Source organism: Lepisma saccharinum, chromosome 6 (genome assembly GCF_977018435.1).
Source record: "Lepisma saccharinum chromosome 6, izLepSacc3.1, whole genome shotgun sequence".
NCBI classification, from domain to species: domain Eukaryota; kingdom Metazoa; phylum Arthropoda; class Insecta; order Zygentoma; family Lepismatidae; genus Lepisma; species Lepisma saccharinum.
The window spans coordinates 39,765,008-39,837,096 of NC_139234.1; the positions used below are offsets into that span (position 1 = coordinate 39,765,008).

At 38.3% G+C, this 72,089-nt stretch overlaps 2 protein-coding genes across 2 annotated transcripts; both read right to left on the reverse strand.

The window, feature by feature from the left end:
- Positions 1-28,606: 28,606 nt before the first annotated feature.
- LOC145989327 (uncharacterized) lies at positions 28,607-44,726 on the reverse strand. Its single transcript, XM_083124662.1, has 2 exons — positions 44,145-44,726; positions 28,607-29,006 (listed from the first exon to the last, which is right to left on the reverse strand). Exons 1-2 carry the CDS (start codon positions 44,593-44,595, stop codon positions 28,711-28,713), a joined length of 747 nt encoding a protein of 248 aa, XP_082980788.1. The 5' UTR covers positions 44,596-44,726; the 3' UTR covers positions 28,607-28,710.
- Positions 44,727-61,428: 16,702 nt separating this feature from the next.
- On the reverse strand, positions 61,429-68,584 carry LOC145989328 (uncharacterized). Its single transcript, XM_083124664.1, has 3 exons — positions 68,140-68,584; positions 64,359-64,683; positions 61,429-62,010 (listed from the first exon to the last, which is right to left on the reverse strand). The coding sequence occupies exons 1-2, from the start codon at positions 68,564-68,566 to the stop codon at positions 64,364-64,366; spliced, it is 747 nt and encodes a 248-aa protein (XP_082980790.1). The 5' UTR covers positions 68,567-68,584; the 3' UTR covers positions 61,429-62,010; positions 64,359-64,363.
- Between the last annotated feature and the right edge of the window lie 3,505 nt (positions 68,585-72,089).

Here is a 72,089-nt window from a genome sequence, read left to right on the forward strand (position 1 = left end):
CCATTAATCTGTATTTTCGATTCAGCATTGTTATATAGCCCTTGCAGGGCTGCGAGAAAAGTCCCCCGTTTGCAACACTGCATAAATGTTTTTTATTTTCACCATATACATATTGCATGTCCCCTACCAAGTTGATTGAGTGTGGCATTAAACGTGCAAGCATACATCGTGTGAAAATGTTATAGTCGGTGCACAGGAGTGTAATGGGGCGATAATGAGTGATCTCTGTCGGCTTTGCACATTTCGGTACTAATACTATAATACCTGTCTTGGAAGTCTTGCCCATTTTATGTTGCTGACTTATTTAAAGTCGGCCCCACTAGCGTCCAAAATGTTTGAAAGAAGCATGTAGGAAGCCCATCCACACCAGGGGCGGAGAAAGGCTTTGCCGCTTTCACCGCTTTATATACTTCTTCGAATGTGAAAGCCTCATCAAGCTTAGTTCTATCATCATCGGAAAGTACTTCCGTATCTCCATCCACAACAGAATCATAATTTGAATTGGCAGGTTGGTGCTGCGAAAACATCCTAACAATATGCTCATATATTGTACGTTGTATGTTCTTAGGTGCTATGATTTTATTACCCGCTCCATCTGCGAGTTCAGTAATGAGTTTCCGTTGTGCATTTTGTCGTTCTTGTATCACGTGACTAATCGACACAGCTTCTTCAGAGTCAAACTGAAGGAGTCTACTTCGAATTTTTGCACCCATACGTTTGCGGGCGGTCATGTTTAAGAGTATTGCTTGTATACGTTTAATTTCCATATGAACCGGTCGTCCTGCCGATGCCACTTCTATGAATTCACGCAACACACGATAATGAAAGTTATATTTATTATTCCAGTCACTAGACCTCTCTTTACAGAATGATATATAGAAACGTTTAACTGCCGGTTTTAGAATTTCATCCCACCAACGAAGGATGTCAGTATGTAGAAGGCGATGCGCCTCCCAAAGTCTCCATTGCTCATGAAATGCTCGTTTAAATTCATCATCAGACAGGATGGACGTATTCAGTTTCCAATACCCATATCCCCTAGGCACTAATAAGGGAAGATCAATGTTAATTGCCATTATTACTGCCAGGTGGTCCGAAAAACATGTAGGGGTGCGAGAAATCGAAATAACTTTCTGACGCAGTGCCGGGGTAACATATTGGGTTGGTGCGAATGAAATGTCCGCTTTGACGTCTGGTGGGAAACTCACCTCAACAACACAAGACAGGGATTGACTGAGGTCACAGGTCTAACGTCATAAACTCTGTATACGTCCAGCAAACAGACTGGAGCACCCAGACAGTCAGGAGGCAGTGTGTTGCTGAACAGGGTCATCTGAAAGTGCACCATGGAGAACACACAATTGCGAGTGATTTGTCTTTACGAATTCAAACTGGGACATTCTGCTCAGCAAGCCGCCAAAAACACTAACAGTGCATTTGGGCCAGGCATGGTAAATGAACGGACCATTCGCTGCTGGTTTGTCAAATTTCGTTCCGGTGACACAGCATTGCAAAATGAACCCGGCGGTCATCGACCAACATCATGTTCGGATGAGCTCCTCAGGAACGCCGTGGTAGCAGACCCTCGGAAAAGTGTTCGTGCCATTGCAGACGACTTAGGCATACACCATACCACTGTCGTTTGGCGGCTCCGTGCGATCAGTAAAGTGAAAAAGTTGGACTCATGGGTACCACATGATTTGACACCGGTCAACAAGACTCGCCGCCTGGAGGTGTGCAGTTCCTTGAGCGTAAGGAATAACTGGGATGGTTTCCTGCATCGGATTGTCACTTCACATGAAAAATGGATCTACTATGACAATCATAAACGATGAGGACAATGGTTGGATCGTGATCAACGTCCAGGGCGGTTTCAGAAACCACGTCTCCACCCACGGAAGGTGTTGTTGCTGGTATGGTGGTCTATGGTGGGTGTGATTCATCATGTCTTTCTCAGGCGAGGTGAAAGCATCAATGCAAATTGTTACAGTGCTGAACTCCATGAAATGCAAAACAAATTTCTCCGCAAGCATCCAGCAATGGTCCACAGACATGGTGTCCTAGTGTTGCACGACAATGCTCGCCCACGTGTCGCACAAAGGACGGTGCAGGCTCTCCATGAGTTGCAATATGAAACCCTTCCTCATCCAGCATATTCTTCTGACCTCTCTTCCACTGACTACCATCACTTCCGGCATCTCGATCACTTTCTGACAGGGGAGACCTTCGCTAATGATCGGGCGGTGCAACATGCCGTTGAGGAGATCTTTGCGTCGCAGACTCCAGACTTCTTTCGCCATGGAATCCAATTGTTGGCTGAGCGATGACAAAAGTGTGTGGCTGCAGACGGCGACTATTTTGATTAACCATGTATTGTAGTTTTGAATTTTTTGGCCTTTGGCAATGACGCACCTGGGCCGGACGTTTCATTCGCACCAACCCAATAGAACCGGTCCAGGAGTATATATATAAGTATACCCCTCCTTATCAAAATATTTCTCTGTCCAAACGTCCACCAATTTAAAACCAGACACCAATTTTTGGAGGGAATTAGATGTTGCATAACCAGGACGTTGATCTTGTGGAAGCAAGACGCAATTGAAGTCGTCGCCACAAATGATATGTTCCTTTACACCTTGCAGTTTAGTCGCCACATCTGTCGCAAAAAAATGTTCCTCTGTGGTCTCTGATTTGTACCTGATGGGGCATATACATATATTGCATATCCAAACATTTGCCACTTTCGCACATATAATTCTCCCGTTAGGGTGACACACAACGTTAATGATCGGCACAGTGTTTTTTCACAAGAAGGGCAGTCCCCGTTGCCTGACAATTTGCATTATTATACGCTACTATAGATGGGGCAGCTCAAAATTTGTCACTTGAACTTCCTGGAGGAGGGCTATATCGAGAGTGACTGGATAAAAAATCACCCAGCGCCTCTTGTTTATTCCTGTTTTGTAGTTTGTTAATGTTAATCGTGCCTATTCGGAGTGTTGTAAACATATCTATTGTAATCGTCCTACATGTTATCAGGGACGCTGTATCCCCCTTATTGCCAAGGCTCTCCTTGTAACCATTATACCCGACATTTACACCAGCAATAAGAGCAATAGAAAAAAAGTACCACATCAAGGAAATGGAACAGAGTGGTACAAATCGTTGATCTTCTTTACAAAAAAGGAACTTATATAAAAAAAGACTCGATCACTCTATCATACCTATCAGTCCCCTATCAAAAGCTCTTCGTATAACCACAATCATTACACTTTTACAAAAATTACTTAACCTCCTCAACATTACTACTCTGTCCACGAAATCAGTTTGGGGAAAATTTAGTACTATTAGCACTGTTACCTTTAGGTACATTGCCTAAATTTGTTTCTAAATAACCTGTTTATAATCTAGATTAGTGTTGTCAGTATCTACTCCACTCTCTCTGGAGGAAATATTGTAGAATGTACACCTGCTGTATTTTTTTCTTTCTTCTATGACGCACACTACAAATAACTTGGGATCCTACACTAGGGGTGGTCACTCCTTCCTTTCTTCTGTTAGTGCAGATACCCATGGATGTTGACTCAGGGCTCCCCAGGTACCTGTGGATATTGAGGCAGAGATCCCCCGGGTTTTTTCTTCTTGCTTATTGGCGGGACGAATCGTGGTCTGGATCGCTTGTGTCTTGAAGAGCGTCGTTGTCCTTTATCCGTGTTAATTGCCGGAAATTCATCCTCTGTTTTCGATTCATCCCCGGATCCATCTTCTGTGTCGGTTTCTACTTTCTGGAATTCTATCTTCTTGTCTGCTTCATTTCCGAGATGTGAGGGAATTCCTGAGGTGTGTTGTACCTTGTCAGGTCTGTCTAGTGTTGTTAAGGGGTTGGAGTTGGAGCTGGAAAGTTGGCTACTCTCTTCAATTTCACCTTGTTGTTCGTTGTGTATTTTGTCTTTGTCGGTGCTCTTCTTTTAGCTTAGGGTCGTTTGGTGTTAACTGTGTTTGAAGTTCTGGTTCCGTGATGGGTGTCTCTGTTGTTTCATCCGTGAAATGGGCGTTGGATCTATGGCAATTGACCTCTTCGCTTGATGTTGTATTCGAGTTTTGGGGTCTTGTCAGTACTGGAAGTACTGTAGGTTGGTATACCATAGGGGTCGTTCCAGTGGTCAAATTAACAGGGACTCTTCCAGTTCTATTAAAGCGGGGTCGTCGCGAGGAGCATTCTGAGAAGTTGTGCCCCTCCAAATCACACCCGCTGCACGTACGTACTTGACCAGAATTAGTTACCCAGTACCTGTCTCCTTGTATGGTAATGTACGAAGGGATTGCTTTCCGCAGGGCCATTTTAAACACAATGCGCCCCGTTCGTGTTCTATAAATATGTTCTTCTGAATACTTCTCTTCCTTTACGTTCAGCACTTCACCGTATTTACTAATTACATTACGAATCGCATCGTGGCTTAATTCATCTGGCACTACATGCACACTTACAAAAACACTCTGCTGGTCAGCCCATTCCACATCTATTTTATGCCGTCCGTCTGCATCATAATAGGGCACTTCAGCTCCGTAATCATTTAATAATCGCTCACCCACAACTCTCGTTACGAATTTCACAAATACACAGTTTTCATCGTAATCAATTTCAAAGCTTTGAACTTGTTTCGATGTCACACCGTACGTGTTATGAAACCACTTATGTAAATCCAGCGAAGTAGGTCCAGATTTTACAACACGAAAAATAAATTTCAGCGTATTTTGTCTCCGTACCGGCATGTTTGTCTTCCTTCTAGTCTTTCTCAATTAGCATGTACGTACTCCAAAACAGTGCTTGCTCAATTCAACTCAAGAGTATTTTGCCTTACCTGCCACACGGAAAACGGCGAACGCGAAAACACGATCTGCACGCGGCCGCGTGTGCAGCTAGACTACACTCCACTCGGCCACAGGGTCCGGCAGTATTGCATTTATCAAGTTTCCTAACCTTTTGCCAGAATTAGACACGCATACTTAGTAGGCGAGCCAAGTAGTAAACCTATGGAAACTTAGCTTGTACTCAACATCAAAGGGAATATAGTATATACGTATATATTTTTTTTTCTATAGATATGTACGATTGTAGATATCTCTAGCCACTATGCCCTAGAATCTTATTTTGTGATTAGAAACTACTTTCTTACAGTTGATTGCTGTTTCAATACACGGTGGATGTAATTTAATACACTTCAATTTTTATTCTTTCAGAATTCTTTCTCACAACAGAAGTCGTCCTCGAAAGCCGAAATCTGGACTTACAACTCATCAGGTGCTGAAGATGTTCTTATCAAGACAACAAGAAGTGTGATGTACTTGTCAAGACAACGAGATGTCAAATAAATGCTTTTAAAATACCTAAGTGTTTATGCTTTACTTTCCAAAAATTGTCACCTTGAGCTCTTGAATACTGTAACATATGTGAAGCTCATCTCACTATGAATTGGCTTGGAAAAGTGTGGCCACCTTCACGATTAGTTGTCCAGGATTTGAAGACAAACAGCAAAGAACAATAAGAAGAGAAGCTTATTCGCTTTCTGTTTGTCGAAAAGCATAATTGATTTGGCCATTAAATAAACTCAGATATCTGAAGCTATATAGGTATAATCTAGTTGCACGTGTGTGCGTTTTCTTAATCTGTGAATTGATTATAAATCGCCCAAATATTCACTTTTATAGGTTAGCATCCATCGAAACAACGAAAGTCACTTAGTGTCTCCTAGGGGAGAATTCTGCTATGTGTGCTTTAGAGAACACATTGACCACCTTCGGTACATCCAAGACTTGGCATTCCTCCTTCTCAATAGCAAGGACAGCCAAATGAGACAGCCTGGCATCCAGCATTCTGTAGCGAGGAAGGATTTTCAAGCGTTTCTAACACGAAAAAGGTTCTTTCAGACGCTGAATTGGAAACTGGGATTGTTACAGAGAATACAACTAGTGTGAACCTCTTGAAATGCCAATTTATACTTTCCTAGGATTTCGAAGAAATCCATTAAGTGGACTACTTTCGTTTGATATTCATAAGACTGAAGAGTTTTGGACAAATTCTAGGGTACACCTTTCAGGGAAATTATATCACATGAATTAAAATCTGAAAAAGGTTAGTTTTTCTCATAATTCAAGAAATATTCTGACCCTGGTGCACCTCTCACTCTACCACTCCAAAGTATGTTTGTGCTACACAATTACATTCACCTATAGAGTTCTTGGGAAGAAGTTCTTTGATTTTGATATGCGCAAAGAACGAACCTATTGAGGAGCACCAAATCCTAAAAAGCGAGCTTTTCCCTGCGTGCGATACAAATATCTGTCCTGTTCCTTCCTCGCAATGTCTTTTGTTTCATCAGACATCAGTGCGAATACTTTAGCCTCTTCCACTCCCTGGATAATTTTGCTGAGAATAAGAGTGGACATTAGCAGATCAATTTGTTTTGAATTGAATTTTGAGTATAATTTGCATTTTAAGGTTCAAGTTCAATACATTTGCGAACAATATCGCCTCATTTTGAATTTAACTTCAAGAGGTCCACGAAATTTCCTCTGTTGCGGCTTGCCGCATATTCATCATCATCTCGAAAAGCAAGTCCCTGAATAGCAAGAGACCGCGATGCACCCACAACATCTGACTTGTAGTGCCCGTTTTCTTGAACAACCTTTGAAATGTCTTTTACTAATTAGCGTTGCCACTAATGATACACTATTAGAAAAGTTCGCCCGTGTTACAGATGATGTTTTGTGATCCTCATAATGTTCGTGATGTTTTAAAACGATCCACATTTAACGCTTTTTTCCAGTTCTTATAAGTGGCTAAAACGTAGGTTAATCGCGACGATTACGGGACATAAATGAATGAGAAATCACCTATGCCCAGGTCGGCGCTGGAATCTTGAACGAAAGTCACACACACATACATACTAAAACAAAATTATTTTTTTTTAGTCAAGTTGGTATTATAAACAGGAAAAGTGATATCATGCAGAATACACCACTCAGAAAACGTAAAAATTGGCGTACTCTTAGAAATGAACTCTCTTATTATTCGATATTTCATTAACGTCGGTAGGGGTCGAAGTGTCAGACGGGGCCACCAGAAGGGAGGAGCCCTTCTGACGTCGTCACTGCTCAGGGTTCAGTGCTGATAGCTGTGGTTTGAATGGGCGAATGTGATAAAAATTTGGGTGGGCTACGTCTCAAGAAAATTAATATTCACATTGATAATTATCATAATTGCATATTATAATATGTGATCCAATCGAAGGTTTATTGGGAGCTTAAATATTGGAGTATAAAGAAATTATAAAAATTTAACTGTTGGAATGAAAATATATTAAATTTTATGTTCGATTGCATTCACAGAATGCTAAAGTAATAATTAGAAAATGTCAACAAGGGAAAATACGGAAAAAATATTACTCTGCTCCGTGTTTCAGAGGCTAGTAGAGGACGCTCCCAGAGAACCTGTATTCGAATCTTCAAAAGTTTACACGATTTTCATAATTATGAATAAACTCTCACTTATTTTTATGTCGAGATTTGACTGTTATGATTTTGTCGGGTCGGCCAACTTGATCTTGTGCCAGGTCGCAGCACTTTCCCGCAACACATGAAAGTGACGAAATCGCCGAGAAAGGTATTATTCGGACAACTTCGCTTTCACCTTGGTTGGAAATATGGAAGACTGTGTATTTTAATAGTTGCAGGCAGGCAGGGCAGCTATAGGAAAGGAATGGGATCGGAGCATCTGGACGGGGTCGACATCCGTGACGGGGTATTTCGTAGCGTTCTAATTTTTGATCGCATTTCCGTAGAAATGGATGAAAAGCCCAAGCATCTCCATCCACGTAGCGTTCCAGCCTTTGGAACGCCTGGATCAAACCAAAGGGTGTTGCTCACCCCCACTAAATGTAGCACCTGATGGCAGAGACGGCTCTAAAAGGGCCAGGTGTGAATATCTACTGTAGCTTAATAATAATGTAAAATCATGTTTAGATGTAACACTTCTGACTGAGCAATGAGAATGACAGGTTAGGGGGAAAGAGTACTTAATCCGTTCGGTAACGGAATAAATCTATATCTCCAGTTCCTCTCGATGATTTCCAAAGTAAAGACCTCGTCATCCTCTCCTCACCTGGTTTTGTTCCATTTCCTTGACCTTCGCTTACACCTGAAAGGTCTACGTCTTAGCTGCTTCCTGTGTAACTCTTTAATCAACATAATTGTAGGAGCAAGTCCTGACAAGTTCTGCCAGGTTCTTTATTCGTTACCGGACGGGGATGTTACGATTTAGCACAACGCGTTATGACGCCAGATGTCCTAGGTTCTAGCCTGGGTATGGGTGTTGTTATTGTCCTTCATCACATCATCACTCATCCTCTTCGTCGCGATTAGCCAAAAGTGACAGAAAACCGAAGTAAAATAAACCAAATCAATCAACTAAAGAATCTGGACGGGAGAGTACCGTGTGTGTGTGTCAGAATAGACGACAGTTGCATTGTTTACTAGACCAGACACACAGAAAATGCATCAAATTTATTTAATGCACCAGAAATGCATCAATTGATGCACTAAAGTGTTTTTTTTTGTCTGCGAAGAATCAGGTTTATATTGGGTGGAGTTTTGCATGTCTTTTTTAACGCCAAAATGCATCATACGATGCAAGTGAGTATTTGTACGTCGAGCTGTATTTTAATGCATCAATCGATGCGTTTTTTATGCACTTTCCTGCTTCTTTCTCGATGGTGAACTGCAGACTTTATGCATTTTTTTTGCTTCAGGTGATGCATTTATTTTCCTGAGTGTACAGTGGGATTCACAAGTATTGCTCGGTAATTGTCCATGACCATCTTCATTAATTTTCCTCATGCATCCTGCTTGTTTTTAAGGATTGTATTTTTACGTATGCCCGTACTGAAGTGGTCAGCAGCTTGCTTGGGGTTTTGTTTTAATTGTTGAAGCTCTCGTTGCGTAAAACAATAAGAATAAACCCGTCTTGTAAGAACCAGAGGGACGTAACTCCAATTTATCAAATTTACAGGAAAGAGGAAATAATGTATCCTTAGGAACATGTCTAATTCGAGGTACGTGACTCCACCTTACTGCTAAGGATTATAAATGGAGGTATGTCGATTTCACTCCAGAGAGAGCTCTTCAGAGGAATTAAACAAAATTGAAAACCACATTTTTGGAGTTACGTTCCTCACGTTCTCATAGGACTAAACATGTCGATGAGCAATTTACTTGCTAATACTTATTGATCCCATTGTGCATGCACAAACAGACATTCCACGATATCCCTACATACACTTCAAAGGCTCTTTCGCCTTTTTTACATTTAATACACCCCTTTTTTCTACTACACTCACATTCCTTTTTCGTCATGTCCGGACTGTTCAACTCTTTACCTTTTAGTCCACAACTGTACCTTGTTACGTTTCTTACTGTGTAATATGCCTGATGCTCCTTTTGCTGTAAGAATGATGAATCTGGATGACTTGAACTGAAGCCTTCTAAGGGTAGGAAAGAAGAAAATTCGAACACAGAAGACCGTTTCAGACCGTTTATTTTCTCTAGTACTTATTACAACTCATTTCAATTTGATTTTTTTCTTTTGGTTGCCTCACCATTTCTATTTGCATCCGTCACATTGTAGGGGAAAGTGACCAAATGTCGCCTAGTAGCCTAATTTCGCCCACCAGAGTGTTTCAGCTGGTATGAGTTGTCAACAACTGCCATAGGTCTTAACGTTATAATTAGTGCGAAAGCAGTCAACTGTGAGATATTGAAGAGTGTATATTGCATTGTGTGTGTCCATTGGGCTTTTGAAGTCTTTTTCACACTGGAAGTTTTTTTTTAGACGTTCCGACGTTTTATAAAACCTGCAGGAAATGCTCGGTTCTGTACTGTTACCGGTAAGTCGTTAATTTGTGAGAAATGTGTTGTAATATACAGTTTTTTGTTGGCGGTTAAAAGTTGTGTTTTGACTTTGAGAGTCTCATCGCACGGTGTCAAGTAGACCCAAATTTCGCCCACCCGTTTCAACTGGTTTGAATGTACAAAGTTCTATGTTTAGTTTCATGAGCTTTGTGTTTCTGACACAGCAAAAGATCAACTTTTCACCTGCGAAAATTGCTTCAACATATAGGCGGGGGTCTCAAAAGAACACTTGCATAGACTATTTTCAGATTTTATGTTTTCAGCTCACAGTGAAGCCTAGTTTTTGTTTTGCCAGTATTCTCTTGCAGTTAAAACCAAATGCTTATTGTGTCATTCATTTCTAATTATTATACTATATTGCATATTATTTGGTTTCATTACTTTACATGTATCTATATAAACTACGCAGTGAGCGAAATTTGGAGCCATTTTAAAAAATGATTACTGTAGTTTTTCGTATTGTTTTCGGAAAATACATTTTTCTCATATTGTTTGGCTGACTTTCCTGTTGATATCTTGTGCATAATTAGTTTAATGTTTGTCGTGTTTAGATCAGTACTTACTTACTTGTCATGTGTAGTCCAGTAGGTTTTGTGTGAAATAAAGAAAAAGCAGGCGAAATGTGGTTACTCTAACCTACTTGGGCTAGACTCTTACCGCAACAAAAATCTCCACTTGTTTTTGAGGACTAAAATTTCCATTCCTATTTAAAAGTTGAGGCTGTAAAGGGGCGCTCACCACAAATAAGGACAAGGCACAGGACAACACAGCCTTATAGAGGACGATGCTGGCCGTAGGTAGGTCCCGACGCCAGAGCCTCGTTACCAGGGTGTGCTACGTGGAAGTGAGGTTGACTTTTGGGTGCTTTACCAGAATGTCACCTCTTGCACGCCCTTAGTTAAGACGACGTGGCTGAAGCCTCCCGAAATCCTAGATATATATATAGATATATATCTAATTTAGATAGTGTATTGTAGTAATTAATTTTGCTTCTTTACCAGGATTAAACATCTTGTGTAATAAGTTATGATAAACTAAGAAATTAATCTTTGGGGCTTCTACCCCCCCACTTTTTCGCCTTTGGATGGCGGCTGCTGATAAGGTATGAGCCCCTCCCCCACTGAAATAAAATTCTAGCAACGGGCCTGGCGTTGCAAAGCATGCACACGCAATGCTTTTGTTTTTAATAGGAAAAATACATGTTGAGTTATATGAAATCTGCTTTTCATTTTCAAAACCAGTACAGACGAGTAAGCTCCGTGCGAAAGTCTCATGTTGTTGTTTCTCTTTCTCGCAACAACCTTTAAACGTGAGGTAAATTGAGGTCTTACATTTAGTTTCAAACACAGAGAAAGAAAGAAATATTGTATTAATAATTGAAGGGTTTGCTGCAAAAAGGAGGTAGCTCCAATTTAATAAATTATTGGCCAAGTGAAAAAAAACGTTTAGAAATCTGAAATGGAGAGTTATTTGCACAAAAGTTGTTTCAATACATTCTGTAGGTCTTCCTTCAGAATGCGGACAATATCTTCATGCAAAACATATGTTCTAGATGACCTGGCACATGCTTTGTTGGTGGAGTTATCTCTTTGTTGCCACGAAACGGATGATCTGCTGATTTCTAGGGAAAAGGTTTGTGCAAACAAGTGATATCATGTGTAATGTTGTATTGGAAATAGACAAAAATACAGTTGTATAATGAAGTCAGACAGATACCTAACATCTACCCTTCATGTCAACCAACCATACCAGGCATTTGGCGCAAAACACAGGCAGATCCAAGGAGGTACCTCCTTCTTGCACCAAACGAACACGACAGTCAGCTCCATCTCGTGAGTAACGCGAGAACTACCACTTGGAGCTACACCTTTCTTGCACCAACTGAAAGCGGCGGTTTTATTGCACACGATAAGGTACAGAACACTAAATCCTCCAAAAGTGGAGCTTCCTCCTTTTTGCAGCAAACCCTTCAATTAACAGACAGATCGAGTCGACTAGGCAACATTTATTCAGAATTGGAATAATTAACAATAAGAGATGTGAATGTGACTGGAAAGTGCAAACGCGCAACATATAATACTGGAATGCCCAAAATATAATAGAGATTGAAATATATTACATAAAACTTTATATAATTTAAAGGTTCAATTTCCAATGAATTTGACAAGTTTTGTTGTCAATTCGGATGTTCTGATGCGTTATAGTTAGTTAACATTTTTAAGAAAATGTAACATGCAATTGTAAATGGGAAGGTTTTTCTTTGCGAATCCAATGTCTATGAAATGGGGGAGGGACACGGAAATTTGTAAGGGAAGGCAATTATGTATGTTTTAGTATATGCATATTATAATGAACAAAAAACGGCTTATAAGCTGTTAGGTCCAAAACAAAATAATAATAACAATTTTCGTATTGCTCAATTTACGCAGTGCGGTCTCCGAGGAATTTTCATCCAGTTTTATCATTTGTAGTGTTATTAGCAGTATTATTAAAGTTATTAACACAAAATAAAGTGACAATTCAAATAAACAATAATCAACAATAAAAAACAATAACATGCTGTGTTGTAGCGACATAATGTCCATTTGTTATATTTAATTACAGAAAGAATACAGATTAATGAGATTTCAAAATTCTCATCGTATGGGATAGTATAAATTGCCTTTTGTAGTCGTAAGGTCTGTGGTATCGCAGTGTGCATTGAATAGACATGGCCTTGGCGTGTACCTCCCACCCTCCGGTTTAAAATTTGACCCTGACGTTTGGCAAGTCTTGCGTTGACTACGTAAAAATGTCACGGTTCGCCACTGAAAGATAAATATCGAAAATCATACTCCTTGCCCCGTATCTAGGGTGACCAGACATACTCTTTTTAAGAGTATTATACTCTTTTAGAGGTTCACATACTCTATACTCTTTTCAATTTTCAAAAATCCCCAAATATACTCTTTTCCTTGCTATTTAATTTCATTCATTATTTTACGCGTAAAAATGCGTTAAAATCCACAGAACGGAAAACGCATTGCAAGCGGTTGCAACGTTGCAATCTGTGTTGAGACCTCTCTCGCTCAACAGACGAGAATCAAAGCAGTTGCTCTGTGTAATCTGTGCGTAAGACACCCAGCGGGTGAAAATCTGGAAGATCTGGCATTGCTGCTCTCTACCCCAACCTCTCCCCTCCTTTGCACTACCCCCGCGCTCGCGATGTCAACAAGAATGGCATCGACATCAGCAATCAGCTTTTCGACAAAGGGCGCCGGAATGTTAAATTTTATTTAGTCTAGTGTTTAGGAATCAGTTTGAAAGTGGCTGTTGTGAAGTAGTGACATTCAAGTCTGTGTCTGTTACTGGTGGCTCTTGTTTGTGTGTGTTAACTTTATTTAAGGTGCAGCTAATAAGACAATGTCGCGAGGAAAATGTCTATATAACCAGGCCTTTGAAGATACGTATCCCTGTACTAAAAAATCGCGAAATAATGACATTTACAAAGCTTTCTGCTCAGTGTGCCAAAAATAATTCTCCATAAAAAAAACAAAGGTAAATATGATATTGAGCAACATATAAAATCGAAGTCACACACAGAATGTTCATCGGTTTCTGAGACATGTAAGTTGGATAGTTTCTTCACAAATAAGGAATCTTTAGAAGAACTAGACTTAATTCGACTGGAGGTTGTATGGTCGTACCACAATGTAAAACATAACCACTCCTTCAGGAGTATGAATTGTACTAGTAAATTGTTAAAATCAACAGCAAATAAAAAAATTGCATGTGCGCACTAGAACCCAAGCTTTAATAACAAATGTGGTGGGGGAATGGTCAGAAAATATTTTAAATAATGGTTTAAAAAAATCACCCTTTGTTGTCATTGCTTGTGATGCTTCTAATAGAAAAGCGACCAAACTTCTCCCTGTGTTAGTGCGGTACTGTGAAGTTGACACTGATATTTAAAACATGCCTTTTGAAAATTCATAGCTTACCCAATGGAACCTCTGAAACTGTGTCAAGTGTATTGATGGATACAATGAGTCAATATGGTTTGGAAAATAAGGTTGTTGGATTTGTAGCAGATAATGCACCATTAAATTTTGGTAGCATAAAAAAGACATCAGGAAATAAAAATGTGCACAGAGAGTTGGAGTGTAGATTAGAAAAAAAGATTTTGCCTAATGGTTGTGGGGCGGGCGTGCCGTGACCTTTCGTGATAGGCAAGCGATGGGTGAATTTTTCGTTTCGGTTAATTATACCAATTTCAAATATAATATAGGCCTAGACACATCCCCATTTACAATAATGTGCTTAATGGTGACGTATCGGGCTTGAGTGTATGATGTGCATACATACCGTAAAATCAAATCTTCGCTGCACGGTTTTTAAAGAAGGAAAACAGCCTTTCGATATAACTTTTAAATTCCAACCATGAAGAAAATTATGATTTACCTGACATTTGAGGGCAACTATAAATTAAATTACGTTCTTCTTTAACCCTGAAAATAAGAAACATCCTATTAGCATAAAGTTTTGATATTAAATAAACGGACGGGTTTCGGTTTCTTACTTGGCTAGAATTATGAATCATGACTTGTCTTCAGTTACTGAATGCAAGCGCAGATGTGATTCTGCGAACGTTCATGTCTTTGCATTGCATTATAAAAATTGCTCAAGTCACTCACCGTAGCCTGTACAGTTCCATCAGTGGCGTGCTCAGGATTTTCAAAAGGGAGGGGTTATGTATACTTTTTCTTGGTAGTCAGCCCTCATTTTGTCATATTTTCCTACTTTTGACGTTCTTTTTTAGGAATACTTGGCGAAAACCCACATCAACCCCCCCCCCCCCCTCCCTTGGGCACGCCACTGAGTTCCATGCTCCTACATTTGTACTGAATAAAATACATGGCTAACAAAATAATTTATTAAGATCATTGCTGCCACATAACCCGATAATATTGTTGTACTGAGATGTTTTAAACTGCCTAATGAAAACTTTCCCATCTTTCTTAGTTGGTTTGGTTATGAACAATTCAGGACATGGTCGCTCATGGTTCACAAGCTCCAACCTTTCACCTTATGTTCTCGAAGTGAATGGTTTTGAAAGAAGGCCCCTAATAATAAAGTCCTTACCTGCAACACTGCAAATCGATGGCTCGTCTGGTATGTCAACCATGGCGGAAAATTTCAATGTAGAATCATACTTTTACATCAGGTACAAAAACACTACACGAAGAACAGAAAAACACAGCACAATATCACAGTAAAAAACAACACGCATCCCAGCACCCACGCTTCTTCCGTTTCACCCTACCTGCAGTTGCAGTGTTACATACTCTCCATATTTCCGAGTAACTGACTACATGACGGATATGTTCAAGTACCGGCTGTGATTTTATTTCTTCTAAATAGCACACGACTGGTGATCACTGGCTAGCTTCATAATGTAATTTGTTAATTACTATAGAGTTTCAAACATGAAAATCGTACCGCGTGAGGTGGTGCTACAGATGCGCAGAAAATTCTGGAAGTTAGCAACACTTGTGGCCCGTGTGGACGAATTCTTTCCAACACCCTTGCCAAAGACAGATGCGTCTTGGTGTTGCTTGCCCTCGGCCTTTTTTCTTCGTGAACGGGAATGGGCAGTGACCATGCAAGAACTGCATAAGTCACTCGAAAAGCGGGGAGAAAGGGGAGCAGTCCTCTTCTTCTAACGCGGTCAATCGTGCCGCATCGCCCAGCGTCGTCAAGAGTGTAGCTGGTTTATGTTTCAAGCCAAAAGAACAGAACATAGGGGAAATGAAAATTCTCTTATGTAAATATCTTATAGTAAATAAATTCCATTCTAAGGTATATAAAGGCATTGAAAAACACGGACTTAAGATATCAAAAGTGTTTTAAAAAACAACGCAAGCGGCGCTTGCCCCGCCTTTCCTTACCGCACGCTTCTGGGGCTCATATTCTACATAATGCAATTTCTGTACCTTGTGCGAAAATAATACCCATAGATGTTGAGAACTTGGTTTTCAAAATATACAATCATTTTAGTATTTTTACTGTGAGAACAGAAAATTTGAAAAGTTTCTGTGAATTTATTGGGTGTCGTTGTGAGGGTCTTTTATATCACTCAAAGACAAGATTCCTCTCTTTACTTCCTTGTGTAGAAAAAAATATACGTCAGTATGAAGCGATAAAAGCCTATAGTAAATTTTTTTCAAGATGATGCAAGTGAACTGTGGCTATATTTCGTGCATGCACAGCTACTCCTGTTTAATGGTACAATTTTAAAAATTGAAAGGGGTGATATAACAGCAATTGAAGTTTCTGTTCAATATTTTCAACTCCTACAGAAATACAGGGACAGAATAGAACAGAACTTTTTCCCATTCTCAGCAAAAAGTTTACTTATGAAACTTGTAAAAGAAGGGAGTGTGAAGGAGGAATACAGTATGTATACTCAGTTTCATATAGGTTTTATGGTGAAGTGGTAAAATACTTAGAAACATGGTCACTTCGTTTTTTTGAAGATGTCAACAAACTGAGATATTTACTCCTTGACTCAAGAATTTCCTAGGAACAATTTTAAGAGTCATTTTCATATTTCTATCAACATAGCAAAACATATTTCAAATTCATTGGAATTTAATGATAATGATATTTTTGACACTTACTGTGCAATTTCAAAAGCCGTTGAAAACATCTTGAAGATTGAGGGGAAAACAAAGAAACAATGATGGGTAAGTGGAGGTCAGTGTACAAAGATTTAGTACAGGCTGGCTCAAATTTAAAAGTGATTGGGCCTCTTATAAAATTCTTGTTTACTCTGCTTGTACAAATGTTCATTGTGAAAGACTCTACAGTGTTATTAAAACTTATTAGCGGGAGGAAAAAAGTACACTCCTGGTGTCAACACTAGAACAAGTAATGAAAGTGAAATTCAATGTGGGCATGACCTGTGAAGAGTTTGGACTGGCAATAAAGGACGATTTAAACATACTCAAGAAAGCAAAATCATCCCAGAAGTAAGTAAGTATTTGTAATTAGCTAATTACATTAGACCCATAAGTAATTTGAATCTGTAGAGTGTAGGCCTATTTTATAGGAGCTATAATAGAAGCAATAACAAATAGCCACCCTTATTTTCGTTTTCTTTTCAAGTTTTGTGCATGCGCACCTTCAACCTATAGACTATACTCTTTTTGGTCAACAAATATCTGGTCACCCTACCCGTATCAAACAATATTGATGTAATGATAGATTGATTTGGCATGTTAACTTTACTTCGCATTTCCGCATTTCTGCCAACAATATCAAGTCACCTAATAAAGCATTGTTAGTTTCGGATGCTAAAGTTGGTTATTTCCATTTTGTTTAGACAATGGGTGATGTCATCACGCAGTGTAGTCTGGGAACAAATCAAGCAAACAGATTCGCATGTGTAAGCGAGAAAATTTGTATTTTACCGTTTTACACACTTTTAACGGTTTCTGTACGACTTTGGAAATGGTCAAAAGTACACATTCCTCCCATGACAAGGACGTATGTAGGGGTCCAGGGGATCCGGACCCCCCCGAAAGACTTATCAAGTACTAAAATTAAGTAATAAAAAATATATTCGTTTAACCTTTGTTGTATAATTTTCCTCTGAACTTATTGGAAGACAAGGATTATATTGGGATCATATGGCTTTTAAGGACAGGAAAGACATATTTAGAGGGTCGAGGGGTCAGGACCCCCCCCCCCCCGGAAGACTGACCAAGTACTAAAATTAAGTAATGAAAATATTAACATTTGTTACATAATCTATGGTTATTAATTTCCTCTGAACTTTTTAGAAGGCAAGGATTATATTGGGATCATACGGCTTTGAATAGCATTACAAAGAAGATGTATGTACACTACTACTCAAAATAATATGCATAAAATATTAATCAGAAACTCACTTTTTTTTCCAAACTACATGTAACATCATTTTTGTTTTTCGATAAATATTCAATTATTCGTCTATTTGACATTAATTTCATTGCCCGGCCTTACTTTTATGTAAATTATTCCGATCTTAACTACAGGTAAGCTACGTAATGAATATACGCTGTTATATCTCTATTTTTATACAGTATTTTTACCTAATCATGTAATAATAATATTAATTTATGTATTATAATTAGTATTAATTTGATTTTATTTAATTATTTTAAATTAAACATTATTATTATTATTATTAGAGAAAAATAACCAAACCCGGAACCCACTCCCTAAGTCGGACCCCCTTCCTGTTTCCGTAAGTAGGTGCTGCCGCGTGGTCGCAATGGACGAAACACGTCAAGAATAACGAAAAGATTGTGTCAGTAACGTGCAAGTATCAGGTGCTGTAGTCCGCCATGACTTGTTATTGTGTGAATGAAAGTTTGTACATCAGTGCACAACAGTGGGAATTTTGCTAATTAAGAGAGAGAGGTAAGTAGTAATCTTGTTACAATTTAGACACTAGTAAGTATTGTACTTTGAAATTATGGTAATGGTTTGTTTGAAGATACGTGTGGTTTTATTGTATAAACAATAAGACTCCACGAGTAAAATGCCCTAAGTAGGACCCCTCAATGAATGCCTAACATTACAATTGTAATTGAAGCAAAGGGTCGTTACTCGTTAGTAAATTCCTTTTACATGTTGTTTCCGATGTTCAAGGGAAAAGGCAATGCAGGTGGGAGATGGTGGGATGTTCAACAAATGGAAAGGGCGATTGACGCAGTTAGGATATTGGTAGTCTATATTATATTACTTTTGTACATCTATATTGTTTATGCACGCTCAATAAATGTAATTCATTTACTACATATTATATATTTACATTTCTTTGCGTCCTTTCCAATTTTTGGAACTTGTTAAAGGAGGGGTCCGACTTTGCCCACTTTTTCTCCGTTGTTACTTTTCGTCCCTTTTTACAGAAATGCTTACTGGCAAAGCATCATGCGCTTTAAGGTGGATTAAGGTACTAAAAACGTTAGCAAACATATCAAAGAACCCATTTTATTAAATTTCTAATAGAAATAATATGCCATAATGACACCAGGGATGAAAAACAAGACGGGGGTCCTACTTTGGTCACTTTCCTCTATTATTTCTATTCCTGAGACACTTGGTTCGGACCCCCCTCGAAACATATTTATAGATACGTGCCTGTCCCATGATCACGATAATGAGACCCTTGAATAACTTCGGCCAAGAGACCATACGAACATTGCTTACCCAGCATGTTTTCAACGCAGGATGTGGTCCGTTTGCCGAAATATGGCTTAATGAGGTGAGGGGTCCAGGGGGTAAAATCTGATATGCAGGGAACGGATTTATATGTAATACAAATGTGCTAAATATGTGAATATATATTTATTTATTTTCACCATAATATGGAGTTAAATGTGTACTTAAAATTGTAAATATTTACCTTTCTAATAATATAAGGCACTACATGGGCTACATAAAATACAGTTTCGGATTTGAAGAGACTGACTTGAAGAGAAACCAGAAGGATGGGTTTAGGTACGGGCTGCTACACTTGGGACTCTCTTCCAACGTTGCCAAGATGACGTTTATAACAACCAGGAGCCGATGCTTGAGCCCTAATTCTCTATTGTTTACAACCATTATAATAATAAACGAACTTGTAATTAACGTAACGTAACGTAACTATCACTTGTTTAACGCCGCTTCGGACTTGGTCAGTTATTCGCAAGAAATACCCTTAACTCTTTCGGTCTCACCGGGACATGTAGTTATTGCGTGAATTTGGAGTAGGCTATATGTTGAGAAATGTCCTGCGATATGGAGATAATATGTAAAAAAAAAACTAAAATATTTGAGTTTTTGCCAAAACCTAATATATGTACAAATATGGAAAATAACAATTGAAGTTTTTTGGGTCTACGCGCAAAAATAACACAAAATATAACTGATTTCAGCTTCATACATAAATACTCCCTCTGTCCCATAATTAAAGTCCGGTATGCCAAAATGGTAGTACAGGAATGACAGACGAAGAGGCAGATGGAAAGCACAATTTGTACTGATCCTTCAGTAATAAAGTTGTATGACTCATTCCCGTGTTTCATGTTCTTCTTCTGTATACACCAATGTCACAGTTTTGATATCGGACAATTATTATGCCACAACAAACAAAAATGTACCGGACAATAATTATGGGACAGAGGGAGTATGTATTTTCATAATCCGTTCCCTGCTGATAAGTCACATTTTTCCTGTTGTTACAATAGAACGAATTCAGACTTTCAAGACTCAATACTTTTTTATTGTATACCATTTTTTACAGGACTTAGCTATTTGTGGTTATACCTTACAAAATTACAATTTAGTACTATCGACAACAGCGAATCCATTAAATTTGCCTTATTAGTTTTCCTCCTGTACTCTTCACTTGGAACTAGAGTTGACGAGCTGTATCTTTGCGGGTGAACCCTGCCCAAGCCCGGCTGCGCAGTAGCAAGGGGGAGGAGCTACCGGCTGCGTGTCATTACCTTGCGTTCTGTCCTTGCTGTCGACCACCCAAAGGGCGAGTAGGTGGCAGCTACATAAACGTATCTCTCTCACACTCTGCGCGGAGTAGCCAAGGTCACCCGCAAAGATACAGCTCGTCAACCCTAGCAACTAGAACCATGAAAATCATGTATTAACACTTATACATGTACGCCTTTGCGGTTTAAATTTTCTTCATACGACTGCTGATTCAAATAAAATGTAAAGAAAGAGACTAACTACGGGAGAAAACCACTAATTATAGCAAAACAAGAATCCTACGACACGGAAATTGACTAGCGTGAAATGTGGGTTGCGGTGTGGTCCTACTTACCTTTAAGAAAACAAGGCGAAGACAGCATAGCATGACGTTTGCTCTGTACAAAGTGAAGAACAAAGCACGTGATGAATTTAGGTTTTCACAGTTGGCAAATTCACGTGATAAATGCTGAAGAATAAGGCGTTCCCGCATGTTGTGTACACGCGTGTGTACTTCACACTTCTGATAAACGATCTGCTAGACTTTTTCAAAGTCGAAAAATCTCTCTGGTACTCCTAACCCAGAAGATTCATTGCCGCAGCAACATATCACTCGGGCTCATTTTTAATATTGTTATTCCATCTTTTGTCTTGGCCTTCCAACATATATCTTACCATCAGGTTTACCAACAACCCTCGGCTCCGGTACCCCTTTCTACACCCTCAATTTCAGGCACATTTCAAATATTTTCGTGAAAATATTTAGTTCCTCATTACAAACAGTGTTTGCAATTAGCGCGGAAGTTAATTTTTTAGATCTACATGCTACGAAACTTACGTTTTTTATAAAATTAAAATTCCTTGCGTAACGTCAAAAAGGTTTTTCAGAACGTCTATTATGGCGGATGATGGATTCATGTCACAGGCGCAAGTCTGAAGATTTCGGGTCATGGATTCATGTCACAGGCGCACGTCTGATTGTTTTCTTTTTCTTCTTATGATTGACTTGTGCAATGGAAACATTTGCGATTGCGATATGTTATTTGTGTGATATATTGGTGGATTGGACATTTCGGACATTGGATTTCATTTATGCGGCTTCAGAAATTGGAATTAATTATTTCTTTTTGGCAACTGCAGGCCGTAAAGGGAGAGTTGCTTTTTCTAAATGACTTGTGGGGTGGGATAATTTGCGACTACTTATTTTTATGATGGGAAGGGAGTGGAGGGTGGTATTCTGTGGAAAAGGACAACAAGGACTTTCAACGTAGGATTTAGACTACTTCGACCCGCAATTCAGTGCCTGGCCTTGGTAAAAAGAGGTAAGTTACCTTCTTAGGTTTAAGTTAATGAAGCTCCCTGGTTGTTGTTGGTGTCGCTTGTTGCTTTTTCCTTTAATAATGTTCTTGTAATTCGAATAGTGAAATTGTAGCGATATTTTATTACAAAGAGTATTGTTTTCTGCGATTTATAGTGTTTTTCATGTAACTATACCAAGTTTTGACTGCTTACAGCGCCATTTTTTACCCTGGTGGCGAGAATTGGAACTATTTTTCTTTTTGTATAATTCGCGAGCGCATTGCTTCATTAGCATATCTACGAAGTTTCAGACTGCTACTCTCATTACAGCCCGTGCTGTACCACTCTGAACACCGTCACTTTAATTATAACCACCTGGTACATTGATCTATGCACATATGGTGCATGAAAGATATGTTAATGTAAATAATTATATTTGAAATGCATTTATCAAGCATGTTCTGTCTTTCAAAAATAGTTTATGTGCTTGTTTTCCGTTATGAATGTCAAATTGAACGTGTTAAAAAAATAATTCAAATAGTTTGTTCGAACACAAATGCTTTAGCACCAACTTCTACCCCCTTTTTGAGTAATTTACGAGAATAATAACGTCTTTGATACTATCACTACTAATAGTAATAATAATGTTGTTCCTGGGTTCGAATTCCGGCCTGGGCATCGATGTTTGCGAGTATCCATTCATCATTTTTATCATGCCATCCATCACTCATCCTCATCTTCATTAGCCAAAAGTGGCACAAGAAGCGAAGTAAAATAAAGCAAATCAATAATAATAATAATAATAATGTTATAACATTACTAGTATTAACATTATTTTTATTAACATTATTATTATTATTATTATTATTATTATTATTGGTAGGTTTATCTTGGTACTGCCCCCCCCCCCCCCACGGCAAAAATCGTGGTTGCTACTCTGAGTGAAAGGACCAAGGCCGACGTCGGGCACTTATATCCGCCTGACGCATTAGCCCGTCTAGTTGGCTGCACTTTTTGACACTCAGTACAGTGCAGGTGTATCCATTTCAGAGTGGTGCAAGGAAATTACGTTCAACCAACTAGACAGAAAGCGGTTTTCAAGTTCAGAAGATTCAACAAATGCCTGTCTGCTGCTTTAAACGGTCATTTGATTAGTTAGCACGCACCACGTGACCATACACCAAACATACACCTGTCCGAAAGGTAGTGCAGACACCGAATACACTACTTGACTCGAAATCAACGAACTAGACAACTCGGTGTTGCACCGTGTAACCAAGTGGAGTGCGAGTCAAATCTCCGGCATATGGCCTTGAACTGCTGAACAGCAGGGGGTGCTCGTTGCTATGTGAAGTACGTATACATTACGTCATCTGGGAGGATCGGGTTTGACGGTGCTCGTTGCTGTGTGCAGTAAGTTTGGTGCGGGGTACATTTAGCTACTAACACGTCGCAAAAATCGGAACAAGCAGGTTATTGATTTTGTAGCGTTCGATTTATTTTTATTGTATTTTTGTACTTGTAGACTGCAATCATGTCTAATTGTACTGTAGCAAGCTATGAAAACTAAAGGAACTGACATAAAATATCACAGATTTCCAGTCGATAATTACGTAAGTAAACAGTGGATTCATTGTAGACGAAATGTAAAAATTGCAAGCTGTGTTGCAAGTGTGCAGTGCCAATTATTGTGAAGAAGACTATGTGCGAGATCTAAAAGCAGAATTTTCCACCAAAGAACGTGCTGAAGCCAACTGCAGTGCCATCGCTAAAATTACACCCTATTTAAGAAATTTACCTACTTTAGTACCAAAAAATCGAGGAAGACGTGCCCTAAACAAGCTAAAGATTATGCTGCCAGAAAAGAGAAAAATATATAGACGAGGGTATATATACACAAACTGCAAGCAATGTTTCGTAGTTGGAAAACATATTCGATCGTTTACAAAGGAGAAACACACGTCTGCATTCAGAAGCAAATAAATTAAAGATTACAAACAACCTCTATCAACCTAATTTAACTAAATAAAGAAGTTCAAAATCTAAAACGTAACCTAACCGACAGTACCACATGAAAAGTCATCAATATCTTGAAAATGTGTTCAACTAGTGCGAAGTACGTAGTGAGCCTAACTGATTTGTTATGTACATTTTATGTAAGTCGGATTTATAATTACTAACAAATTAATTTATTTAACACAAACCGATGTTGATTGTTATTTGTATGTTCATTTTATCGTGAAAAACGTTGTCGAAAATGTGCATTTCGAAGATCGCGTACTAACTTCCACCCTATTGGAAATTAAATTCACTTAGTACATCTTCAATTCGAGTTACATAGAGTTGTATGCACGATGGTAAATATTGCATGAGTGAATACTACACCCATCATTGAAATTTTTGCAACTTTGTTCAATTTTGGTATTTCACAAATACATTGTAAATAATTTTGTACCCTTGTACTCAATATAAACCAATGGATGTTACATTATTTCTTTGTAGTACATTTCTGTCAAAAAGAGCAAGATCTAAGGTTAGTGTAATGCAAGTTACTTCGTTAATGTACAAATGTGTGTCGCATATCAGCCTTGGAGTATATTTTCCGGTTATACAACTCAGACACACATGGAAATGGAAATGAAAAATCTGCGGACAAAGTCCTTTAACGAATAATAATTCGTACACTTGCACAGTCAATCATTGTGAGTTCATGTAACTTTTCTCCTTTATTGTTTAATTAAACTAAGATATTTTCATCGATTTTCTCAAAGCGTTTCATTTACCGTGTGATCATAAATCTATTTCTATAGGCTTGAATTTAATAGGTTAAGACATTTAAGTTTGATGTTCCTAGCACTCATCAAGTATTTAGAGTAGGTTAAGTTAGTTAAATTAGTACTTGTACACTTTGCCTCGTCTTCTGCACGCGTTTGTATGTAAAGTTCTTAATACGAAACAATACTTTTCAGAACTATGACAACGATAATTTGCAGCCAAATTTGAACCAGAGAAATTTAAAATATCTGCAAATTACAAACTGGAATTGCGTTTTCAAAGTCTGAAACTACTATCTTACAAACTATTTCGTCATTCTTCCTCCACATAAAAAATTTGCATGTGGAGCTTTGATCCGTAAATTATTGTACAGTAAATAAATATATGAAGAAGGTTGGGGATTCTTTCGAATTCAGAGTAAGTTTCAAATGCAGAGTAAAATTTTATCTAGATTGTATATTGCATCTTTCACTTGATAATTTGAAAAATAAAGTTACATTATGGAGAACGGTAAAGAATGGATTTTAAGTATATCAGTATAATGTTAATACTTTCTGATGTTATGTAAAATTTGAAATGTTCTTGGAAATGATTGCAACGTTCTGAATGAATAAGAAGGAACGATTCAGTCAGAAAACTAAATATTAGGCTTTTGTATTGTGTTGTGTTAAATGTTGTAAATTGATTATACCGGACTACTATCGGATTAAAAATGAGGGATATTCAAGTTTTGGACTCAATTAAAAGTTAACCAGTAGAACCACATAAAAACGAGTTACATCAAAATTCAGCTAATTCAATTCTGTGTCAATCTATGGTTACCAATTTTTTTGATTATGCCTTCTATTTTTATCGTCGTGAGAACAAAATAGGATATTTTTTTAGTTTGGCAAACTATCGCTCTCTTTGGAATTCTATAAATAAAGAACGGTTTCTTTTTATTTATAGATTATATAATTTATTTATTTATTATCCAAACTCTAATATCCATAATTTATAATCCGATAGTAGCCTACTCTTGTGACGTTCTGTGAGGCCCGTAGTACCTCGGAGGCCTCTGACGATCTCCGTGGGGGAGTTGTTAGAACAGCGTACTACGACGCCAGGGGTCCCGGGTTCGAATCCAATCGGGTAAGACATTGATTTGTCCTTAATGAGAAAATTGAGAATTTATTAAATGTGATAGTATATGTGGAAACAAAGATTGATTGATTGATTTGCCTTACTTTATTTCCCTTCTTGTGCCACTTCTGGCTAATTTGCGAAGATAGGGTTGAGTGATGAAATTATGCAATTGATGAATGAACACTCACAAACATCCATGCCCAGGCCAGGATTCGAACCCGGACCCCTGCCGTTGAAGCGCGTTTTGCTAACCACTACGCCAAGGAGGCCGGCTTGTGGAAACAAAGAAAGAGAACGACGGGGGGGGGGGGGCTACCTCTTATGGGTTTTCCTTTCATATTTAAAAAAAGACAGAAAAGCAAAAATAAACCAAATATGTCAATCAATTCTTTCTTTGTAACTCTTTCACTATGCAATTCTTCTTTAGCATGCAACGTTTTTTATTAAAATCATAATACGATTTATGAAATGATGAAATCTGTAATGCTAATGAGAACACGGACAACCTTCTTTGTAATATATCGATCAGGTTTCAGAAACATGAATTTTTACAATACTTTTGCATGCGTAATTTTCCCTCTTTTAAAAGTAGCATGTTTTAATTATGTTACTAATCATTAAAGGAATACCTCAATACCATCCCGAAGTATTTAAGTAATTAAAAACTTTTCCTCTCTGAAACTCGCATAGAAATGATAGCGGCCGTTTGCTTCGGCCAAGCCCCGAACGAACATAACCGAAGGGGCACCGAGCATAACCGATCCTCCCACATGACGTCACGCGCTCGTGCATGATCGGCAATTTTCGGATTGCGCTACCTTATATATTAAATTACCTTGGCTGAACAGCACTAGTGAATCACAGACGTGCGGCGTTGCCTAGTTCAGAACCTGTTTCACCTCGCTACTCAATCGTGTACCTGGCGCTCGGAGATTTCGACATGGCACCGCTGCAGTGCTCTGCTATTGTCTATCGCCATATGCAGGAGATTTGACGCTCACTCTAGACGCTTCGGTGCAAAGCGAGTCAAAAAGTGCAGCGAACTAGACGGGGCTATTATTGAATACAATGACCTTGACAATAGAAGAAATGAGCGGACTTGACCAACCTCAACATGTTACCCCTTTGTTTCAACATCAAGTCAGGAAATGATATCAGCAGATGGAATTCCAGGATATTAAGCAGGTCATGGGAATACGTCACTCAAGCAGACTAAAACGTACCAGTCCACGCCTTAAAGCTGCACAAAAATAAACGCACCTGTGTTTTTAAGCCAGCAGTCCAGTTATGGCCAGCAAGATGATCCAGTCAAGTGTTTATTGAATTTCGATTCATGGCTCACCCCTTCCCCGTTATTAAGTCATGGGCATCGAAGGAATTGTTTACGTTATGTGATGCAAGTGTTTAGTGTTAGCACTCCTGAGTGTGCTAATACGTGTACGTACATCAATAGTCTGTGCAGTGCAACAGTTCTTCATTACTATCCTGTCTGCGTATAGCAGCAACACGCAGAGTTTACAATTACCAGTTTTAGAATACTCTCAAATCAGGTTTTCTGGGTTCGAATTCTCGTTACTACATATATTTGTTCTCTTTGTCAATATTGTAACTTACTCACTGATTCTCGTAATGAAAACACCTATTGAAGAATTAACGTGCTAGCCTTAGTGGTTCCGGGTTCGATTCCTGCTCTGATCATTAGTATTAGTTTATGAGTGACCTTTCATGAAGTTCATCTAATTATCGTTCATCCTCGTTGTCGTGACTAGCCCAGGTGGCAGCAGAGCGACCTAAAAAAACAAAAAAACAATATATTCTCCACGTTTAGACACATTTTTCAAGATAAATCTTGGGATTAATGAGTGAAGATTTTTTATTACCATTGTCTTAACGCTTAGAACCTCTTCCTTTCCATTATTATAGCCCTATTCCTATGTAACATAGCACTTGACAACCTAATGCTTATCATCTGTTGCAGCAGCTCATTCTTAGTTTAAACTATACTAAGTTCCTTAGGAATTACGATTTCCTTCAATTACTTCATTATTTATCTTCTCTATTGTCAAATCTCAACAACTTTGACTAAAGCGGTAATTTTTTAGTTTGAATAACCAAACACTGAACTTTTCTTAGCTACTATATATTTAGATAGATTCAGTATCTGATGTTGACTCGAAGAAAACACCACTGTTGCAAGAACTTTATGTGCAACGATTGTTCCATCAATATCCCTTACATGTGTATATGACAATCTATAGCGCGTCTTCCTTATTGTATTGGCTCTCACCGCCTAGTTTTGCAATTTCTAGCCAAAGTTGCTGAGTTCAGGTACCATTATGTATGTCCCGACACGTTAATCAATATCTTTCACTTTCTTCAGGACATTATCGTCCTACTTATTGAATACAGTTGTCCGTTCTGGTCCTATGGTATTCGAGATCTTGTGACTTGATTTGACATCAACTAACTGAAACTTAAATAACCTTCACACTATTCGCAATACCAATATTACAAATCACTAAAACATAACAATTAAACGCATAAGAATTTAATGAACAATATACAAGTCTCACAAGAAATTGCCTTCATGATTTTCATATTCTTAGGTTAACAATACTTGCACAAACTTTATGATTTTGTAAAAAATTCAGTTTTTTATGTTATTGGCAAGATTCTTCACAAGAAATTTGATAAGTAACATTCGTTCGTAATTTTACCATGTGCACACTTATAAAAGGTTCCAATTCGAAAATTGTAATACGAGTACTTCGCGTTATGTACACTAATAAATCTCACGAATTTTATTAAAAGGATATTGTCGACCTTCTCGTAGGTTTCTTATAGGTAATGAGAAATTTTCGATTTTCTAAAGTCAATACCTCATAGAAGATTAATATTTTGTAAATGGGAGGATCATTTTTCGTTCCCCAAACTGACGTTATCTACATATTGAATGTTGCATTGCATACAATTACGTTCTTGCCAGCAGTAATGTTATTGCAATAAGTTATTAAATAAATAAGTCCTTTAAATTTAATGTCTTAATGCTCATCTGTTTTGTCCACTTCCTTCATACTGTGGTTCACTGAAATCAAATTCGTTGCCACCATTGGCCCTACCATACACTACATTGTTGTAAGACTGGCCCCCGTAGTACGGGTACTGGTTGTATGGCGTCTTCGGTCCAAAGAGCTTCTTCAGTCCATTGACCACGGCGAGGATCAAGGATATGTTTCTCACAGGGGACGACAGCATCTTCATCGCAGCCATTGCCACTCCCACCATTATCATCTTCACCACACCCCCTAGCATCATCATTATGGGGCTCTGAGCTCTGGCCGTTCCTGAAAGAATAAATTTAGAAAGATGTGATTACCATGATCTTCTATAATATCGGACACTGCTGGGAAATTTCCCACCTGAAAACACCCAACACCCGGTATATTACTATACCCCGCGACAGGTTAAGTTTGCAGCAGGTTTTATGTATTAAGCCGCGGGAGAACGGCGCTCAGCATCTCCCGTGCGAGTCTTGCCTCGACCGCCCAGCTGTTCATATCACAGACAGTGAGAAAATCGGCAGTATTGCAGCGGAACTATATTCCGCGAGCAAGTTTGGGTCTACATGGGTGAAAAGTTGCTGCAAACTTAACTTGTCGCGGGGCTTAGAAAGCGAAACTAAACAAGAATATAATGATAAATCCAGTTCAACTTTTCTGTAAATTATTTGCTATTTTATCCAGTTAGTAAAGGAATTAGTTTGCTACTTTATAAATAAGGTAAACGAATCTAATGTATTTTAATATTTAGTAATTTACGTTTATATGTAAAATGTGTGTGTGTGCCATACTGAATCAATTAAAGAAATATTTTTTATTTACATTGAGCATGTGTAAGATTCTGAAGATTCTAACGCGTATATCATGTCTGTAATGTTTAGAAAAGAAAACTGCTGTAAAATTGCATTTTTGACTTAAGTGGTTTTTTTTCGAATAACCTTGATATATTTGTATGTATATATGTGTGTGTGTGTGTGTGTGTGTGTGTGTGTGTGTGATGGTGTGTGTGTGTGTGTAAATATAATTTAGTGTTTGATTTGAAACTAAAAATGACACGTTTTATACACTTGCGTCTAATAATAATACGAGTACTTATGCACGTTATTTGAATATACACCTTTTTTCGGCGTTTAAATCTCTCTCCCTCTCCGTGTGTGTAAGGAAATTAAGATTCCGCCGTCTTCAATGACTTCACACCCTGGCACCGCCATTAAGAAATTCCCGCTGACTCGGCAGCCTAGAGTGTTGAGCAGTCGACTCATGATGTCCCCACCTCATCTACATTCATCCTCATAGGCGCGACTAAACAAAAGAGGCAGATAAGATACGGCTTTGCACACAGAGGTGCGTAGGTAGACCCACACATTCTCGACCGGGGCTACAGTGGATATGATGCGATCAGCACCATGCTCCAGCCGCCTTGGCTCAAGGTTGCTCCCAGGAATGAGTGGGCTCCAGAAACGCTATATGCAGGGATAGTGACGGATAAATTCTCTACCCTGGCGAATCGAACCCTTGAGTCCCGCGTAGCAGTCAGGCGCCCTATCGACAGCAGCTCTTAAAAAGAGGCTAAAGCGACATCAAACGAAAATACAAAGAAAATGCAAATACGTTCGTGTTAGGTAAAGTAAAGGAGACTTGCAAAATTGTGTCGAATGCATGGATAATGTTTTGAAATATCTCCGTAAAGAGCAAAGTATTGTTAGAACACAGGAAAAAGGAACTTGCCAGAACCGAGAGTCCTGTGCATCGTACTCGCGCGTGCAGGGAAGGGGCAGAGCATGCTTCTTTATGGTCCGAATTGAACGGATGGAGGGGAAAATGAGCGAGTTTTTTTTTTTGGCCGAAGGTTATTTTGTTTGTCGTCGCTCTATACAATCAAGACGATATGCTTTAGTGGTAATTAAACTATAATAAAAGATGACGCTAGTGTAATACGAGTAATGCCAGTACGAGGTCTCCCCGATGGCGCAGTGGTAGCGTCGTTGCCTTGTAATCAAGGGATCCCGGGTTCGATACCCGGTGGAGGCACATACTAATACGAGTACATATTATATTAATTTCATATGAACATAAATTCAGAGAAGCCCATAGAGTTGAAAGAGCATTGCACTGTTTTCATCTTCCTTCAGTTATTTAAAAGTATTTCTGCTTCTGTCTTAAATTGAATTAATTACAAATATAATTCTTTCAAATTTTTGGTGCTTATCAATTAAGAAGTTTTTTTTCTTTCAAGACCCTTTTCCGTTTGTTATGATCGAGTGAATTGCATTCCACCTTAATCCAAATCTTGGTTACTACTAGCGCAAATAGTAATGCTATTGCAGCTATGATTTGATTGATTGATTAGTTTATTTTACTTCGCGTTTTGTGCCTCTTGGCTAATTTTCGAAGATGGGGATGAAATGATGAAATTGATGAATGGACATTCACAAACAACCAAGCCCGAGCGAGATTCGAACCCGGGACCCTTGGCGTCACAGCGCGATGTGCTAACCACTCGGCCACAGGGTCTTAATATTACAACTATTGTTGGCCAATAGTTGCTGTGTATTGTACTTTCCACCAAACTGCATATCTATACTGAAATAAATAGTTTATTTTGTATTTTCTTCTTCTGTTAATAATATTCAGTTCAAGGAGAGTGGCAGGTCAAACTTCCGTTATTCTATGCGTCAGCATGTTTTTGGCGATTGCCAGCATAGGAGAGGACCTGCACTCACTTATGCAGGCAAGTTAATACAGAAATTCCCATCTGAGATATTGTAAGTTATGAAAACTAGTTTGAAAGAAAACGAATGGTTCAGGCTTACAGGAGAGAGTTTTTCGAGTCGAAAACCGGAACAGTCTCAGACTGTTGGTCTCACTATACTCTGTCCATGGAATCTCTGGAGCCAGCGTGGTCCTACTAGGTCTATACTCTGTCCCTGTAATCTTTGGATCGAGCGAACGCAAACAAGTCTGCGCAAGTAGAGACTCGCGAAAGCTCGACAAAAAAACGCGTGAGTGCAGTTAACAGCGATTTGCAGCAGCTTCCACTGCTTTGCTTTGTCAACTTGCTTTCTCCCCTTCTCTTCCGTTATGCGCAGCTTTGCTCCACAGGTTCCATGGACAGAGTATACCAGCTGCTTGCATCAGCGTGTACTGTTTCGCTCCGCCCACTGACATTCTCCACATGTCTAACGTTATGTGCGGCCTTGCTCCAGAGTTTACCAGGGTCGACTCATTTCTGAAATAAGACCATGCAGGGATTGTTTGATGGAAGCAAAAGGAATTTATATAGGGTGTTGAGGAATTTTTGGGTGCGGATACATCACTGCTACAAACTGTGGTGGAAATGGATTCAGAACAGGTGTTACATTCCCTCTTATCTACCCCAGACAAAAATGCAAGAAAAATGAAAACAAAATAAGCATTTATCTCACTATGGCTTTCTTATTTGGCCCGAGCTAAAAGAAAATCACAAAACAAACTTTTGCTACCAGTCCGTTACTGTTATGACGTATTATTTTTTGTATTAAATTACAAGACGAATCTTTTGTTGAACCCCGGAAAGAAGAGGAGCAAGTGGAACGTAGCGTCATGGAACTTGAAGGGGGGGGGGTGGAGAATATAACTTTACTAATATTATCACTACCCGGCGTTGTCCGGTTGATGGATTGATTTATTGTTTTAAGTCCACTTTATGCACAGTAAGGCTAATCGGGACTGGACCTACAGTTTAAAGTGGGATCCCAACCACTATGTGCTTCCACCGGGAATCGAACCCGGCACCCATTGATTACAAGGCGACGACGATACCACTACCGGCGTTGCTCGGGTGTTTAATGAATTCTAAGTATAGCGTAAAATGTAACTAATTTTATTTACAGGTATTTAAAAGTGTGAATACAGTATACAAATTATAAAGTAATATATTTTACAAATTCACTATAATATAAATTTAACAACAATTTATGAACAACATTTTTAGTTCGACCTCTAGGAGCAAGAATAAATAAATTGAACGGCATTGGGAGTGTCACTATTCATCTAAGCGTCCCCGAAAACTATGGATTCCACACTAATATCGGTCGTTTTTTATTATTTTTACATGTCACCCCCTTCCCACCCCACCCCTAGGGGTGTCTTGGAATTGAACGACATTGGGAGTGTCACTATTCCTCTTAGCGACCTCGAAAACTATGGATTCCACACTAATATCGGTCTTTTTCGATTATTTTTACATGTCACCCCCTCCCCACCCCAGGGGTGCCAGGGGTGTCTTACCCCCACAGTATTTCTTTCGAGATTCCAAGTGATACGTGTTCCAAGTTTGGTTGAAATCGCTCCAGGCGTTCGAAACTTATGATGGAACAAACATACACACATACATCCATTTTTATATCTTAGAAAATTTGTAGTTTATCTGTGATTTCTGCGCATTTAAATGGGGAGATTATTTTTTATTTATTGACCTTTGGTATTTAAAGTTTTTTTTCAGCTTGTGGCTTAATAGCGATTATTTGAAGAAATGTGTGAATTATGTAAAGATGAAGGCACTCGCACAAATATCTATACTTTAACTGGGGTTCGAATACGAGACTTCTGGCTTTTCAAGGGGTCCTAGGTTCGAGCTCCAAGGAGTTGCACAGAATTATAAGCTACAGGGGAATTTGAAAACAAATATGAAAACGCGATATTGCATAAACTTCTGCCTCCAATAACTTCTGACATTTTCCAGTTCAAGAATCTGCCTCTTTCTGTTATGCTTATTCAATAATGTTATACTAACTTATTACTCTACTAATATGAAAGTTGGTATTTATCCTTTTTACTCTACTTGGGATACAAACGAGCTGGATTTGTTTTTTAAAAAAGCAGCTGACAGATTATAGTTAGTTTCACATAAGTCGAATATTTCAAACCTTTCCCAAATTACAATAATACTAGTAAGTAAACAAATACAAAGGTATGTGCAAGATACCTGAATCGGAAACATAGCTGTCATCTATGCATTAGTGCCATCTATGTGCAGTCGAATTATTTTATAAAATTTCATGTTTTAAAATACCGTCAAACGGAATAACTTCGTACCGATTTTGGCATATTCTAATGTGCCATGCAAAATACGTGGCGAGTGACAACACGAAAATTAAACGCGAGGAACACTTTGTTCTTTACAATTGTACTAAAGGAATACCAAAGAAATTCCAAAATATTAGGAGGGGCAAATACGTCAGCATTTTCGTGATGAAGTTACCCCAGAAAATGATAACTTCGTCATCTCTGCCTACGTTCCTAGCAGGTAAGATCGTCACGCAAAATGGTATGAACTGCAAAATATATCTTCTTGCCAAAGTAGTGATGTTTGTGTGACTTTTATTCTTATTTTATTTTAATTTTTTTATTGGTTTTTAAACATTGAAATCTTACAAAGCACAATGCACTCGCACACAACACACTTCCTCCCTTGATGTCCGCTCCACAACTGCACGTATGGGGGGTCTCACTTATCCCACAACACTTGAGCAACCTTGTGTTCTGACGTAACGGGAGAAAGCTTTTTTAATTTTAGGCTAAATGCCTACGTTGTTAGGTTAGGCTAGCTAGGTTTAGTTCTCTTAGCCTAAATAATAATTTTTTATTGCATTTATGCTAATGGAACCTAACCTCGTAGGCATTCCTCGTCTGACGTCAGAACACAAGGTTGCAGAAGTGAAGTGAAACAGGCCAAACTCGCACGCGTGTGGCTTCACACTCCATTTGTTCCGCCAGTATGCGACTCCTACCGACATCTATTGGTCTCATGACGAAGTTACCCTCAAATACTAAGTTACCCCGTTTGACGGTAAGTTTCAAGACTTTTGGGAGAGGGGCAGCTTTTGAAGAAGGGATTACAATCAGTAGCGTAACTAACACGCGCTCTGGGCCCCCTCCCCGCAACTTACAGGTGTGCACCCCTACTCATTAAAAAAAAAAGCTTTCTATTCTAAAATATTTATATTAGGTATTTACAAATATGAAAATACATACGTTGGTCGTTCAATATATAAGTTTCCGTATGCTGTAAAACATTTTATTTTTAAGATACCTTAGAAAACTATATATACATCTGTAGGAGGATCCTTCCTCACTTCTCCACATAATCCCCATAGAGATTCAGGCATTTGTCCCACCGTTGCACCAATTTGTCCATACCCTTTGCAAGAAAATCAGGGCTCTGGCTATTGAGCACTATTCTCACATTCCACTTCACTTCTTCATCTGTTTCGAAATTGTAACCTTGCAATTCAGACTTTAACGCCGGAAAAAGATGGAAATCACTCGGCGCTAAATCGGGGCTGTATGGAGGGTGGGGGCAGCCGTTCCCACCCCAATTCTTCAATTTTGGGTTGTGTTTGCACTGCTGAGTGTCTCATCCCCTGTCATAATGCGCATGAGGAATGCATTGCCATCTTGCTGGTAGAAAAAAACCTTCAAGGCTGCAGCTCATTCTCATCAGTCGATTATCGCGACTCAGTTGATGAGGAACCTCAACGTGCACACCCTTTGCGGTATTGCAATTTCTCGTGAATGATGTGAACAGAAATGTTCGACCTTTCTGCAATCTCGCGTACCTTCACTCGACGGTTTTCTTGAACAAGTTAATCCACCTTCGCAATGAATGTTCTCATCTGTAGTGGCACTCGAAAATCGCCCAGCTCGAACGTTGTCAAAAATGCACACCCTGCCATCATCAAACAACTTGCACCAACGCCTATCCATTTGCACTGTCATTACGGAATCACCATAAACAGCAACAAGTTTTGTATGAATGGCACTAGGAGGTAAGCATTCGCCCATTCATATCGAATGACAGAACGAAGTTCTTCTTTACTCCAGCTTTCCAACACGCGTGCACCATTCATGCTTCTGAACTCCTTATGACGCAAGCCCGCGTTTTCCGAACAAGCATTTACTTTTCGCCCTTGAGCGCATGCGCCTTCACGTCTGATAACGAATCGATTGTTTTTCCTTCTAGACGAAAGATGGCGCTTGTCAACCATGTGCTTCTTTTTAATGGCATTGCTTTATACAATATTTTACAGCACAGGGAAACTTATATATTGAACATCCCCAGTACATGTAATTAGAATCTATTTAAAAATTGATACGAAAGGTTTTAAAAGACAAACTGTAAAAAAAAAGTGTTACAATTACAAATGAAAATGAACTGTTGCTACAAAAATTACGATATTGTTAAATGCCTACTACCAGTCCTGTGCGTTTTTAGATGGAAACAAATTCTTGTGCTAGTTTCGTCAAGTCCAGTTTTCGAGCACGATCGCTTTCAATGCTTAGCAGCGTCTACATTTCTAAATGAAACAATTTCAGTAGCTATAGTGCCAGATCTTGTTCATATTTCTCCCAGAAATGTGTAGCAGATTCCTCTACAACAACTACGAAAGAAACTTAACAACAGCACAATTTCTCCAAACCTTGCTAAAAGGCTTGAACACGTTTCCAGCACATGTAATCTATGACTTGAACTGTTCAACTAATGATGAACCTTCTTCTAACCTGGAAATTCACTTTCCACTTTCGTAGTGATTAACATTGTCTGTTTGCAGTTGTAGGGGCATAAGAATATAATTTGTTCGGTTGAAAATATATTTTAACCCGAAAGGAAAACTTTTGTGAACTATCGGTATTTCTTAAGTTTTCATTCTTACTGCGCTTCCGAAGCTCGCCACTGGTTACAACGCCAATTTGATAACAGTAGTGCTGGTTGAAGATATTAAAAAATTATATCTCGTATTTAGCAATTCTCTACATAATTACTCACTTAATACGTATCTACCATCTGTACATCGTGTGAGTAACATGCTCCGATGCGCGGAAGTTTTGTCACGAACGCGTTTTTAAGAAACTATTTTTTCTCGTGTGGTGTCAAGCTTTGTACCTTCATGTGTGAGACCTACTTCCGCACTGGAACGTTAAGAGTTTTCCATTCCTTGTGATCCTTTGTGCAGAAAACTTACCCACTGTGCGATATCGTTCTCTTACCGTAGTTTAATGCATGTCTATGCAGTTGTTAATAATTTTTGAAATACAGTAAAAAATGCTGGGGATTTTCTGGAGAGAATGGACCCAAAATGTAAACTTAATGACGCCTATGAATCTCTTCGTTCTCTGATATAAGCATAATACATTAATGCTTAAAATGAAACTAATCTGCGTGCAATTATTAATAATAAATTAACAATTTAAATATAAAATACTATGAGCTTCATGGTTAACATTTGGTGCATAGGCGAGAAGAAAAGTCCTCGTACAATTTCCACCACTGAGTGGTCCGTCCTTTCCGTGCGTTTGTTGCCAAACTTATCTTGGTGCAAACATTATGATTGTAAACCATTTCGGCTGCACTATTCCTTCGAAAAAAGCAAGCAAATACTATCATAGTGTTATTCGAGACCTTAGAGGCAAATTCTTTTCCGATCGCTTTCTGAAATATCTTCACCCTATGTGTCGGTTATTTTCCCTTCCCCTGTACCGTAAGTTTGGCACCCAAGTGTTCAAATTTCGCTCGCAAATGGAATGGTGGGCTCTGGTTGGCAGAGAGCAACGCACGTGGTATGATCAGCTCTCCTCTCATTGCACACACGTGGCATCTGTCAGGGTCTTTCTCCTAGTGGAGGGAAATGTATCAAGATAAACTTTCTGTGGTATACCCAATTGATTTGTTCACTTTCCTTGTGATGAAAATCACTTTTGATTTGGCAACATTGCATGATGTAAATCACTTTTGATTTGGCAACACTGCATCGACGCTTCTCTGCTCGACAGCGGGGGCGGGTAGACCTTGAGCACCAATATCAAGCAAACAGAGTATAGGACGTGCAGTGCCTGAGATGATGTGTCTACATTAAGCACCTTTGAAGATTTCCGGTTTGATGTGGGTTCAACAAACCAATGAATGGAATATTTCTGCGGTGCATTTCCTGTGACTACTTAGCGGTAGATTTCAACGTTCACGCTTCGGTTGTGGCACCAAATGGCTCTTTGTTGTGACGTGTTTGGATCGTCACGGTTCTTGTCGGAACGTAGGAAGAAGAAATATGTTTTGTTGCGGAACAAAACCCGATGGTGACCTTCTTTATGGCTGCATGAAACCATGTAACATGCAGGAAGAGGGCAAAAAGGCAAAAGGCTATTCCCAGTACTCTAGGATATGTTTTTACAATACCATTAGCTGCGATTATTATGGCCTTTTAAATGCTAAGCCTTGCCTACCAAGAGAAATACTGTCATTGACCCCCCTCCCTCAGTTTTGACACCCAATCGCCGCCAACCAATGAGTTAGCACAGCGCGCTACGACGCTAGGGGTCCCGGGTTCGAATCCAGGCCTGGGCATGGGTGTTACTTGTGAGTGTTCCTTCATCAATTTCATCATTACTCATTCTCATCTTTAGCTAAAAAGAGGCCAGCTAAGTAAAATAAACCAAATTAATGAATGGACAATAGTTTTGAAGTGGGATCTGAACCACTATGTGCGGGGAATTTCGTGTAAGATCGAAATGGGGAACCGTTCATTACAAAGGGACAACGTTATTATTGCGCCATCGGAGAGGTCCTAAAAACCTGTGTTAGATTTTCTATTTTTTGTTATTTAGCGTGGATTTTCTGCCACTTTTTGGCTATCAGGATGAAGGACCAGTGACAAAGGAACAATCAAAACCGAGACCAGGACTCGAACATTGAACCTTCTGGGAGATCGAGTCTGTCAAAGGCAGCACTGAAAGGGTTTAAGCATGGCACGGTGATGAGTTTTCTTATTTTGTAGTGACATTCGTAGTTTCGTAATCTTGAAAAGAAAATTAAGTTTCTATTTTTAGTACTACTATATCGCCAACCTCCATCATGAAGTGGTTAGCATAGCTCGCTACGACTCCAGGGGTTCCTAGTTGGAATCCCGGTCTGGGCACGGGTTCTTTGTGTCACTTTATCAGTTTCATCATACCATCACTCATCCCCATCTTCGCGATTAGCCAAATTGGTAGAAAAGCAACGCTAACCAACAAAGATCAAACCAAATCAAACAACTACTATATCGAAAATGTTTCGGGGTGGTTTTGAACCCCTACCACCTACTCTCAGTAAAAAAGATACGTGGCATGAACCAGTGGTTCTCAAGCTGTGGTACGCGTACCCTCAGGGGTATGCAATCAGCTCGAAGAGAAGAAAACAAGTAGCGAAATGGACTAAAGTTTCAAGTGCACAACCAGACATCAAGAAATTGTATCAGGCTATGCAGGCAAATCCTTCTCACTAGAAACTCTGGGGATTTACAATAAAAACTCCAAAATTGTGCCTCGACAGTTTGTTTACAAACTTGTTTTTGTTCTTTACTTCTTAGCATACATGTGTTTCACATCTTTATTTTTCGTAACTAATCATAAAGGTTTTAAACATAGGAACAACCAATAAAATAACAAACGTAGGATAATAATTATTAGTTGTTTACCATCTTTCCACATGCAGTCAGAATGCAATTTTGCTCTATTTCAGCTACAAGCCTCCAACATATAAAAAACGCCCCAGCAATCAGGCAGCCAAATAAATTCCCCAAAAGCCACTATTCGGAGAAAACCTATGGTGGAGTATATTAGACCATTCGTTAGGACCAAAGGGTACAATGAGAAATAAGTTAGAGAACCGCTGGCATATTGGCAATATTTCTGGGGAGACCGTTGTCTGTGTTGTGTGTGTGTGTATTGCTATACAATACATGTGTGTGTATATACACACACAAGCATCCACACACAAACATATGTGTATGTGCGCATGCGCAAAGAGGGGCATGTAAGATGCCGCCGTACATCACCGATAAACCGTCATGAGGTGCAGAGAACATAAACAACAACTTTTCTTAAGGCTCGGCTGTACTTTTGGCCGACACCAACGAAGCCCTTTTCGTAATTGAAACTCCTTTGGAAAAACCACTGTGATATTCCAAATTTTGAAAAATTACATATTCCTAGAATTCCTTCTAGAGCATTCAAGTGCAACTTCGCTATTGTCTTTGAATACGCAAAAGTTTTGTGGCTACGTATGTAGCTACAGATAAGAGCTTTCAAGATCATTGTATATAAACGAGCAAACCGTTACAGCTGTGTTAAGAACCATTGTTGTAGAGATTTTTCTCTTTATTTTTTGTGGTAATATAAATTTTGATATAATGAGCGATAAAGTTACAAGTACAGACGATTTACTAGGTGCTATTTTTCCAAGATGGTCTCCGAAAATAAAATATCTACCTTGGAAATTGTATCATTGTATTGAGTACAAATAATTCTACTACGAATAATGCTTTTCTATAACATTTATAATTATTACTGTAAACAAGCATCTCTTGTTCGTCAGGATTTTGCATGTTTAATTGAATTTTTATTTTATTTACAATTCAAATTTACATTTTAAGGCATTATTTATTTATCACTGGTGATACTAAATAGAAAATATTCGGTCCCAGCGTTTTCAAATTTCTAAATTTTTACTTCGGTTTATTGGAGTGCCATCTACAGTTCGTTCATCTTTGTCGATGAATTAACAAATCTTATCTATCAAATTAGATATTAAATCAAAATAAAATTTTCGAAGGGATTTTTTTCTAAATAAAGAAACAAATTATAAAGAAATTATTTTATGTAGAATTAGCAATTGATATTTGAATACCTTTCTTCCATTTTAAAAAGTGGAGGAAGCACACGAAATTCAGCACTGCCAACGCATCTTAAACTTTTATAGTTTATACTCATATATTTTAGATGGGCCAAGGGTCCTATGTTTAAAGTGTAGATAAGGCATGGATATTGGGTTTGTCATTCATCCCTACAGTGATTGACACAGTGAAAGAGAAAAGCAAGGTAAAATAACCAAAATACAAAGTAGAACAAAAATAGAGATAGGTTATGTGAGGAAATCTTCAGTACTACTTCCAAGTTAGTCAAAGTAGGTTGATACAATTTTGAATAATAACGGTAATATGTGAGAAAAAGGACATGTGCGAATTAACGGGGGGAGGGATGCCGGGGATTCACCCCCCCACAAAACATTTTATCCCCGGCAAATGGAAATTATTTTCATCCCTGCCAGGGATGTTTTTATCCCCCTCAAAGAAAATGTACTTGAAAGAATACAGTGTATCATTTCTTAACTGTGAGAAACACGACTGAAAAATCATTAATTGTCTTGTTATCAAACCTTTCCATACTGAAAAGTATGCAGCCTTGTGAATTAAAGGAGGACAGTTCTGCAACTGACCAATCTTACCGAATATGCATTCAAGTGTTGGCAACAAACTTGTAGGTGGTTAAATAGACATTACGTTTGAACCTGGCAAGTTTTCCGTGTTGCTACTTCGATAGCTCTTGTTGTGTACGAGTTTTAGTTTTCTTAGATGTAAATACACTGTTTCTAAATTAATTATTAAGTAAGATTTAATGATCTAGATTAGAACCAACGTTCTATGCTACTTAGAACCTCAAAGCAATAGTTTACTTTACTGACTGGTAACATAATGTACAAATTTGCACACCCAAAAAACTTACTTCCCAAAATGAAATCGCAAAATACACCAATGAGTGGGCCAACGGCGCCAGCAGGTGGGAAGGGTCACTTGCCCCCCACGAGATATCTGTAAAACGTTCATGTAATTCGATTGCTGAAATTGTAACACAATTTTATTATATATGATATTGCGATTTAGAGAATGTCGGTTACAGCAGTTAACTACCATGTCCAACAAAATAACGAGAGAACGTTTTCACAAGATACATTAGAATCATGTTGACTGCCGTAACTAGGGGTGTGCATGAAACATTTTGGTCGGGACGGGATTTGAAAGGGAATATTCATAATTCTGACGTTCAGGACTGAACAGATGTTCACTTTATTTCCTTTTCAAGTGAAAGTTTTTGAATTTATGGAATAAAAACCGTTGATTTCAAGAATTTTCAAACATTTATAGGGCAGAAAATATCAAGAATTTGGCATTTTAAAAACGATCCTTTGGAATTTCTCGGCTGTTCGGGATTACGAAAAGTCGAGATGTGACCTATATAATTAACACGCTGTCGTTTTCAATTATTACTTTTTTCTTTTACACTACACTTCGGCATGTAAGAACATGGATCAGAGTTTAGTACATGCCATGAAGAACAGTAGATTAAGTTATATCTGATTGATATCTACCTTTTGTGAAAAGGTACAAATGAGACGAAGAACTGTACATGAACAAAGTGATAGATGTTTATGGAGTTGCTGTTTTAAGTCCACTTTGTGCACAGTAAGGCTAATCGGGACTGGACCTACAGTTTAAAGTGGGATCCGAACCACTTGTGTCTCCACCGGGTATCGAACCCGGGACCCCTTGATTACAAGGCAATGACGCTACCACTGCGCCATGGGGGAGGCCCAGATGTTTATGGAAAGCAAGCCAGACGAATTCAAATTCAGCTTCTATCTCGTAGATAGCAGACTCGAGTCTGAGTATTGTCAATTCACCCCGTATATTGGTTGAATTGACTATATGTGCGGGGTTAGTTGACAATTAATTCTAACCTATACATGGTTTGGACTATTTTATTTCAAACAATGTACTGCCTTAAAAATTACGGATTACAAGATGTTTTCAAATGAACAGAATAACATGAGACATAAATGTTCCAAACTTAAAACAAGTTTACAAAAGTGTTTACTGAATTTTTTGCCCAGTGTTAATTGTTATATCACAAATACAAATGCAATATACTGTCCTATGATCCTAATCTAATATATATTATTACAAACAATGTGCCTATATGCTAAGATGTTTCTGATGAAACAATTAATTGAATATAATCTTCTCAATAGGTCTATAGCATTGTCAACTAGCCCCTTCTTTCCTATTGTCAACTCACCCCGATCGCCATATTGGACTCTCTGGTCATGCCGCTGCTAAACATTGCAGTTTAACAAAGTATCCGAATGTAGTATCGGTACAATTTACCATAGTCTTCTGCATAGCCTTAGCATAAACTATGTGCTTACTTACTTTGAAAACGTATAAGAAAGAGTACAGAGCTGAGATAATGTACTTCGAAAGTAAGAATTGATGTTATTTGTCATGCACTAGAAACTTTGTGAACAAGACATTCAACTTCTTAGTTGTGAGTTGGTTCTAGAGATGACACATATTCACAGTAACCTGCAATGTTGCCAACTCTTGACTGGTGGGAATAAAATGGACTTTGTCAACTCGCCGCTATGGGCAACTATGGTCTCCCCTATATGGGAGCAATCTTGGATATTAAAGTCGGGAATGAGTGGAGCCGTACCTCGTGTCTTTATGCCTTCCTGCCACGGTGCGATGCACAAAGGGCACGTTTTCGTCGTAATTTATTTTATTATGCATAAGGTATAGGTTATTTAATATGTTTTATGCATGAACCATAAACGAACTGTTATTGTTTCGACTGTTGATAGTCTAGTACAGTAAAACCTCGTTAATCCTGACTAATGGGGGGGGGGATATGTTGACCGGTTTAACAAAAGTCCGGATTAACTTAAATAACTTAAAGAATAGTAGAAAGTGCATTAAAACTCTGTTTATAACAACAAAACACGCTTATTATGGTGTATTTAAAGGGCATAGGCCTAAATACACTATACAGTACAGTACAAAGTCTGCGGGAAACAGAATTTCATCAGTGGTTGACTACCTTTTCTTTGGGAAATTCTCTTGTTGACTTCTAGCCACATTTAAAACTTTGAATTCTGCTTCTTTTTCTTCTTTGCCTGTCCGGCGTATCAGAATCCGGATTAACGAGGTTTTACTATATTACAATTATTTTCAATTACATTAAAATAATACAGGATTGTGATATGCTGGGAAATTCAAATTAGGCCAGCAAAGTTATTAATGTCAAAATTTCTTAATAGATTATTTATTGAATATCAAAAAGCTTGTTATGTCCAGCTAATGGAAAGTAAAGCCTCTGGTCATTATTCTCATGCGTATTTAACAGTAGTACACATAAATTTTAGCAGGTACTGGCAACGCAAAGCTGTGTAATCAGAATCTAATACTTGTTTTTTTTTATGTAAGTTATGCGGAAATAAACCAATTCATAGTAAGCAAGTGTTTTGCATGTTGAATTTTGGACATGTGTAAAGACTGAAATATCTGAGAGACGACCTCCGTGGCGGTGTGGTTAGCACAGCGCGCTACGACGCCAGAGGCCTTGGATTGGAATCCCGGCCGGTGCATGGGTTTGCGATTTCTTCACCAATTTAATGAAATCATCATTCATCCTCATCGTCGCGATTAGCCGAAAGTGGCAGAAAAGCGACGCTAAATAACAAAAATCAAATCAAATCAAAACCAAAATATACTTAAGCAACTAATATGAACTTACCATGTTCTGCAATTCCCTTATCGTCGGTCTCCACAGTGACTTCATAGAGTTGGTTTTGCTTTCGGCCACCAGACAACCTGGCATTGATTCCAGGGAACACCTCGACCTTCATGCTCAGTTCTTGAAAGAGTTTTCCGACTGTTCCAAGAACCGACACATCCCCCTCCGCACCTTCTAGGCTCCTTCCGGTAGCTGCTTCCGTGTCCTTGGTTCGCTTCTCTATATAGACCCCATCCATGATCTGAAGAGACCTTTTCTGAAGCATCCTGTTCAGGTTGCCGAGTATGTTCACCTCCGCGCACCAGACGTCATTGTCCGAAAGACAGTCCAGGAGGCTTTTCGCCGTTAACTTCTTAACGTCACTCCTCTTTGGCTCATCCTTCTGGTAACTGTCGCAGAACGAGACGACAACAAGGTTGATGAAACTCAGGACGAAGATTGTGCAACGCATTTCGCTTCTGCTGACGCCGCACACTGCACCAACGTCTCTGCAAACAGAGTTTCGAACTCGCACTGTGACGCTTGAGGAGTCACGTGTCTTATTTTATTATGTTACACATGACCTCCCGCGCTTTCTGGAGTGTGATGGGGGTGATTCGCGTGCTTCCACCATATTTCAACTCGGCCCCAAAGCACTATGGAACCTCCTAATTGTTCGGAAGTTCTTTCCTTGATTTCTGCTTCGCCTCTGTGGCTACAGTCGTGCCGATTATAAAGTTCGATAGTCGCCTTGTCGTAGAAAGTAGCCTAAATCAAGTGATGTTTAGCTCACTTCAGGAAAGATATCATATTAGCATTATTATTTATTGGAGTGTTAAGTGCAGCGTTAATCAAATCCGATTTCTTTTTAGCATGCCTTAAGCACAAGAATGAAAGAAAAATGAACTACAAAACAACACCACATAATAGGCTATATATACATTCAGATACATAGAATACAAATTTCACTACATTTTTAGTTTGATCACACGCACAGAAAAGCAGAGACACGAGCACAGCGCTCGAAGTCGCAAATTTGAGAGGAAAATGTCTAAATATGGGCCCCCCTTTTTATGTTGTCATTTTCGTAGGAAAAAAATTAATATATCAAGCACTTGCTTTTAAAATGCATATCTATGAAATATATACTTAAATGTAATAGCATGCTAAAGTATAGAAGGTCTCCATTTTTTTAAAAAAAAAAGCAATTTTCAAAATTTGGTAAAATGATGTATTTCAAAATTGTGGTCTAAATATGGGCTACTAGTGGCAATATCACAAGAAGCAATTAAATTTTAAAAAACAGTCATTTATCGCTAAAACATTATAAAATTCATATTTATGAATAATCTATTGTTTTGAAAAATGAATGGGAAATATCGAAATTAAGAAAAACATCCAAACATTGAAAATGTGATCTCAACATTAGACCTCATGTAATAGCCCATATTTAGACCATCACGCTATTTTTCTTCTTCAATTTATTTTCGTTCCCTGTGGTACATATTTCACAAACAAATCATGGCATTATAAAAGCCCACATTTGTTTTATGTATCGCTAATATCATAACCTATACAAAGCAGATGAGAATTCAGAAAACGCTGAGTTAAAACATATCTGAAAAAAGTTTTCGGAGGTCACAATTCTATAACAGCGTCCAAGGCCGAAACTAACCACCACTTTCTCTTGCGAATTGGCGCCGCAACCTTTGTCCTTGACAGATAACCAGTTCCCATAGCCTCTGCCAGGCTGCAGCTCCCGGGAGCGCTGATAACTCCAAAACCCATATTTAAACCTTCGCCCATAGTTAGACCTACTCCTCTACCTGGGGGGTGGTTCTTGGGCGATGCCATCCTCCCGCATCCCCCTCACTTTGAGCACTGCATTAATTAAAGCAAGAAGATGCAATAAAATGATGTAGGCCCAAGCTATCAATTATGGATTACCACGTTGTTCGCATGACCGATGCAATTAACAAGACTGATATTAAGAAGAATAGAAGAAAATGCATGGATAGTAAACCAGTCGGATCAATTAAGTAGCTTTCAAATTTTTCAAACTTTAAACTTTAATTAATATGTATAATGGATAGGCCATCTTTCCTGGTGGTAGCCAGCTCGGACTCCAGTCGCAGACTTCACGAGAACCTCTCGCGGCCCGCATTGAACATAACTAACTAACTAACTAACTCTCTAGCCTTCTTAAACCCGAAGGTTCATGGCTGCAGCAACACAGGCCTTCCATCTGTCCCTATCTTGAGCAAGATCTATATACTCTTTTCCATCCCTACCGATTTCCTTTAGGTCCATCTCAACGTTGTCCCTCCATCTTCGTCTTGGCCTTCCTACAGGTCTCTTACCATCTGGTTTCCCAACAAGAATCCTGTAAACTCCTCTTTCCTCTCCCATTCGTGCCACATGGCCTGCCCACCTAAGTCTTCTTGATTTAATTATTCTAATAATATCTGGACATGAATACAAATTATGTAGTTCTAAATTATGTAACCTTCTCCACTCACCTGTCTCCTCATCCCTTTTAGGTCCAAATATTTTCCTAAGGATCTTATTTTCAAATACTCTCAATTTATGTTCCTCTTTTAATGTAAGGGACCACGTTTCACACCCATATAATACTACAGGCAAAATTACTGTTTTGTATATTTTAACTTTTAGTTTCTTAGATATTAAACGAGAAGACAAAAGTTTATGAAGAGAGAAGTAACATGCATTTCCTGAATTAAGCCTACTTTTTATTTCCTCTTTAATATAATTTTCATTTGTTAATATTACTCCTAAGTATTTGAATTTGGAAACTGGTTCAAACGAGTTGTTATCAATAATTAGATTTTGATTATTACCTAACACTTGGTTTCGGCCTGTAAGCATATATTTAGTTTTCTCTTTGTTAACTTCCAAACCTATTTCTTTAGCAGTTTTGAAAAATATTTTAGCATTATTCTTAATCGTATTTATATCATCCCCCAGTAAGTCTACATCATCTGCATATGCTAACAACTGAGTCACACCATTTAATTTTAGTCCTTCTTTAGTTTCTTTTACCTTCCTTACAGCATATTCTAAGGCAAAATTAAAGAGCAATGGAGATAATGCATCTCCTTGTTTTAACCCATCATGAATTATAAATTTGTCAGACATATTATTACCCACACGAATTTTACTTTCTGTTTCACTGGTGCATATTTTTATCATACTAACAAGCTTCTTAGGTATTCCAAACTCTACTAATATATTATATAATTTATCTCTTTTGACCGAATCATATGCTTTTTTGAAATCAATGAATAGCTGATGGACATTTTGATTATATTCCCACTTTTTTTCAAGTGTCTGTCTAATGTGAAAAATTTGATCTGTAGTTGATCTGTTACGTTTAAATCCACATTGATAATCACCTATAATTTCATTAGCATATGGGGTTAGTCTTGTTAAAAGAATGTTAGACAATATTTTGTATGTTGTTGAGAGTAGAGAAATTCCACGGTAATTATTGCAGTTCATTTTATCACCTTTTTTAAACACAGGAACAATTATGGATTCTTTCCACTGTTGAGGGATTTCTTCTTTATTCCATATTAAACAAATTAATTTATGAATTTGACATATTAATGAATTTCCACCATATTTAATTAACTCAGCTGGTATTAAATCAATGCCAGGTGCTTTGTTATTCTTAAGCCTTTTAATAGCATCTTTAACTTCAGTCAAGTTAGGTTCTGGAACTAAAGGTTCTGCTGTGTGTACTTCACTTACTTCTGATTTATCTCCTACATGGACATTTAAAAGGTCATTAAAGTAGTTCTTCCATCTATTTAGAATATCGCTTGGGTCAGCTAGAAAATCACCATCTTTATCTTTTATCAAGTTTACTTTAGGTTGCCACCCCTTTCTAAATTCATTTACACCTTTATATAAATCTCTGATATTTTTATTTTTGCTGTTTGTTTCAATTTCGTTAATTTTGCTTTTCAAGTAATCTCTTTTTTTACTTCTAAACGTGCGGTTAACTTCTCGCTTTATTGTATTATAATTGCTTAGATTTGTATCATCCGAGTTATTTAACCACCTAAGTCTAGCCTGATTTCTTATTTCTATTAGATTATGACATGCATTATCAAACCATGGCTTACTTTTTCTCGGTTTATGGTATCCTATAGTTTCTTTCGCTGCTGATTCTATTGCATTACGTATGTGCTCCCAATTCTTATTTACGTCTGTTTCATTTATATTTTCATCATCATTTAAATCCTGCAAAACCTCAAATCTATTTGACAGTTTAATTTGGTAATCTTTCTTAATTCTTTCATCAGCAAACTTTCCTGTATCAAATTTTATAACTTTTAGATTTTGTTGCTTATGATTTATCACTGAGAGTCTTTCTCTTAATTTAGCAATTACTAAATAATGGTCACTGGCACAGTCAGCACCTCTATGTGTACGAACGTCAATTATACTAGTATGCCTTCTCTTATCAATGAGAATATGATCTATCTGATTATGAGTTTTACCATCTGGAGAAGACCAGGTATATTTATGGATATCTTTATGTTTAAAAGTGGTACTTTTCACAATTAAATTCTTTGAGGTTGCAAAAGTAATCAATCTTATACCATTATCATTACTTAATTCATGAAGACTTTCTTTACCAATCGTGGGTTTAAATGTATCTTCTTTGCCAATCTGTGCATTACAGTCACCTAACAGAATTTTCATATCATACTGAGAAAATTTATCAAAGACCTGTTCTAACTCTGTATAAAAATCATCTTTAGTATTATCATCTTTATCTTCCGTTGGTGCATGTATGTTTATTAAAATAATTTTACACCACCTACCCTGTAAAACTGCATATGATATCCTATCATTAATAAATTCTACTGTTTTAAGAGCCGAGATAATTCTATTATATATGAAAAAGCCTGTTCCAAAATTATGATTTTCAGTACCACCATAGAAAAAAGTATAATTTTTAGTTTTACAATTCCCTTCTCCTGGCCACCTAACTTCCTGGACAGCTACTACATCTAATTTATACTTCACTATCTCATTAACTGTACACTGAAATGCCCCAGGCCGGTAAAGGCTCAGAACATTCCAGGTGCCTAATTTAATATCCTTATTCCTAACGTAGATCTTATCCTTAGTCCAGGGACCTCCCAAAGTAGTCCCCACCCGGAGATCCGAACGGGGGACTATTTTACCTCCGGAATATTTTACCTTGGGAACATCCATGGCCTTATATTTCTGTTTCTTGACATGTCTTTTTACAGTGCAGAGTTGTCAGCTCTACGCCTAACCCCCGATATGAATGGAGGAACTACTACACAAGACAAACACAAACATATTAGACAGCACAATTACTACACAAGACGAACACAAACACATTACAACATAACTATACTACACAAGACACACACAAACACATCACAACTATAACACAATATAAACACACGCACACCACAACTACTACACAATATAAAAACAAACAAACAAACACACACAAACACACACACACACACACACACACACAAAATAACTCCTGCGTCATGAATATGTGAGAGCTTTCAAAATGGAAATAAGAAGGCACGATTATTTTCTTCAAGAAAGTCTTATAATAATCTTTCTATCTTGTATTTGCAGTGCTATAGAATATAACGAATTATGTAGGCTAGGTGGAAATATGATGATTATTAGGGTGTGAAGGTGATAATTGTACAGCAACTGAACTCCTCTGCTTCCACGTGCATGAAAACGTGGAATAAATAAATAAATAAATTAGCTGCACTTTCTGCTCCACCCTGTATCGCAGTGAAACAAAAATTATACTGACCTGGAATTCCCTGACCTCTTCGCGAAGATATCTGTATGCTCTTTGGGCATCTTCATCTGACTCAAAAGTTACATACCACGAATTATTGTGCGCAAATTCACAAGAAATACACCTAGGACATTGAACATGCAGTAGGAAATGAGGATGTAATGAATATTCTTCTAAGATACCAAAATTACACAGTATGATAATTAAACATCAACAATGATTAGCCAAGTTTTTTGTTAACCACTTTTATGGCTAGTCGAGACTGGCTCTAGAGGTTAAAGTGGAATCAGAACCATTGTTGAATGTGAGTTTCATTACTAAGACGACCATTACGTCGTCAGGGAAGTCCACCAATTATTGGCAATAGCTATATTGATGACAGTATTTTCAAATGAAAATATGGCTGCTAGAACATAATTTAATATGCTGTAACAAACAATATTGAGGCACTATAATAAGGCAGGTGTTCCCAAACAAGTGTAAGGACTTTATGCTAAATGATACTGGTTGTCTCAACAGTTAGATTTATTCCTAACTTTCCAATTAAGGTAATTTCTCCTGTTGTTCTTCTGTTCAGAAAGATACCACTTAGCGTTTACAGTTTTTTGTTGCTTTAATTGTAGAGGTGAAGTATTTTCAACGAGCTGTTGAGCAGACAAAGGAGAAAGAAGCAAACAAGCACGTGGAGAAGTTTTCACAATTTTCACATTCGTTGACCCGTGATTAGCATTTTCCCATCAATAATTAGATTGAGTGAGCATGAAAAACATCGTTGAAATGCTGCATTGCTCCGAAAACACATTGATAATAGAAAATTATATGTATTAAGTAGGTACTGAGAATTTGAATTAGTCATATCACTTGTTGCCCATCCTTAAATTGGGTTATCACAGCGATGGATATTATTACCTCATATAAATGTAACTCGTGTGGCTGAAATTACAATATCGTTCTTTCAAAATTCTGATTTCTGAAATACGAGGCGCATTTAAAAAGTAATGGCCGATTATTATTAAAAAGTGACTGGCAATAGTGATTGGACATCCACTGCGCAGTACCATCAACTGGTTCGTTGGCGACCCAACAATAATATTTTCGCTAGTCAGAGTTATAGCGTGTTAAAATGACTGCGCTATTACACAATCCCGCCATTTGAGAAATACAGTGTGTGATTCGATTTCGTAACGCCAAAGGTGATAATGCAGCCGAAATTCACCGAGAATTGTGTGAAGTGTATGGTGCGAGTGTAATGAGTGAAAGAAAAGTACCGTAATGGTGTCGTGCGTTCACACCCACCAAAGGCAAAAATGTTCACGCAAATTTCATCTGCACGGAAAGTCATGGCAGTTGTTTTCTGGGAGCAACAAGGTGTGCTTTGATGAATTACATCGAGTCTTCGTACTATCAGATCTAGACGTGCCATACAAAATCAACGACATGCAATGCTACGGTCAACAACTGTTCTTATCCGTGACAACGTTAAACCATGCACTGTTGCCCTCACTTTCTAGACGATTCAGAGGTTTGGAGGGGAAGTTTTTGATCACTCCCCGTATAGTCCAGTCCTTGCACCTGTGTCTGAAAGATTTGAAGAAACCGAGGTGTTTAAAACGGTAGTGTTGCATTGACTGAACTCGCTGGCGATGAACTTCTAAGCAGAGGATATGAAAAGTCTTATTCCACGGTACCAAAAGTGCTTGAAAAATAATGGTGAGTATGTTTAAAAATGAAGTAGATATTTACAAGTTTGTAACCACTAATACAGTGTTGCTACACTTCTTTTTCTCTTTTGATATAATCAATCGGCCGTTTATTTTGAAATGCGCCTCGTACTTTTGTACTTTGAATTGTCCTGTACAAGTTGGTAGCATACGAGATGTGAACACAAAATTAAAATTAAAATACTACGTGTATATAAGGAACATCTTATATTATTCTTGTGACTGTTCTGTATACAGCACAAGTTCATTTTTCTTCTTATGCTCATTTTTAAATGTACAATTGTGATTATTGTGTATTTTAAACTTTAAAGATTAATGTTGAATCGCGCTACGACGCCATGTGTCCCGGGTTCGAATCCTGGCCCAGCCACGGATATTTGTGAGTGTCCATTCATCAATTTCATCATATCATCACTCATCTCCATCTTCGCAAATTAGCCAAGAGTGGCACAAAAGCGAAGTAAAATATATCAATCAATCAACTTTCTTTTATTTTTCTTAACCTTTTTCTTTCTCTTTCCCTTTATCTTCTTTCTAGCGTTCACTCTTTCTTTTTGAGTATTTTTCCCTTTTTTCCTTGATAATTTCTTTGCTGTTTTCTGTACTGTTTTCTGCTTTAGTTTTTTCTTTATCCTCCGTCTTTCTTTCTTTCGATCTTGTTTTATTTATTTATATATATCTTTCTCTTTGCCACACACTCTTCTTTAATTCTTGTTTTCTCTCTTTGTTCCTCAGTTCTTTATTTCTTTCTCTTATCTATACCTGCTTTATCTCACTTTCTGTTCCCTTCTATTTCTTTCTTTCTTCCTTCTCTCTTTCTCTGTCTCACAGTATTCTTGTAATGTACCGTATTATTTTGTCTATGAGTTGGTGTGCTTATCTTTCTCTCTTTTTCATTCCGTATCACTTCTTGCACAACTCTTCCACTCCTGAATCCTTTCTTTGGACGACACAACTGTATGACGTCAATATTTCCAAATGATTACACATCTTTTCGATTTTAAGTCCCTTGAAAATTTATCTGAGGGTGAACTTTATATTCAATATCTCGAAAACATTTAAATCAGTGTGACTGATTGTTTTCCAGTTTCTGTGTTTTTGTACCAATCGAAGTCCTTCGCAACACAGAAAAGCAAAGGAGAAGAGAAACCTCGATTTCTTTGCCCTCATTAGAAGAACACTTCGAACAGTTTGTAATTAGAAACTGCACAGCATGACAATAACAATTTCTTTCACCTGAGGAACAGAGTAAAGAAAGACATGCATTTTCGTGAAGCGGGGAAAAAGAAAATTGCTGGCATACCTGTGTTTGTCGAAGTATGGAAAACTTGTTCTGAAAAGAAAACTTACTCGTTGCTGAATGATTATGCATACTGACTGATAACACTTGGGTCTTGGAAATACGTAGTTTTCTGTTCGACCGACATGTTGTTTATTATCTAGAAAATTTTGCACAAAGTCAATGTGGGCTGTAGCTGACAGTTTTAGCCCACTTAGCCTGCACGAGAAAATTCAGAAATCAATTATGGTGGGGAAAGAGCCACGCACACAAACTTCACCACATGCAATCACCTGCGTCTCTACCCTACAAACCGAGGACACTTGATTTTTATCAACAATCTGAGGACTGTGTTAAAATGCACCTAGTAGTGTTCACACAGATGGTTTTATTGAGAAATAACGTGTCACAAGTCACATCCTACATTGAAGCACTATAGTTGCTATCCATTTTTAAAACCTGCAGAAACAAATGGAACCATTCATACTGTATTCGCTTATTGAACTCATTATAGTGAACAGTTATATTCTTAAGAATTTTTCTTGTTTGCCCACTGGTTGCATCAAAACACACGTCAAACCCTGGTCGATAAATGGAACAACCTATGATAATGATAATCTTCAGAAAAGTTTATTATGGACCCTTGCCGTTATTACTACGTGCAATACCATATTTGTTATTTTTAATAGTAATATATTTGCATTTCTCAACTCCTAGCAAGAATATTCAAATTGACTTTTTACACACTTTCATGCCAAGAAGATCGACACTGCAGTAATGTTTTACGAGTGTTACATTCACGGTTCAAGCGTTTTAATATTAACAAATGCATGAAAAACTTAGTAACTTAACTCGAAATGACTTGGCAACCAATACGAGATTGACAAATTCTCCAGTTGATGCTCGTCATGGTTCTTACAAACAGTTGGAAGTCATCACACCTTGGAGCAAATAGAATAACGGATCTGGCAACACTTCTCGTCACAAACTGAGGCCTAACACTCTCTTCCGGCATTATTATATAGTCATCTGAACTGCTTATTGCTTTAAAACGTATAATTAAGCACGAACAGCTTGGATTTCACTGGCCACGTCCTTATGCATATGTAGGAAGTATGTGACACTTTTCTGCACTTCCATACACGAATGTAAATCAGAGAGGGCGCTGGATATATTAATTGTTCCTGCAAGTGCTACTTAAATCCTATGTTTCCTGTAATTATTATTTATTGTGACGTATTGCTAGTTGATCCGTGTGTTCTGGAAATTGTGATTATTAGTAGTAATTCCATGATTAAGAAATGAACAGATTATAGTAAATTATTGCCTCTCACACTCTGCTTATCATTATACTGTATTATAGGACCACGAAAACATGTTTTAATTCACTCAAACCATGGTTTTTGGTGTAGTAATTTAATGAAAAATATATTTTGGGGAAGTAGTTTTGTAATTTTGAATAAGAAATGTAACATTTTTGAATACATATTGAACGGATTTGATTCCGTACAGAGTGTTCGTTCGACAGCACCGTTGTGCATCACCATGTACGTCCATTTTGATTTTATTTATTTATTTATTTACAACTTTGTTTACATGCCTTCTCTTCCACTTCACCATTAATTACAGGGATCATTTTTTCTTTACAGTTAATTGTATACAATTTAAAAACTTAAAAAAAGATAAATGAAAAATAAAGTAATAAAAGAAAAATAAAGTAATGAAAGTAAAATGAAAATAAAAATGAAAGCAATACAGTTTGAATACGAGCAGTCAAGGCCTGGATTAACCATTAATTACGTACATTGCTCATTATTTTTTACTAACACATTGAAAAAATATAACTTAGAAGAAATTAAAAATAAAAGCAATACAGTTTCTACATGGACACACACACACACACACAAATACATACATAGAAAGCATATTTCGTGATCTAAATTTATAATGCATTTCTTTCTGGGAATTTAATGTAGTTCCAATTGTAAAGCATGTATAATTTTAATTGTCTTTTGAATGTTACAACTGAGAAGGAGGCTTGGATTTCGGGGGGCAGTCTGTTGCAGTGTCCTGCAGAGGTAACGGTAAACGAATTGGAGTAGAAGTTAGATCTGTGGATAGGGATGGATAAAGAGATTTTTCACGTGATCTGGTGTTGCGGGAGTGAAAGTCCGAAAGATATTGAAACCGCCTGGAAAAGTATTTTGGATCTTTTATTTCGAGGGCTTTGTACAGTAGGAAAAGGTTGTGGCAAATCCGTTTATCACTTAATTTCAGCCACTCCACCTTCGCATAATACGGTGTCAAATGTTCGGAATATTTTATGTCGAAAACGAAGCGGACACAGGCGTTCTGGATTCGCTGAAAGCGTTTAGCTTGCTCGTGATTAACGTCCGAGTAAACAGTGTCACAGTAATCAATAATAGGAAAACAAGAGATTGGACAAGTTTGGTTTTTATACGTTCGGGGAGGAAGTTTTTAAGCCGGTAAAGAGAGTGTAGTGCACCGAAAGCTCTTTTACACACGGAGTTTACGTGTTCTCTCCAGGTAAGATTAATGTTTAGCGTAATTCCAAGATTTTTAACCGTGGTAAAGAGAGGCAAGTGTTTATCGTTGTCCGTAAGCTTAGGGAGATTTAATTCGTCAATTCTGTTCAGAATCTTCGGGGAGCCTACGAGCATACACTGGGTTTTGGTCGGGTTGACGTGCAAGCCGTTGTCTACAGACCACTTGTTAATTTTTTTCAGGTCGTTGTTTACACGTTCGGTTGCATTCAGTATTTCTTCAGGAGGGAAGGAAAAGTATAATTGAAAGTCGTTCGGCATAGATGTGATACCTACAGTGATTGAGCACCGACGGGAGGTCGTGTACATACAGTGTAAACAGGAGGGGGCCCAGTACGGTGCCTTGAGGGACGCCACAGGGGATGCTTTTCCTGGATGATCTTCGATGTGGGTCGACGACACACTGTTTACGTCCATGCAGGTAGGAACGAAACCAGTTAACCGTAGAGTTCGAGAAGCTGAATAGGGATAGTTTAGTGAGTAAAATTTCGTGGTCAGTGGTTTGGAAAGATTTGGTAAAATCGAGAAGAACAAGGATTGTAAGTTGTCGATTGTCCATAGCTAACCTCATGTCGTCGGTTACGTTGACGAGAGCCGTGCATGTGTGTGCTGTGCTTGCTACGGAATCCAGATTGAAAGTGGTTTATTAGGTTATTTCGTGCTAGGAAGTCACGGGTTTGACCACTAATAAGATGTTCTAGAGCCTTATACAGAGCTGGGAGGATGCTAATTGGTCTAAAATTGTTTAAATTGATTTCGTTGCTTGTTTTAGGTATTGGGCGTACCTGGGTGAGTTTCCAAAGCGACGGAAATGTTTCAGAAAGCAAGGAGAAATTGAATATATCCGTGATGGGAATAAGGACATGGTGGAGGATTGTTTTGATCATGAGAATGGAAACTTCATCTACTCCTACGGCCGACGATTTTATCTTAAGTAAAGATTTTCTAACGTGTTCCGGTGAAATCCAGGAAAAGCAAAATTTTGAAGCATTTGTGGAGTGCGTTGCGATGTTCCGAATAGTTTCACGTTTAACATTATTTTCAATAGTCGGGAGGTCACAGAAATGATTATTCAGTACATCTGGTGCAAACTTAGGAACGCTTGGTTCAAGAATTGCAACAAAAAACATGGATACACAGAGAAAAGCACCTGCTCCAGCACAAGAGCATTTTCATTTCCTAAAACGCATAGAATGAAGAAGAAAAAGTATCGAGAAAATATCAATGGAGAATTTGCCTACCTTGGGATTGATTGTTCAGTGGTTGGGATTCCACGTTCAATTCTACATACCGTCCCGATTCGCCTATCTGAGCATAAAGCGGACTTAAAAAGAAGTTTCACGGGTAAAATTGAGATAATTTGTACTGTTACCTGTTTATTGATTTAACATTTCTTAACGAACTGCTAACGTGTATAATGTAATAATAATAAAGTTACATTTGAATCCGATTTCATTACATGAAGTGATATAGCTTCCGCAACAGATAGGGGTTCTTCCCTGTACATTACACCATTCTATGTATGCAAAAGAGGTGAGTGTAGGCAACTTCCTACACATTATTGACCACGACCATACTGGAGATAATGTGATCAGTGCCATGCTCCGGCTGCCTTTCCCTACCTAGAGTTGTTCCCACAGGTATCCTCTGATCAGATACGGCAGAGTCACTTTACGCAGGGACATTGTCAGAAAACGTCCCTCCTGATATCACGCATCCTGAGAATTACATCCGGGTATTCAGTCCGACAGCAAGACACCCAACTACCTTTTTTTTTAAAGTTCTTCATGTATCATGTTGTCATGCTCTTATCAATTATTCACTTTAGTATTATTTTTTCACAAGGTCAGACGAACACAAATATCCATGTCTTATCCTGGATTCGAACCCTGATGCAACATACATCGTGTGCGCAGCGTTGACCATTCCGCCCTTGAAAGTAGACACCGACTTTACCACTGTAGTAGCCAAATACATATAAATAATAATTTTAAAAATAATTATCTTCATTCCATAATAACCTTTATCAATGGGCAGTTTTTTACTGTAACTTCAAGGTTTTCCCATATTGTGCCATATGCTTCATGCCAACACTTAATTTAATATCATCTATCATCTCTTCTTCTTCCCCGAATCATTTCCCGTCAGTCATTCATTCCTGTGCGTCTTTTAGCAAGCAGTTCTTTCATAAGCAGACGGGTATTAGACAGATGGACACGACAGTCAGAAAATTTTCTTCAGCTTTTGTTGATGGTTACCCTAAAATTGAACATTGGAGGACTAGAAATTTTCTTTGTATTTATACAGTATAATGCTTGTGGATTTTTGGAGATTACATTATTTTATTGGAACTTGCACGCACACATCAATTTGTTTATTTATTGTGTTAATGTAGACGAATGTCTAATTCCCTACATGCAATGAAAGGAAGCGATGTTCTAGATGTACACTGACGAGTTTTTTTTTCTGTAATCCAGAAATATATTTCTAAACATTACTATGTTAATCTCGATAAACAATATTCTTGTATCTATGCTTACTACAGTAAACGTTCATTTTAAAACCTAGAGCAATATAATAAACAAATGTAATTTTCATAGTTTGCAACTCATATTTCCAGCTTTTTTACCAGTGAGTTTGTTACAATATTTGCCACTTATACATAATCAACCAGTGCTGTTATCTAGTGTGAAACAAAATAACGGTAATATCAGGCGTATGTGCCTGATTGGTTAATATTTTGGACAACTCAAGTAATTGTTACACTTTTAAATATTCTTAGTAGAATAATTGATTAACTTTTATGTCTATCGTGTAGGAATATGCTGTGTTCATAGATAATTGTTCATGTTGAAGGTAAATATTAATCGTCTATATATACAGGGCATACCTGAAGTGAAAGCGCAAAATGAAACTGCGACAAGTAAACGATACGTATGCTTGTCTCTTTCCGCAAACAGACGTTTCTTTGTTTAAAAGTGAAGACTCAGGAATATGTAACATACTGTACAGTGCAATAGTCCTTGGTAATAAAATCAACAGTAATGTCTAGCGAGGTGAACGTTTTTAATCTAATATTTGTTACTAAGTTGGACTATGACACCTCAAAGGGGGAAAGCATACGATGTTTACAAACAATCAAGTCAGTGGCCAATCATAATCATGCAATCGCAATTATCTCGCAAACGGTTCATTTGCGAATCCATATTTACTGAGACTTTTTTTCCTTCTACTATCATGTACCGTTTCAGTTTGCGCTATCACCTGTGGTGCAACCTGTATATAAAGCCATTTTATATCTCCTTCAAACATTCATGATGGCTATAAGAGTGCTTGAATAAACAGTTGGACTGTTCGTTATAACAAACGATTAGTCAATTCAGGCAACATCGCAGGGTATGAAAAGGTGCATCCGCACTCACTGCGGGGGGAGGGGTCACTTCCCCCACCCTGGAATAAGGAAAATTGCCAACTTTTTCCTTCCCTTCATTGTATCTCTAGTCGGTCTTTCATTTCCTGCAACCTCTTTCGAGTTCTACTTCTTCCCACCGTCTACATATGTCTTTGTTCGTGCTTTATACCTCTCTTTCGTCATTTGTTTTTCTTTCAGTTTTCTGTCTTGATTTCATCTTACTTTCTATCTGTCATGCTTCTTCATCTTCTTTATTTATGTCTATCTTGTTTCTCTTCTCTTTCCCTGTTTTTATTTCTCGCTTTCTTTATTCCCCTTCTTTCTTCTCATTCTCTATCGTTGCTTTCATATCTTGCATTCTCTTTACTCCTCTAAAATGTTTCTCTCTTCAGATGACACGTAAACATGACGTCAATGTACGTCAACGTTTCGATTTTGAGGCCTTTGAAAAGTTTCTGCTGATACACATGAACAGATGATATTCCATATCGACAACGATTTTTTTAATATAAAAAATGTCCTTCATCGCCATGAATATACTTCAGCAGCTATTATTTCAATTATGTTTGAACATTATTTTTTTAAAGTTTAAATGTCTTCTCAGGATTTTGTGTATTTATCTTGTTAAACAAAAGTTGCAGTTCCTAAGTAAAGTAAAGTAAAAATCTTGTTTAACAATCAATGAGTATTAGAACTTGAATGTGTATTTTGATATAATCACACTTTATACCTATCATTTTGCAGTGGGTGTACAGCTCTGGTGAAAACGGTCTGGTTTGGAATATTATACGCTTACCAATGTTTTTACCTACGTTTATAAATGTTTCTAGTTGAAACTTCTTTTTCTTAAAGGCTTCGTACAATAAGTCGTATTTATTAAGCGTAATATATAATATAAGACTTTATATCGGCCCACCTTTCAAATTAAGTAGTGTCCAATATATAAATAAAAACATTTTCCACCGCAGATGGAGTCATAAATTGAAAATGTGTTTCATCTAAATTGTCGCACTGAAATAACCTTTCAGTTAATTTTATTAAACAACGTATAGGTTTGTAGGCCACTTGGATGACGTCAGCTTGTAATCAAGCAGTCTAATTTTAATTCTTGATAGAAGTATATTTCACAGAGGTTAAGATTCCATTTTAAACTATAGGTTCAATCTCCTGAGACTACCTCAGCATAAACTGCACTGAAAAGAAAAATCTTACCACTTCTTCTTTAAAGTCTATACACATATCACCAATATTCACTTAATTATATTATAAATATGTATGTTTATGAAATAAATTACATTTCTTTTCGACTAACTTGTCAAATTGAGAATTTAGCGTTATAATGCTTGTTTTAAGCAAAAGTTTGTTTTGAGCTCACATTAATCGGATAGGCTTATCGGAATCAGATCTATACTACGTACCAAAAAGGGCACGCATAACAGCAGAGAAGAGGAGAAAGCTAGTGGGCGGAGCAAAGCAGTGCTCACTGCAGCAAGCGCCGATAGCTTAGTCTTTCATACGTTTATTGGTCGAGCTCTCTCGAGTCACTACTTGCACAGAGAACTTGATTCCTTTCGCTTGTTTCACAGACTTCCGGGATAGAGAATACAGTTACAATGAGACCTGTACCATACTGCAATTTGCCTCCACTGCTACAAACCCAGGAAGAGTTCAGCACACTTAAGAGGGACGAAGAAAACACTGATGTTGAGGAAATGATAGGGTGGTGTTCTTTTTTATTTTTAATAACGATGATGGAGCATTACCAGTAAGGAAAGGGTCACTTACACAACGAAGTCTCGTTAGTTGAGAGCAGGGTCGATAAAAATCATGATTTTTATTATTTAAAAAAATACTTTTAATGATTTTTTAATATAAATTAGGAATTTTTATATAAATAGATTTTTTTATTTTAAAAAAAACGCTTAAATTAGCTTGTATGTTTTTCGGCACCGTACATATAGATATAGCCTATCTTCTTTTATATAGAAAGGCCTGAAAAATGTTTGAACAGTTTGATTAAAGCAAATAGAAAATTATTTGTAAATATACATTTTTTTCTGTTTCATTTACTGTATATTAAGTGAACCTACTTTGGAAAAGTTTGTTGAGTATGTTAAAGAAACTCTAATAATTTCAGTAACTTTTCTTCCAGTGAAAAAACATTCTGAATGTTCTTTATAATTGTTAACTTAAAATATTTTTATAGTCTTTCTAGCTGAATTTTGGCAATTTCTTTAATAATAGTTTGCAAAATATCATCTGCCATGTTTACAGTTTAATAATAATGACACTATTTATGGTTTAACATGATTAGTATTATGTATATTTTTCTAATACAAATTTTTGCTCTTTTTGCATGTAAGAATTAGATTTTAAATGAAGAAAAATTTAAGAGTGTTTACAGTTTTCATATTACATTTTTCTTTCGTATAAGCTTCACTACATCAGTACATATAATTTTAACCTTGCTTTTCCTATCTTAGAACATAGTAATCACCATTGAATGATTACGAGAGCAATGTACTTTCACCAAAATGATTCTGATATCGACAAATTACTTATGTACATTATTCTATAAACTATTTCATTAACGTGATTTAAATCAGTGGTTTCTTTAAAACAAACTCATCTGATTTAATTCGCTATTCAAATCAACTTGATTTTAATCACTGAAGGGTACTTGACCCGTGCATTTAAAATCTAAAGCAATTTGCGAATGTCTTAAACATTCAGTCCATGGTGTGACCAATAGGTAGGCATATCCTTTATTGTCCTATGCACAGAATATCTCAACATCTATAATTGAAATCATAAGATGACATATTTTATTTGGAAATAATGTTTATTTTCTGCAATATGTGAAATGTCTGCATGATTACATCAATGAAGCATTCATACCTTGATAATACGTAATCAACTGAAGTGACTAGATGATTTTAAATGGATATGTTGCAATCGTATTTATATAAATTTCCGATTGTTTAGAGATTGTATGAGTTAATAAATAAATTAAATAAGTGCCGTAATGAACTTCGTCAGTCTCTTTGTTGTTTTCGCATTGTTAACTGGGATCCACTGAAAAGATAGAAACAAAACATTTAGAATTCTTTCATATAAAGAATTGGTATAATCTTATTGCTAAGAATGCAAATCAAATCGTATGTTAAGTATAGCCTACTTTGTTAGTTTGCAATATACAAGGTAACCAAAAACGTTCTTGCCGTTTTTGATCGACAGAATCAAAAAGGTATGCAGCAAATGTCATATACCGTTAGTCCTCAAAGTAATCCCCATCGGCTTCCAGCACCTTTTGCCAACTTGCCTCCAGCTGTGCAATGCCCGGTAAAACTCGGACGCATAGAAGTCCGCAAGTCTGCCTCATTTGCGAAGGATTTCCCACGAAGGTGGTTGTCCAGGGAATGGAAGTGGTGATAATCTGTTGGCGCAAGGTCCGGGAAGTAGCGTGGATGACACAGTGTCTCCCAGCCAAGTCGCTGTATGGTATCTCTGGCCACCCGTGCCACATGCAGCCTGGCATTGTCGTGAAAAAGCAGTTCACACCTGAGATTAGTCAATGCTGGATTCTTCTGCTTCGGTACCTGTTGCACGTTCCAACTGCTGCGAGTAGAGGTCCCCAGTGATGGTTTGGCTCATTGGTAGCAGCTCGAAGTGCACCACTTGGAGACTAAGAGCATGATCTTGCGTGGGTGTGAGGTAAAGGGTACCGTGTTGACAACCAATGTCTGGCACTCTTGGGAGTGTCGTACAGGATCCACTTTTCGTCATTGGTGAACACTCGACCGAATATGGGTGTGTTGCGACCCCGAGAAAGCAACGAGAAACAGGCTGTCACCGTGTATGACGTACCCTCTTGCTCAACTTGAACGTCTTCCCTATGTGGTGCAGGTGCAGTCTCGCTGTTTCATCGGAAACCTGGAAGTGGTTGGCAAGCTCACCACACCTATGGCGGCCTTCGTCATCCAGGACATGTGGTCGGCCACTGCGGGGTTTTGACAGATCTCCCTACCTGAACTTCTGGAACTAATTCCTAGCGGTGTGTTCATTCACAGCATTATCCTCAAAGGCTTGACGTATTCGGCGACTTGATTCTGCTCCGGACAAGCCCGCCTTAAAGTCATAAAGAAGACAACACCGAACGAGCTGCTTCAACACTTCCATTTATCTTCGCCCTTGCTCAAGTTATGGCTGCTCTAAGTGTGCAATGTGTCTTTATTGGACAAGGTCAATGTCCCCACTCCCACCCCGACCACTTTTCCGGTACGTGGCACACATATTTTCCTATCAGTGAACACTTCTTCCCATGCGACGTTAGAAACGGCAATGACTTTTTTTGGTTACCTTGTATGTACAGGTTCTCCTCAAGCGGTTGATTTAGTACCAAAATCATCAAAGAAACTTGTTTCGATCTGCTGGTAATTTTGTGTAATGAGGGTTGGAAAACTATGCACAAGATGTCCTTAAATTAAACGGCATCACACAAAATTTCCTACAAGGAACTATGCTAAGTTAATTTCCAGGATTCTTGCAATGGCGCGCATTGCGTCAGAGAAGGGGAGAAAGCGAGTGGGTGGAGGAAAGCAGTACGCGCTGCTGGAAACGACTGATAGATGCGGCCGCTTCTTTTCCGCTCCATGCATTCACTTCCTCTCTCAAGCGTTCATTGGTCGAGCCCTCTCGAGTCACTACTTGTGCAGAGGACTTGTTTTCGTTCGCTTGCTCCACAGACTCTTGAAACGCGGTATAGTCTCTCTTCACTTTAGAAAGTTGAATGAAGAAATGACCGTTTTACAAGTATTAGCGGCAATTATATAGTTAGCCACAAGTAGTGTAGTTTCAATAATGCAATTTTTATTTATTCAATATTTTTGAGGCACACACAACTGCAATGTAGCATTTGTTTTTATGGACATAGTACATCCTGCACTGAATTTTGCAGACTAACGAGGCTCTGGCGCCTGGACCTTCAGCAAGGATGATCCTTTGTAGAAATTGTATTATGTCGGTTGATATGCCTTTGTGTTTGTTCCTCATCGTATCACCATTCGACCACATGGTTAGCTAATCAATCAGTGAAATTTAGAGAAAGTTTCTTTTCTCTTAATGTCTCAATGTTGTCCTTTATAATAACATGTATGGGTGACTGGCTGTGTTTAACATTGCAAGCAGTTAACCGCCGCCATATTTACTTCTCATCCAAGCCACAGTACAGAAAAGTGACGACGTGTCAGCTCACGGAAAGTATCGGTTGCTTGCTATTTTTGCAAATTAACATACATACTGTTTAACTGTAGCGATATAATACGTATTATAAATTTCACGATAATCTCTAATGGCATGTATGCACAGGAAAACTTTAACATAGAATATCATAATTACGACCATCAAACACAATTCGAACTTACCTATTTCACACTGGTACCGCTGGTGCAGATATGGGTACCGGCTCAGGTATCTCCGGTACCTTGTGGTACGCGCTGTAGGCTTGGTGGTCGGCGAAACTCTTTACGATAGGCCCAACTGATTCCACGTACGTGTAGGCTGGCTGGTACTTGTTCTGGTTGGCAATCCCTGCCAGTCCGGCAACGGCCGCCAGCACGAGGGAGATCTTCCCCACCAAAAGGGCTTTGAAGGCGATGAACTTGGCAGCGATGACTCCCAGGGTGATTAAGGTGCTGTAGACTCCTCCAAAGAGAAGTGCCGGAAGAATGTATCTCGTTTTGTGGCCTCCTGCAATCAAAGGACATTGATAAACTATTATCTTCCAGATTGTTGAGCAAATCTGTACTATTAATAGGACTAGGGCACATGTACAATTAATAAATTGTATTTTCTTATGTAGCGGGATGAACTATGTATGTAAAAATGAACAACAGTAGAGAAACGTGTTAAATGTTCAAAAATAGGAAAGTATACAGGCTTATTTCTTTTCTTCCAAACATTGAAGCTAAGCTTCGTGGCGGAGTGTCCTTGGCGTGGGTGGTACTTGTGAGTGTCCCTTCATCACTCTTCCCCGATGGCGCAGTGGTAGCGTCGTCACCTTGTAGTGAAGGGGTACCGGATTCGATTTCCGGTGAAGGCACATAGTGGATTCGGATTCCACTTCAAACTTTAAGATCAGTTCCGATTAGCTTTACTGTGCATAAAGCGGACTTAAAACACCAACTCAATCAATCAATCAATCAACCCTTCATCACTTTCATGATATCACACTCATTCTCATTGTCGCGGTTAGCCAAAAGTAACAGAAAAACGACGCTAACTTTATCTTAACGGTAGAAAAGTTTTTTTCCTCTGCTGAAGTCTTCAAAATGGCGGAATTGACTGTAATGTCTCTTTTCCACATACCCTTCCCCAAGTTCTATATTCTAAAGTTCTTTACAAACTCCGTACATAAGTCATGACATCTATTTTATTTCGCGAGAATGCGGGACCAGCAAGAAAGTCTGAAATATACAAAAGTGATGCATACTACGGTAGCACACTATTCCCAACAGTTTCCACCAACTAATGTGGCATTTCTCTCCCGAAGAACGGCGATTTTGATACGAACGCTGTTCGCTCCATGGAACGGCCGTTGACTCAACGAAGGATTACCACTGCCCTCTGTACAACAACCGTTCATCACACTGCTATCTAGTGACGTGTCGACATACTACGTGTGCCATGTTCTCTGAGACATACGATGATATTGTGGTACCACCGTTTAACTTTGAGGAAGAAATTAGTTGCCATGACGTTTGCCCCAGACCTCGTACGTATATGTTCTATTACGAGATATGTTGTTGGTTTTGTTGTTGTTGCAGTAATATACTTTATATCGTAGATTGTAATATTATTCAAAAACTTAAAGTATTACTGGAATAATATACCTTTGTGGTATACAGGCATAGGCGTACTCAGACTATTTTCCAGGGGGGATACAAAGTTCTGTAAGGGCGAGGTAAACAATCTTAAGAAAGACATTTCTTAATATTTACAAATTTTAAAATTTCTAGTTTATATTTCCAGCCAGAAGCACAACTGCAATCTTAATGTTTGAGTAAAAATTGGCATTCAAAAGACTAGTTAGAAGCATTGAAGAGGCGTTAAAACTTTTGCCATTGCATACACTTTTGGACAACTAATTTCTCAGGAAAGGTTGGGGAGGGAGCTAATCAGTAGATTTTACGGTGTCATCAGCGTACTTGCACAAACTAGGGATGGCCAAACGGATCCGGATCCGGATCCAAAGGTTACGGATCTTGATCCGGATCCGAAAATTCCGGATCCGGATCCGGGTCTGAAAGTTTCGGATCTGGATCCGGATCCGAGAGTTCCGGATCCGGGTCCAAAAGATTCGGATCTGGATCCGGATCCGAAAAACCGGATCCGGATCCAAGAGTTTCGTATCTCAATCCCATTATAATATTATCACACCTTAAAAGATATTATGATCTTCGATTACAAAGAAATTTTTTGTTAGTCCTACAAGATTATTTTTTTCAAGTGTTGTTCCTAAAATACTTTGCTACGCATCGGCTAACACACTCGTGCACAAGTGTCAGAGGTGATTTTGTAAATGCCATTGAAACGAATATGTATTCATTCGAATGTATTGGAAATGAAAACACACATAAATGTGAGACATTCCATTCCAGGATGAAACCTTTAACACATATAACAAGATAGACATGTTATACAAAAATTATACAATTGTTCTACAGTTACAGTTCTACAAATTAAAATAAAACATTATAATATATGCAGCGTTAAATAATTACAAGGGAGGTTATCTAAGTATCCCCCTCCGATTTCCATGAAACTTGGCAGTTTACTGGGGCCCACAGGAAGATTTACGTGTTTTTTTGTTTCAGCTAAAAAACGGTTTTAGGGGGCAAAGCCCCCTCAAATGTAAAGATGAAGACAAATTGAAGTGAGGATCGGACCCCTGTGTCCCCCTCCGATTTAGATGATACTTGGCAGGTGTGTATATAAACGGGCCCAAATGAAGAAATACGTGTTTTTTTTTGTTTCGGCTAAAAAACTGTTTTAGGGGGGCAACCCCCCTTCAAATGTCAATATGAGGACAAATTTAAGTGGGCATTTGACTTATGTGTCCCCTCCGATTTCCATGAAACTTGGCAGGTGTGTGTATAAACGGGCCCTAATGAAGAAATACGTGTTTTCTTGTTTCGGCAAAAAAATTGTTCTAGGGGGCAACCTCCTCTCAAATGTCAAGATGAGGACAAATTGAAGTGGGGATCTGACCCCTGTGTTCCCCTCCGATTTCCATGAAACGTGGCAGGTGTATAGAGGGGCCAAAAGGAAGAATTACTTGTTTTTTGTTTCAGCTAAAAACTGTTTTAGGGAGCAAAATCCCCCTCAAATGTCAAGATGAGGAAAAATTGACGTGTGGATCATCTGACCCCTGTGTCCCCCTCCGATTCTCATGAAATTTGACAGGTGTATGCCCCCTGTTTCTTCCTATGCCATATTTACGTGGTTTCGGGGTCAGATCCCCACTTCAATTTGTCCTCATCTTGACATTTGAGAGGTGGTTCCCCCCTAGAACAAATTTTTGGCCGAAACAAAAAAACACGTATTTCTTCATTTGGGCCCTGCAAGTTTCATGGAAATCGGAGGGGGAGACTTAGACCTCCCTTGTAAGTGTATTCATTAATTACAAATCGGGCACGCGCACACACACACTATATATATATATGTGTATGTATATTATATATATATATGTATATTAGCAGGTAACAATATGTTATAAGCACATTCTTACTTTCCAAAGAAGCGCATGTGGGATGGCTAAACGGATCCGGATCCGAAAATTCCGGATCCGGATCCAAAAGTACCAGATCCGGATCCGAAAGTTTTGGATCCGGATCCGAAAGTTCTGGATCCGGATCTAAAAATTCCGGATCCGAAAAACTTTAGGATCCGGAACCAACCGGATCCGGATTTCGGATCCGCTAGGATCCGGATCTGGCCATCCCTAGCACAAACCATCATTGCGCATTGCAATTCAAGGATCGTAAGTTTACCTAACTAGAATATGAAAGAATATCCCAGATACATGAAATTAAAGGCTTGTAATGAGAATGAGATTAATTATTGCCCTTATAACGGAACCAGGCAATCCCCAATGTTCTTGCGGCATTATAAATACACTTCAATGGAGTTGAGGAACAAACTTACGTCCTTCGACAATGTCTTCAGTTTCGATGGACATGTGGACGATTTCATTATCCTTTTGGCTTCGTGACAGTCTCAGGATTGCTCCAGGAAACATGTTGATCTTCATAGACAATCTGTTGATCAAGGTCGGCACGTAATCGAAGACCAAGCTGCTCCAGTTATTGCTGGCGATCGCTCTAGCAGTGGCTGCTTCGGTATTGTAATCTCCTCTGTAGTTGACTTCAACGCCATCTACAATTCTGAGCGACTTCGTCTTGACCAGATTGTAAACATTGATAAGGGCTCTGAGCTTCATGCAGCTGAAATCCAGTTGTTTGAGGCAGTCGACCATTCCCCTCTCTGTTGCTCGTTCCGAAGGTCGCACATCCGCTGTAGCAAATGCAAGTACCCCAAGTGCAAGGGCCAGCACTGCTCCACACGAGGCCATTTTCCCAACACCTGTTGCTGTTTGTTTGAATTTGACGCTGAAGAACTTCTGGACTGTTCTTTTATAATGGACTAATGTTTAGTGCTTTTCCACACTGTGATCAGGGGCACTACTATGAGATCGTAAATACAAAGATCTAGGTCTTCGTTTTCATCTGCTTATTATTCGTAATGTTGTGTTTTATCAGGAGCGTCGTGACGTACGAAGCTTATTTTTTTTAAATCCTCAAGTACGAACTGGGTGCTTAAGATTTTAATAGTTGTGTGGTCCACGTGTCTCAGATACAGGAGTTTTATAGTTTGCGGTTAGTGTGTCTTTTCCTGTGCCAAATTGAACGTTTCATTCCAATTACGTTTTACGTGATTTTACATTACGCGAAAAATATTTACAAAGATATTTTTATGTGAAGAGCATTCTTACAATAACTTTCGTATAGATGCGTTTACACCGGGGTTGCTAACACATGTTACCAACAAATTTTGGTAACATTTCGAAAAACGCTTGTGAATTTGTTAACATCTCATGTTAGCAACATATTTCCCGCGTTGTCAACAGAAATTTGTTATCCACAAGAAGTCGGTAAAGATCAAAGAATGTTAGCAACATTTGTTACCAGCACATGTTAACAGAGCCTCTTCGATGTTAGCAACATTTCCATGCAACATTAACATGGGTGCTAATTTAAAGATTTACTTAAACGATGTTGCCCTTCAGCAAATCTATCAAAGCCAATGATATTGTCGATTTTGAAAATTTAAACAAATTACTTAGGCTTGTGTATGAGTCACCGCTTGTGAAAAAATGCAAGGTCACCGCAAGTTTTTCTTTTACTGAATAGCTTTTCTGTAATAAGTGTTGCGTTTGCCAATTTTATGTCATATCATTGTTAGTAATATTCAAAGTCACAACTAGTCATTCTCAAAAAGTTTTTAAAACTTCCATCACATCTCAGTATGCCTAACCAAAGATCAATGTCATCTCTATTCAAGTCACGTGACAGGCCACTTCCGCTATAATTAGCTCTTGCCCGCAGTGAAGGTCTCACCCAGAATCTGCTTGGTCTTCTATGTTGCGCCAATATGACACATGCTGCCGCAGTGAGTACAACTTTCCCCACACTTGACATGCAGCCAACTTAGGTTATGCAGCCAAAATGTTAACAAAAGTTATTAACAAAAATAAAGTCAAACTAGTGTTCTGGTTATCAACATTTGTTGCCAGCATCTGTTATTAACCGTGTTGGTAACAAAAAGTTAATAACATTTGTTCGTAACATTCAGTGTAAACGCGTCTTGACAGTTGCATTAACGTCATGCAATATGCCATGCATGCATTTGTGGGGATGTTGAATCAGGGCCCCATACATTCATAACCTCGGCCATTCGTGGGGTTAATGTGATCAGCACAAGGCTCCAAGCACCTTTACGTTGCTATGCTCTGGCGTCTGTACTCACAGACAGTATAACCCAACGTGGAGATTGTCGTGTGTTCGTCCTTGGATGTTTGTTACGTCTTATCACCATTTATCCTCATCTTCGCGATTAGCCAAAAGTGGCAGGAAAGTGAAGTAAAATAAAATGAATCAATCCAGCCACTTTTACCATCTGTACCCCACGTACCCATATTCTATAGGCTGGGCGAACTCGAGAGCCGTTCAGCGTAGGGAGATTGTTCGAAAAATTCCGACATGAAGTTGCCCAGTCCAGGTAATGTAGTCCCAATTATCCTTTATGTTCATAAAAGTAGACTTAAAGCAAAACTCAATCAACAACTGACACAGAGAATGCAGTAAACCATTTTCCGTTCATTGCTTTCGAGGAGTTCCAGTTCACAGAAGTGCTGGTAATTGGAACCGTTTTCTTGTAAGCACGTTTCAGCACACTTACAAATGTTCCACAACAATTTTTCAATGTTGCTGACGTTATTTCTACAATATAGGAACTCAACAATCCTTATTCGCTATATATGGCACACCAGGCACCATTTTTTTTCTGCACGAAGCAGTATTTTATGTAATGAGATGTGATGTTTCAGTTTCCCACATGTGAGTTAATGTAGCCACTAAGTGGAATCATACCTCATCCGTGAAGAAAGTGTTATCTTGAATGGTCACATTATAGTTTTGCATGGAGTCATTGGCAATGCCAGCTGTATCTGCATATTTTATGCGTCACCAAACTCTATTATAAGATTTCAGATAGTTGCTTCTATCGATAATTGTAAATTATTTTCTTCGTGTTATTCTGAGCCCTATTACAAATAAGGTACGATTCTCACTCGAGCATTATTTTTGTATTACACTTACAAATATTCAAGACTTTTGATGAAAAGATTCTCTCTGGCTATCGACCAGGTGAGTTGTGGAAAAGTTTCCAAGCTTTCGAGACGTTCTATCCTGAAGATGAGAGTGACGTTAGCTCTCGAAAGCTTCTTTGCTGCATAAAACGTTGCTTGTGAATGATTCATTCTCCAGTGACACTCCTTGTCACTTCGGTGCGAAGACTTCCTAGAAGCTATTCTCTAGGTTGCAATTGAATGTCTCCTACCTAGGACGTTATCAGCGGAACTCTTCTAAGTGCAGCAGAAACCAGTTGTGTAACGATACACCACTCTCTGCTACAGTTGTCTCTGCTGCCGTTGTGTGGACCTATCTTTTCATTTTTTTTAAGTCACATGCAGCACGTGGCCATTTTACACTGAAATCATCAACAATGAAAAGAACAAAACTAAGAGTAACAAAATAAGACAAAGGATTAACAAAAATAAGTCAAAATGGCAGCAGAAATAACTGCAGTAGAGAGTGGTGTATCGTTATACAACTGGTTTCTGCTGCACTTAGAAGAGTTCAGCTGATAACGTCCTAGGTATGAGACATTCAATTGCAACCTAGAGAGTAGCTTCTACACTCTAGGATTTTAATATTATTTAGTAACATATGTTCTTATGGTAGAGCGAAAGGTGTACTCTGTGGAACATACATCAGCGCTTGATAGGAGGTCATTATATTGTGTGAGAAGTCTGTGGAAGAGATATATTTCTAGTGTAGGTTTTTTGTGTAAAATAAACTTGTGTTACGTGTTGTGCGCATAGGCACTAGAAAGTGAAATTCATGGAGGACCGTGGTTCAGCAGATTTTGCCTTTGACAATTTTGTAAAGATAATTGAAATCATTCAGCAAACGTCGCTGATAGGGAGTCTATAAGTGTAGATAACTAACTAACTCTCTAGCCTTCTTAAACCCGAAGGTTCATGGCTGCAGGAACACAGGTCTCACATCTGTCCCTATCCTGAGCAACATCTATATACTCTTTTCCATCCCTACCAATTTCCTTCAAGTCCATCTCAACATTATCCTCCATCTTTGTCTTGGTCTTCCTACTGGGCTCTTACCATCAGGTTTCCCAACAAGAATCCTGTAAACTTCTCTTTCCTCTCCCATTCGTGCCACATGGCCTGCCCACCTAAGTCTTCTTGATTTAATCATTCTAATAATATCTGGACATGAATACAAATTATGTAGTTC

Bases quoted from the DNA above. Each gene is read 5' to 3' on its own strand.
- LOC145989327 (XM_083124662.1), bottom strand. From the start codon at position 44,595: ATGCGTTGCACAATCTTCGTCCTGAGTTTCATCAACCTTGTTGTCGTC. The intron at 29,007-44,144 runs GTAAGTTCATAT...TTATTCTTTCAG, and splicing joins TAAGGGAATTGCAGAACATG to GAACGGCCAGAGCTCAGAGC.
- LOC145989328 (XM_083124664.1), bottom strand. From the start codon at position 68,566: ATGGCCTCGTGTGGAGCAGTGCTGGCCCTTGCACTTGGGGTACTTGCA. The intron at 64,684-68,139 runs GTAAGTTTGTTC...CTTTGATTGCAG, and splicing joins TGAAGACATTGTCGAAGGAC to GAGGCCACAAAACGAGATAC.